Genomic DNA, 72089 nt, shown 5'->3' with positions numbered 1-72089 from the left:
TGAAAACAGAGAGACAAAGTCCAAGAATGTGACCAGACGACACGATCTGGAGCGCACGAGTCAAATAGATTGCAAATAGTCCCCGTTTACTTCTCCATATGTCCATCCATCTCTATATACGCGACTAGGTATACACAGTGTACGTACGTTCAACATTTTTTTCCAGGCGCGGTCTGAGAAGGCACCCACGGATCGTCGCGATGCAACTCCCACGACGGCGAGTCCTCCTCTCCGTCCTAGCGACTCTCGTCCTCTCGTATCATGCGACGACGACACCGGCGGCGGCAACCGTGGCAACCTGCGCGCCCAAGACGTGCGGCAACATCACCCTGAGCTACCCGTTCTGGGTCACGGACGCCGCGCAGCCATCGACACCGTGCGGCCCGCCGGCGTTCCAGGTGGACTGCGTGGCCGGCGGGCGGGCCTCTCTCTCCCGCTCCTTCCGCGGCGGCTACAAGCTCCTCCGCGTCTCCTACGCGGACCGCACCGTGGTCGTCGCCAACGACAACGTGCAGACGAACGCCAGCGGCTGCCCCGTGCCCACCATCGACGTCTCCGCCAGCCTCAGCCTCGCGCCCTTCTCCGCCAGCGCCGCCGCCAACCGGCAGCTCTTCTTCCTCTTCAACTGCACGCCGCCGCCGGCCCCGGGGTTCGTCGACGTGATGTGCCCGGGCACCGCGGCCGTGGTACGGCTCGACGCGGCGTATAACACGACCGCGGCGAGGGCGGTGGCGGGGAGGTGTAGCTACGCGGTGGTGCCGGTGGTCGGCTCGTTGTCGCCGGGCGGGAGTGCTGGCGCGGAGTACCCGCGGCTGCTCCGGGAAGGGTACGTGCTGGAGTGGAGGGCGTCGGCCGGTGACTGTGGAGCCTGCAGCGCCAGCGGCGGCCAGTGCGGGTACGACTCCAACGCCGACGCGTTCGCCTGCGTTTGCGCCGACGGCTCGTCGCACCCGGCGAGATGCAGTAAGCACACGCTTGACTTCCTTCTCGTACGCTTTGTTGATAATTCTTGCGTTAATATGCATGCATGCATAGTTGCCGGCACTGAAGAAACTGAACGGCAAAAAATCAGCTGGGTTCGATCGCATTTGAATGAAAAAACTAAACGGCAAAAATTCTATCTTGAAATGCATAGGACATCTCCATCGACTAATCTCACTCGACTTAGATGTAACTAAATTTCAATCAGGCGATCGACGTCTATATGTTTCAGTTACAAACTTGCAATCTAGCTGCAACCCATGTGCAATCGGATCATCTTAATTAGTAACCTATGCAACTAGAGAAATCTCCATTGCGACCTATATGCAATTCACGGGATAGCATGAATCATAATGCAATCCAACGGTTTGGAGGTTAAATGCATGCATGTATGTATAGCAGCCAGCACGCTCTCATGTAAATGAAGCTAGGTTACAAAAAATGCATAAATATATTGTTAGATTCAAGTGTATCTAGAAGATCACAAGCCATGCGACTAATAGTTGAAGCTTCCGATCATCCTGTGGTTGAAAAGTTGGAAGGTTTTGATGGGTCGCCTTTCCAAGTGTGTGTAAATTAGGTGTGGCAACACTTTTCCCAACATGGGTGGCAGCATAGTCTACGGATAGATGCCCCACCTATCTCTTAGGCGTTTTATGTTTCATCTTTGATGTGTATCTCGCCTAGTTTATTCGTTTTTATCACTTTCGAACCTGAGACAACATATACGGCTGTGTGCATCCTGGTTATGCAGAGGCTGGATGTAATTGCTTATAAAAGTAATGAAAGCATCCTTTATCGAAAAAAAGGTGTGGCAACACTTGTAGGACAAGCAAGCTAGCTAGATTGGTATCTCGAGTTGACTAGCAACAATGTATATATGGCTTACTGAAATGACGCGTTGCACGTCCTCAGAACGGCGTGGTTACTTGGTCAGCGGTTTGCCCAAATCTTTGATCGGCCTCATCGCATCAGTTTCCACAAATAGTCCTTTGGCCGTAGCCAATAGACTCCTGGCCTAAAACTGTATACTTTTAGCCTGCAACTGGCCGGAATTAATTCCTCGTTGCGACAGGTGCATCCCCCGCGTTGTGTGAACTGATCAACGGGATAGTTTACCTAGCGCGCGGCAGCGGTACGTACGATAACTACATCTACATGAGACAGAATAGCTCACCTAGCGGCGTTGTTGTAGATGGTTGTACGCGTTGACGACCAACGGCGATGGTGCAGCCCTTTGTTGATGGCAATGCGCATACTTGGAACGGGTATCCTGGTCGACGTTGGTGAAGACAATCAGACCCGTGCATGAAGGCATTCCTTGGGTGCCACGCAGAACCTCCTTGGCACGACGATGATTCTTAGCGAGAATTCGACGGAGAAGAGTCGACGTCGAGGGTGGAGTGGAGGCACGTGATGACGACATTGCCAAGGACTGATTAGATGTTTGCTGGCTAATAAAAAGAAAAGGAGAAATAGATCTAAAACGTTGCTAAAATATGAAACTAATCTAAAGGAAAAATAGCTACGAGATCTGATGCCCCCAGCATAGATCATGGAGATCAATCTCCCCGGACGGAGCGGTCGGTGGCTAAACCCTACGTAAAACAAACTGCTCTGATACAATGATGGACTATAGGATGTATGCAAAGTACATGCTTCGACTTTGTACTTCTAGGTTTTCATTATAGATTGTGCGTAAACATGCACACAGCGAGCAGTACTGCAAATTAAACGTTGACCAACGGGGGAATGATCCCTCCCTTGGCTATACGTTGTTAGGTAGAAATGAGACTCTCCCCGCGGATGGACGCTAGGATGATAACCCGATTAAAGTTCGCCCCTCCCGCGAAATTACCGCGTGATGGGGATTCGAACCCGGGTGGGCTGGCTGCGCACTCGCCTTGCCTTGCCACTGAGCTGGAACTCAGTTCTCGTACTGCAAATTACAACATAACTAAAGAGTTCACCCAAATTATGTAGAAATCGAACGCTAGAATTTTAGTCTCGTGGTGCGCCGCGATGGCGCGATGGGCCGGTGTGGCAGCCGCCCGATAAGGTGGTGTTTTATTTCTCGCAAAAAGTAAAAGTAAATATGTAAATTGCCTGGATAGCTTACATTTTCGTAGCTCCCAGAAGCTACCGCGGTCATGTTTTCCTCTTATATTTTTCAAAAGTAAAATGTTTCTTCAATCGTCTTTAATTCCACACAAGTGTGTTTATATTAGCTGGCAACGCTTATAGAACAAGCAAGCAAGCTAGCTAGATAGCTAGGTTACTCCAGTTGACTAAAAAGAGTGTAAGGGCTTTGATAGCTGACATGACATGTTGCACGCCCTAGATTGGAACGGCTTGGTTACTTGGTCAGCGGTTGTCACGATCTTCTTCGATGTCATCGTTCCAATATATATCTGCAAAAAGTAGTCTTTGATAGCCAATGGGTTCTAGGTTAGTTGCTGCCTAAAACTCTATAGTTTATCGTGCGACTAGCCGGAATTCCTCGCCGTGCATGTGCATCCATTCCATGCGTCGTGTGGACTGATCAACGCGGGGTAGCTAGCTAGCGCGGTAGGATACGTACATATGCATGAGACGTAATAGCTTACCGAGTCCAGACATAAACCAAGACAAGATAGGAAAATGAATGAGCAAGCGACATCTACCGCTTGGTCCATTGTAAGAGTTCACACGATGCATACGCCTAAATTAACCTGTTTAGTATATATTCATGTCTGTGTTTCAGTCGTTAGCATTGCCCAATCAATGACGCAATTTGTACCTAGTTATATGCATCTCCCCATCACATCCTGCAATTTGTCCCTAGCAATATGCATCTCCCCATCACATCCTGAGTACAGTACAATTGCGTTGTTGTCAGGTATAACTAGTCTTTCATCGGGACCTGCCTCGTTGATTAGTTTGCCAACTATGTTTGATAAGTTGATGTTGATGACATTGTGTATCTTGACTTTTGTTTTCTTCCATATATGCAGATGACAAGAAATCAAACAGGAAGGTCATCCTGATAGGTACCGAGTTGTACATATGCGCATGGATGTGCTCTGATCAGTCCGTTAATTACATCGCCTTTGACTGTTACTCCCTCCGTTTTTTTTAATTGACTCAGATTTAGCACAAAGTTATGCTAAATTTGAATCAATTAAAAAGGAACGGAGGGAGTACTTTCTATATGCATATGGTAGTAGAATATGTTCTACACTTTCTGTCACAAAAAAGATGTCATAGATTTTTCTAAATGTAGATAAATATGTGGTATTTTTTTTTGAGACGGAGGAAGTCATAGATATGTTGTAAAGTTTATCAAGGAAAATCTAAAAGTGATATTTCAGCTCACCAATGCAAATAGAATTAGCTTAGTTCTCAGTCAACTCCTAAACCATAGGATTGCGTTGTGATTTGAGCTAGTATTCTAGTAATGAGCTGCAACATACGACTCCTTACAACTGAGTTTTGACTACTTGCACGTACACCTGAGTATTAGTCCCGATTTTAATAGTGAGTTAACCGAGTTTGATTAATCCTTCAAGGACAACATGTATTTAGGCTTGATGATATTTTTGTATTTTTTCAAAAAACTTATGCATGTATATTTTGGTAAGTTTCAAATGGCATGATTAGATTGCTATTTCTCGCTGTTCCTGGCCCATTTGATGATAAGATTAGCTTCCATACATTTTCCATAAAATCGTGTTACCGAATTTGATGGTACCTAGTAAGTACTCACATAGTTGTGTTTGTAAATTTCAGTATCGTTGTCGATCACATTTGGCTTGCTGCTGGCCTGCCTTGTCACCGCCTTGAAGTTCCACCGACGAATTCGAAGCTTTAGTTATTCCACCATCATGGACAGAAAAACCATCCGTGCTGACAACGCAAACGTTGAAAAGCTGCTGAAAAAGTACGGGTCTCTGGCACCTAGGAGGTACCGGTACTGTGAGCTGAAGAAGATAACCAACTCCTTCAAATTCAAGCTTGGCGAAGGTGGCTACGGCACGGTGTACAGTGGCACCCTGCCCGGCGACCACCGGAAGGTTGCCGTCAAGTTTCTGCACCACTCCGGGCCCAAGGGCGAGGAGTTCCTGAATGAGGTGATCAGCATTGGCAGGACGTCCCACGTCAACATCGTTAGCTTGCTTGGGTTCTGCCTCGAGGGATCCAAGCGCGCCCTCGTCTACGAGCAAATGCCCAATGGCTCCCTTGACAAGTACATTTACTCCGCACCGTCATCGACAACGCCGGCACCGGTGAAGAGCCTCGGGTGGGAGACGCTGCAGGAGATCGCATTGGGCGTGGCGAGGGGGCTGGAGTACCTGCACGAAGGTTGCAACACGCGGATCATCCACTTTGATGTGAAGCCCCACAACGTGCTGCTAGACGAGGGGTTCCGGCCCAAGGTGGCCGATTTCGGGATGGCCAAGCTATGTGACCCCAAGGAGAGCATCCTGACCATGGCCGACGCGAGGGGCACCGTGGGGTTCATTGCACCGGAGGTGTTCTCACGAGGGTTCGGGGTCGTGTCGGCAAAGTCAGACGTGTACAGCTACGGAATGCTGCTGCTGGAGATGGTAGGCGGACGAAGCAACGTGAAGGCCTTCGCCGCCGAGAAGGAGGCCGACCTGTTCTTCCCGCTCTGGATCTATGACTACATGGTCGGGGATGGCGGGGTGCTGGTGGCGCGGGAGGATGATGGAGGTTGTGGCGAGGGGGAGACGATCGCGAGGAAGATGGCGATGGTCGGGCTGTGGTGCATTCAGACCGTCCCGGCGAACCGGCCGTCGATGAGCAGGGTGCTGGAGATGCTGGAGAGGAGCATTCATGAGCTCCCCATGCCACCGAGGCCGTACCACCCGTCTTCTCCTTCCTTCTCTCCTTCGATGTCGCACTCGCTGCCGTCTAGCTACCCGTCTTCTACCTCCGGCTTCACACAACGGTAAGACATAATCACACCCATAAAAATGTAGACATTATTTGTTTGTTTGACATTGAAATTGTTGAGTGTTCTTCTGATTTGATCTCTGACGAATCTGACAACCACCTCTTCGTGATGCATGTTTCTTTCAATTAGATCAAGACCGCTTACACCGGAGAGCACAGTGTAATTGAAAGATTGTTTTGGATAATCAAACAAAGAAGCAAAGGGTCAGATAAACTGAAGATAACTCAAGTATTCTACACCACTGACAAGATTATTGGCCTGGTGGTGTACTTGTACCAACTAAGTAAAATACCAAAAGAAATTTGTGCTTTCTAGCCAACCGTATCTCCAGGTATAGCTTAGTGCATGTACAGAGTCTTGTGTTGCATGGAGAAGAGTGAAATAGGAAAGATAACAAAACTTATACTTCAAATAGTCGGATCTGTATTGTTGCCGTAAATTAGTGTATCAGAGGCGACGATCGTCCATAAATTATAGGATGTGGCTAGTTTTTAGCCCACTCAAAATTAACTTTGTTCACAATCATCTGACATCATCAAATGTCAGTTGCATTGCAACTTATGATTATCATGAATCATAAAGCAAATCTGATGGTGCAGAGCATTGTTCTTAGTTACATCCCACTTGCAACTTAAAAAAAAAACTCAGTTGCTATCCCATTTGCACTTAAAAAAATCAGTTGCAATTTAACTTGCAACTCATATACATGAATCACGGTGTAGGATTTGACTGGGCACTAATTTAGTTTTCAGCTAGCTGAGAACTAGCAGAATCATAAACTATATTGTCATATGCACAACACCTATCTTGAACAGTTTGTATCTAAATATCACTTCATAATTCCACATAACTTGGGGCGCGACGCACAAATCACTATCTTGCGAGAAGAAAGAGGAAGAGTGGAAGATGATTTGTGCCCTATTTGTTATTCTTGACCGGTTATTTTCTAGTTGGTGGTAGGAGGCTTAAACATGTTTGGACTGAATCCAAACTTGATGAGATTGTTTCTTGTGTTGAGTGTTGTGGGTTAAAGTGTTCGGTCGGTGGATATTGCAGTTCTAGCACCAAAAGTGTAGTAGGGAAAATTTTGGCCAGCAAAACGACATCTGTTTGATCTAAGATTTGGTCAACCTATTGGTAACGTGTGAGAGCTTGCTTTACCATATATTGTGCCATTCGGATCAATGCTTTAAGATCCCCGTCATGGTTAACGAAGGGAGCAGGAGGTGTGATACCTTTGCTTTTATGTTATCTTGCATGTTGGCAACAAGGTGGAGTATGTTTTAAATCTTTAGAGGTTATAGATATAATTTGTATTCAGGTTTCTCATATATAGTAGAATGTGTATGAATCGGTTGGTCCAGAACCATGAATTTTTAAACCTAAACATGAAGTTTTTTTCACGTATTTATGTTATTTTTTCTGCTGCATATATGCTTGTTGAATCATAAATGTTTTTGTTCCGTGCACAGGAGGTCATGTGCACGTTTGCACCATCTTTTTGCCGCTTTACGATTCTTTTTTTCTCGATAAAGAGCATATATTAATATCGCGGAGATACCAATTACACACAGCCTCTACAACAACATCATGCCCTAATGGCATAAATAATGCACACAGCCAAAAAAGAAAGAAAATTACAAAATAAAAATAAAAGTCCCACTAAAAAAATCGAAAACTTGAAACAACAACACTGGCACCACCAAGACAACACCAGAAGATCAGCTTCTCCATAAGCGACACATCAAAAAAGGAAACAGTGCACAAACGCTGTCCTCGCCCGATCATAGATCTTAGGTTTTCACCCTGAAAAATATCCTCACTCTCAAAACAGACCTTGGATTTTCACCCCAAAAGATATAACTCTGAACTTCTCCTATGAAGTCGTCCCCACATACAAGTCGATGTTTGAAGTCACGAAGCACCAAACCAATTCCACCTCACCACCAAGATCCGTTCACTATTGCTCTTCCACCCATCTCGGCTTTCATGACCCTCTCCGCCAGCACCATGAAAAGAAAACGAGCTCCATGGTATTAACAACCAGCAGAGTTTCGAAGCGCTCCCTCTGAAATCAAGGAGTTAGATAAAAACATGGGTGGGCACGACCGAAAAGACCCAATCCAACAATCTTCAGGCATACACACAATAAATTTTGCCGACAGTGCCTTCTGGAACACGACAATCCAACCAGCCGGGTGGGAAGAGGCTTTCGACCGATCTTCACTTGGCGCGAGAGGAATCCAAGGACCACCACAATTATTCGCAAGACTAGCAGCCTCCACGTCGCTGGTCAACTACCAACTAGATCGAAAGATATGTAGAGGGCAGTCCAGCACGGCCCAACGGTGCGACAAGGACCAACACCAGGACCGCACCTGCCCAGACCACCCAGTCCAGATCTTGGCCAAAACCCTAGATCGGATCGAGGCGGCGCAGAGCACCACCGTGCAGAGGGCGACGGCGGCGCACCACCCCTTCCTTGTCGCCGATCCGATGGAGGTCCTCAGGCCCCGGCCATGCCCAGTCACGCCACCCACCAAATCCCTGAACAGTGGCCAAGAAAACCGCCTCCCCTGCCCACCGCCACACCGAACGGATAGGCGCCACCATCACCGCCAGCACCGGCGGCAACGGCGGCCAGGAGAGGGAGGAGAGGTGGGGCTCTTAGGTTGGGGAAGGAGGGATCCTCCAGAGCCGCTTTACAAACAGCACTATTTCTTTTTTTAATCAAAAACTGTAAGTGAAAACCCCTACATTAATATTTTATTAAAAAAAATTACAGCATATTTACAAGAGTCCAAACCAAATTGGAATTATACAAGTGTGTCAAGCCGTGGTGACCAAGCTGGTATATGATCCTTCTTCATTCTATATCTATGACTACATGAATGAAGCCCCCCTTCGAGGCACTGAAAGATGGTAGAATTTACTCAAAAATAGCTCCATTTCTCTGCTTCCATATATGCCAACAAGACCGCATAACTATTTCATAAAAGAAGGGCTTGTTAAACTCTGCCTTGGCTGAATGAACAATCTCCTCAATAGTCATTCCTGGAGTCCAATATATTTGCAGATAATTCCATATTCTGGCACTGCAATTGCAGTAAAAAAATAGATGTTGCCAATCCTCCACTACCGCTCGTGTGGTAGAGAACACAGGTATCCAAGGTTGCAACATTACAGTTTCTATCACTTACCAGAAGCCATGCAAAAACCTTGATTCTTAACAGACATTTGCTCTTCCAAATATGAGACTATATGTGTGAGGCTACCTGTTCTCTGAATGTGTAATGGTAGAATTTGCTGGAAGTATAAATTCCATCTTTCCAGATAGTGCTCCACTTATCTTTACCTGAGCCATTAAGTTGTATGCGTTGGACAATGGTTTGTACTAGTTGATATTCCATGAATGCTTGAGTGGATATCTGACAACACTATTTCACCAAGTTTCCTTGAGAATCATTATGCTTCAGTTTGGTCAGAGACATTGGAACACCAAGTTTCCTTGAGAATCATTATGCTTCAGTTTGGTCAGAGACATTGGAACGCAATGATACCTAATGAAAAGATGCACGGGGGGTCCTGTGCACGGGACATTCGTTGGCTTCGTATTTGAAACCATCTTCAAAGTTAATTACAAGTAGTTCGGATTACTGTTAGGAATGGTGCCTTAGAGGCTTCACTTTTTGACTGAATATTTGTAACCTAAGTCATCCTCAGGAAACTGCAATACGGCCTTTTCTCATCCGGAATTTCCGAAATTTCACCAAAAGTAGGTTTTACCGGCTATCACCAGAAAACTAGAATACTGGAAGAAATTTACCGATATTCACATTATTTGCTAAACTTTGATATTTTTCAGAAATTTTGGATAAATTTATAAATTTGTTTGATAAATCTTAGGGCGGTGTTTGGCCTGGTATTTCTGGTAACTCCCAATGCCTGGTTTACGGTGCCAACCAGTATTTTTTTTCCTACCAAGAAAGAAACCTAACCCAAAAATTTAATTATACGAAGTGCCAACCAGTATCTTTTTCCTACCAAGAAAAAAATCTAACCCCAAAAAATAATTATACGAAGATACGTAAATATAGTAAATTTGTACAGTTAATTGTTAGGTTGCGGATGAGTGTGGAATTAAATCTGGTCATCTAGTAGTTTTTTGAAGGACCAAGGTTGACATCACATTATGAGTCTCCTCGTTGGTATAAGGCCGGCATGCTCAATGCACTGTCCTAGAGGTAGTTCTTCACACCTTTAGCTAGGTTCGGGTGGTCCAAAGTAGGTTCGGATGAGGAGGCAGCCTTCTCTTCAAAAAGTGTGATCTAAGCCTTAAAAACATGCTTTTTGGAGAGAGAAAGAGATACATAGTGTCATATTTGTGGGGTCCCTTCTCTCTTTTTTCTAACTAAAGTTGTAGCTTCCATTGGAGAAATAAAATTCACCATGTTGCTTCTGACAACTTTTTTACATGGAGCATATAGTTGTGTATACCACCATTGCTCATGCCCTAACCAACCCTTACTGAAAGCTTGCCTATCCCCTCCACCTTTATTTTTATGCTTACTACTTTCTCATGCTGATACTTTGGAAGTTAATGGTAAGGAGCTCCCCCACCGCCAATGGTTCCAAAAATGATATGGATCTACAACAATATCTTTCCTTAGCAAATGGAATGGTATTACGAACACCACATTATCAATCTCTTACAATTTTAGCAAACTCAAGCTGCAGTACTGAGACTTTTCTTCTACATCGCTTTAGAGCAAAATTCTTGTTGCTTACACCATCAATGAAGCATTGCTATTATTTTTGCAAAATAATCTAATCATAACACAACTAGTTAGCCTCATCGCTCCATTTGGCTGATACATCTCATGGGGTCGCAGTTAATCCGCACACCGTGCACTTGCACACCCTTCCATCACAACTGGCCGTCACAATGCAGCTGATGCCCGCACCACAATCCTTCTGGTGCGTTTGTTTGCAATCTTCTTCACAAGAATCGGCCGGACATCCGTATGGACGCCCCATAATTATGTCTCTACAATGTTCTTTTCCCGCATCTGTAATATATCATCGAATAAGAACACATGTACGTCATGATCATGATTAGTTTGATTTTCGGTAAGCAGCATCATGAATGAACAAGTTAAATTATACCTGATGCTAGTACGAGGAAGGCGAGGGCCAGGAGCAGCGCCAGAGCAGTCCTCATCTTCGCTTAGATTTGGTGTAAACAAAGGTTTCTTTCAGGATTAATTGTAGAGCTTCTGAGTTGTGAGGAAGAGAAAATGAAAGGGTAAGTCCTTTTTATACGTGATGAGATATCAATGTTCATTGCGCAATCACGAAATAGCTCCACAAAAGATCGGATAAGCGCCACCAATTTAATTAGTAAGTTAACTGAAATAATATACTCCATATATATTTTATCCAATTAATTGAAATAATTATGGAAAAGTACTCTATATATCTTTTCTGCAATTAACTGACATAATTATGGATGTATACTCTGTATATTTTTTTATCTATTTAATATTAATAAAATTAGATATATACTTTCTACATATGTACTCCAATTAATTGAAATAACTATGGATATATATTTCTTACATATTTTATCCAATTAATTGAAATAATTGTGGATATATAGTTCGAATATTTTCTCTAATTAATTGAAATAATTCTGGATATATACTATGTAATTATTTTCTCCAATTAAGTTTAATGAAATTAGATATGTACTCCATATATATTTTCTCCAACTAATTGAAATATACACCGTATATCTTTTCTCCATATTTTCTTTGTGGATAATCGCAAGATCCCAACCATATTTTCTTCACATGCCACATGGCGGGCTTCATGTGTGCATTGTCAAGCTAGGGAACTGCATTGCGATTGAAATCCAGCAGGGTTGGAGACTTCTTAGCTATTGCCTAAGGCCTATCGGGCCCGATTCGTAAACTAGTCTGGTTTCCTATGCGGCCCAGTGCTGTGTTCTTTCAAATATTCAAATATTCACAACAAACTAATAATCAAATAAGAAATGATTGGTAATTTTGCTGGTCTTTTTCTTCCAAATGACGATTCAAATACAATGTTGGAGGAGACTGGTTAGACAAAGAGACCAGGCGTTGGTGGACGAGACGTTGGGTGAGGTCAAAAGGTTACACGTAGGTACTAAGGCTGAGCTCGTTATCTTACATTCGTACTTGAACTATTCTAGCCCTTTCGTGTGGCTAAATATGTGTACCTCTTTGGACCATGGACCATGATCTGGGTGGGATTAATCCTTGTGTGTGGTGTTATTGTTGTGAGGTTTTGTATCGATTGGCATTCTTAGGTTATCGGAGCTCAAACCACTACAACACAGCATGGGGGACCTGGCATTCTTAAACACCGAGGCATGCCCGTGATCGTCGTGCTTGTGTTAGCCTAGCAAAAAAAAGTTGGCAAGGATAACTGCATTGTGGAAAGTACATACTAACGCCTTTCTCGCTTGGCTCATTGTGAATTTGTGATACACCACGTGCTCTCGTACACGCGCTACAACTGAAATGCAAACACTTAATTACAATTAGAGGTAATAAATCGTATTCTTGAGTGTATCTCTATTTTGGTCAGTTGTACTACTACAACGATGGTGAGATGGCAAAAATCCTTGACCCAGTTACTGCCACGATGGCAAGGACATCAGCTCCATACTCCATGATCTGCATATGGTACTGCAACGACAGTGGTGACATGGCCTCCATCTCCGCGACAACGGTGGCGACACAGCCGCCATCCTCCACGCAAGGTAATACGATGTCAGCGCCGACATGGCCTTCCATCCTCTGCGCGCCTTACGTTTGACGACTACATCCTGGTGCCCGGCATTCTTGATGCACAATTGGATCTGAAAGGGATAGAAGATCAATCAGAATCGGGAACGAAGGTGGACGTGGAGTTGAATGTGGAAGAACAAGATGAAACACGGTATGTAAAATACCATACTTTGGAATCACGGACGAAGGTGCAGGAATGCGAGACAGAGGCTGCACCGGATTAGGAGATAGTACCCGACATGGACAATCTTCATGTATTCAACTTTCGTTTCATTTCCTTGCCACGATGAGAGTGTGTGAGATCTATTTTCCCCCACCTAGGTTTTGTCTTGGTACTTCTAGGTTCTACCAGCGAGGGTGGCGGTGTACATTATTATCACGCTCACGGTAGCCTGGCAAAAAAAAAAAGTCGCCATGGATAACTGCGTCGGGAAAACTGCAGCGTGGCACTTCGATTTCACCACACGGGGCTTTTACGCGGAATACATGTTTAATGCCGCGTTACATGTACTTGCAACCCAAATTATATATCGTTCCATTAAGTCCTACTACAACAACTAGATAGTGCGCATTATGGTATCTGTGAGCGCATTATCGTATAATATATTGAACCTTGTACCCATGTGGTATACTTGTACACATATGGTATAATTCGTAAAATGAAGCTCATACTCCTCCGTTCGGAACGTTCTTCATGTTTTTTTCCTTTGACCGAGAAGTACTCCAAATATTTAAAGATTATTAATATAAAACCAGTATCACTAGAAAGTGTTTTTCAAAACGGATGCAACAATACTAAGCGTCTGTCTTCAGGGGTCTTCATGTCAATCTTTCATGTTTTGACTTTTTTCCGTTGGACGCCTTCTTCGGGAGTCTTCGTGGCGATCTTGGAAACTGTTCTGTTCTGCAGTGAAAGATTTCAGGAAACTTCGAATTTCACCATAATAAGCGGTTTCCTTCCATATTTGTGTGTTTCCTACACAACAAAGTGTAAAACAAGAACTTGTGCACTTTTACAACTATTAGTAGATTAGTAAAAATAAATATAATAAAGTTGCAAGATAATAGTGATTTTAACACAATAAACTACAAAGTTCATGGTTGCATTTTACATGCATGAAGCTCTCACAACCTGTGGGGATTGATGGACATAGTTTTTCATAATATAAAACTTTCTTCTTCTAAAACCGGTTTTGAAAATAGGCACAAGGCTATACATCAGACAACCACCATAGAACTTGTTGAGTACACTAGTTTATTCAACCTATTACTTCGTACCCCTTTCTTTAGAGTCAGATAGGAATGACGACGAGGCTACCAACAAACCTGAAGGAGCGGAGGTGTACTCTGCAGAACCAGATCCGCCGACAGGCACCGAGGAAATAGATTACATCATAGTATATGGAATAGAGGAGTAGGAAATCGAGACAAAACCTTAGAACTCTTAGACTATGTTAGATGAGACGAGCAGCGTAGCAACCTACTAAATAAGTTGTTGAGCTTAGATGACGTAATGCTTAGTTGAGTCATCTTGCTTCAAGACCTTAGATTTGAAGTTTTTATTTTCTTTGACTCCTCATTGGACGGAGGAGTATTTCGCATTATTTGTAGACTTCTGATTTGCATCCTCAAGATTATATAGAGTGATTAGTTTGGACCCACGATGTTTTCTATTGTACCACTGTAAGTGGTGTAATACTTACGAAATGGTTTGTCATGAGTGTTATGCAAATGACTTGTACGCTAGAACATGAAGTGATGTACTAGGCCCTGCAAAGGGAGCTAGAGATGTGTGAGCGGCCGCGGAGAGTGTGAGGGTGGAAATGGTTGCCGTGAGATGTAGAGGTGGAAAAATGGAGAAGGTCGTGATCTAAAGATGGGTGGGCTTGGTTGCTTTGAGCCTTTGAACACTTCTGAATGGTAAATAGGTAGGAAGAGAATAATTACCAAACGCTCCTACTTAAAATACTCTACATGGTCAAACACTACATATTTAAAATGATAAAGTCTTGTTACTCCTACCACTACTAGTGCTACTACTACTCCTATTGCTAGTATTGTGACCTGCCACTAGTGTTGCTGCTAGTCATCATCCTCCTCATCCTCATCCTCACAGTCAACAATATCATCAAACATCTCATCATCCCCATTATCATCATGATGACCTATAAATAAATAAATTACATCATCTTGATGTAGATCCATCGTCAATCCCCCCTCCTTTCTTGGAGAAATTGGTTGGCCTACTCCCGAGCTTTTTCGTTTAATTCTTCTTGCTTGCACACCCTCTCCTAAAATTGAACATTTATGTTAGTCCTACCTTGATTCAATGCGTGTGTTAGACAACACGATGTGTGCACTGGATCGCTCCAAACCATGACTTTGCAATTCAATTCCCTCAGAGCATTGCATCCAAGAAACATGCGGCCCATGTCAACTGCCTTGTCGATGTCGCATGCAACTTAGCAACATGGCGGAAGGCCGGACTTGCACCGAAGACGGAAATGCTCTATGATGTCGTTCCATTCCGGGTCGTTGTCAATATAAGTGAGTGGATACTGGTGTGAAAATTGTGAAAGGGTGATGAAATATGTAAAACTAAGATTGAAAACAGAGATCGATTTGCATCAAGAACCCCCAAATATCTAGTTTAATCAAAATTAATAACTCAAAATGAGCACGTAACTACATCCTAAAACTAAGATCTATGGCGCCCGATATAGCTCTTGTCTTATGCACACCGCTACCACACCTGCTGTAGCTTTCTACAGAGAGAGAGAGAGAGAGAGAGAGAGAGAGAGAGAGAGAGAGAGAGAGAGAGAGAGAGAGAGAGGAGAAGGGAAGAGAAGTGGCGAGAGGTTTAGCCAAACATTAAGAACCATGAGGCAGGCTCTTCTGTTGGGTGGTGGGCCACGACAATTAGTGGGACACAGTAATTCAGTCACTTGCCGAACCCACCGTGCATGTCCCGTAGAATATAAACAACGGCGTAAAATATGCATGCGCCCATTAAACCACAGCGTCTATTGCTGATTCCTTGTCATCATGGATTAGTTCACTTCTGTAATTTCTTTCTGTACATAACTTGTATATATTTTGTACTTTGAGTGTTGATCAATAAAGGGCTGCAGGGGTACCCCTGCAGTAGAAAAGGTAAAAAAAAATCCATTGCGTCTACTAACGCGGCTCTTGCCTGCCACCTACCCGACATACTTATGTGCTGGTATCGGTGGTACAATGATGAATATCCTTCCGCCATCCTTGTTGTCCACCTCAAAAGGTGTATCAGCTAGGTAAGTACTTTTGGTGGTACTTTTACGTTATGTCGTCTGAAAAATTCATTGGGTATGGGGGCTTTTTTTGTAGTGGGCTCTACTGAGCACCGACCTTTCGTGCATCGTAGCACGGTGGTAATTTCCGTTGGTAAGGAGTATAGTACATCATATAAGTGTCCGCACCCTTGTTTTCCGCTTGGAATGCTCATACGGCAACCAAAAAAAACATTCACATGCAGTTATGGCTTGTGCGGTCCAAAAATTCGCCGGATAACGAGGAGGTTTTCTTTTACCGAAATCTCCTGCCTCGATGAAATTTCATTGGAAATGAGAACCCAACCCAAGACACAGATTTCTATAGGAAAATGGATGAACAAGAACGGGCTTTCAGAACAAACTGGGCTACTTGGTTGTTGCCTGGGTTTGACCAATCTGTAGAGTTTGTTTGGGCTCGGGCCTCTGGGCAGGCCTATAGCCCAAGCCTGCCGGCGTTCATCGGCGTGGACTCGTGTTACGCCGCCGCCCCCGATTTCCCTGTGCCATCTCCCACCGCGCTCGTCCCCGTGCCGGCGGCGATGCAGCCTACAGTTGCCGTCGTGAACCTCGCAGAGAAGAGTTGCGAACCTCCCCGCGGCAGCCTCCAGCCATAGGGAGTCGCCGAGCAACCGCTAGCCTCCAGTCCTGCAGACCCGGCGGTGGCGGTGCCGGCTAGGGTGGCGAATGCGGGGACACCGGAAGAGGTGTTTCCTAGGGCGTAGCACATACCTTCGTCGAGTATGGCGGAGGTCGCCGGCGCGGTGCTGTGCACCCGTGAGGGAAGGAGCAGGTTCAGAGGATGACAAGTAAGTTTGTGCCTTCCAGCTTCTTTCAATGATTATTTGCTCCCCTAGGAATTGCGACATATGTAACATTGCTTAGACGGATACACTTTATGCATCCAGAAATTCTAGGGTCTTAACTAGAGACTAAATCTCCGCCTCCATTAGACGAAATTTGTACTAGTCTTCAAGGTATTGGAATGGTAGTAATTGGTAGCTATTTGCCTCTGTCATTAGATCCAATGCCTTTCAGAATTTGGAACTTGGGAGAAAAAACTCAGCGCCCACCTGAATTTTATCTGTGGTGCGGAGAACCTTGACTCTAGGTCCACATACGTAGAGTATGTTCTATATGATACAGTACCGAATTTTGTCGCACTTATCATATTCTGTATGTATTACAGACCACCTTTTTAAAGAGTTGGAAATAACTGTTCACCTTTTGGATTCACAAAGGGGTTATCAGCTTAAAGAGTTGGTGGTCGTTGTAGAATTTTTCGATTACACACGGCTTATCTCCTCAGGTGTGGTAGAACTTGCACTTTGTACATCCAGATTCTTGGCAGAACATTCACTAGAATGAGAGATAAGCACGTGGGTCAAGTTATTGCTAAACAGTAATTTCACAGAAAAATAAAGGACACATATATGGGAGAAATATCTTACAGTAATTCACCGAAGTTCTGCTTTGGCGGCATGTCCAGATCATCTAAGCTTTGCTCGAACATTTCGAGAACTTTTGTTATAGTGGGACGATACACAGGTAATACTTGTATGCACCACAAGCCAATTAAGATCATCTTTCTCGCGATTTCCTCAATTTCGTCTGTGACTGCACATGCCTGGAGTCCATCATCTCGCGCTAAGTGGTCATAAATCCAATCAGGGAAGTACTTCTCGCTGGATTTTTCAACAATTGATTTTACATTTCTCCTGCCTCCAACCATCTCCAGCAACATCATTCCATAACTATAAACATCTGATTTTGTTGAAACCACTCCAAAGGTTCGAGAGTGAACTTCTGGAGCGATAAATCCAATTGTTCCTCTAGCGCCAGTCATTGATAGCTTGCTCCCCTTTGTATGGCACAGTTTAGCTAGACCAAAATCAGCAATCTTTGGACTAAAATCCTTGTCTAGAAGGATATTTTGTGGTTTGATATCAAAATGAACAATCCGTGTGTTACAGCTATGGTGCAAGTATTCTAGGCCACGGGCAACCCCGATTGCTATCACATAGAGCCTCTGCCATCCTAAAATTTCTTTCGGGTTCTCTGAGTAAATGTACTCATCCAAGGAACCGTTGGGCATGTACTCATATATAAGCGCTCGTTTTGATCTCTCCAAACAAAACCCATGTAAGCTAACAACATTTACATGAGAGGTCCGGCCAATGCTCATAACCTCATTCACAAACTCGTCCCCATTTCCTTTGCAGTCATGCAAGAATTTCACAAGCAACCGGACGGCCATCATGTAGTCTTCCTTTGAAAACCACACCATAACCACCTCTTCCGAGCTGATCACTGCGAGAAGACGTTATCTTCATTACCTCTGAGTACATGTATCTTTTTGGAGCTAGGGATCCATAAGTTACTAGCATAGCCTCGTAATTCCTTTCAGTGCTGCTGCTACTCTTTTTGCGAAGGAGAAGCCATATTCTTTTCCACTTTATTTGCCATATCAGCACATAAATACATGGAAAGAGCAAGGCTGCAGCTGATATCAAAGCTAAGATGGAAGCACATGTTATTTCCTTTTGTAAATCAGAAGGTATAGTACAGTCATTATGATTCTCAATATCATGATTATTTTAACTTCCTCATTAAAATTTACATGGTGGCAAAAGTAGCAACACACTAAAAACCATATTGATCAGTCTTGAATTAATTGGAGTAATTGTTTAAATTTTAATTATAGAGTAAACTTAAAAAATATTCTTAGAAAATCACTGATGAGGAACTACTGGCATTTAATGATTTAAATGGTAACATGTGAAAAGATGGTGTAAGTTCTAGCATACCTATCAGCAGTTTCTTTTTGCTCCTCTTGCTACCTGGAATATGACATAATATTGAATTTATAAAATCAGTACTGTCAAATAATAATACTCCCTCCGTCCATTAATAGATGTCCAGTGGTTCATCTAAATTTGGATGTATCTATGTTTAAAAAATGTCGAGATACATTCGAATTTAGACAAACTTTTGACATCTAAAAATGGACAGAGGTAGTACTATGTTGGTTATATGTTAAAAAAATATACAGGCGGCATATAGTGTTGGGGGGATGACCCCCGGTATGCCAAAGGTATGCCAAACCGGATGGTCTCACCCTTCAAAGATACCGGTTTAATGTTCATACCGGAATAAGAAGATAGAGTTTGGCTAAGTAAAGCTAAGCCGGTATCCCCAAAAGGGGTATACCGGAACCAGGAAGGAAAGATACCGACGCACCGGAAGGAAGAGCATGTCGGCTGGCTGGTCAAAGATTCCGTCGAGAGCTAAAGGATAAGGATGAACTAAGCAAAGTAGCTTTAAACGAAGGCTTGAAGACAAAGAAGAGGATGACGGCCAAAGAAGCCGGAGGACGTCGACCTCCCTGTTTAAAGAAGACCCCGGCGTCATCCGTGATTAAAGTAGCTTTATAAAGTATCTTTGTAAAGTAGTTTGTCTAGTCAAAGATCCCATTAGGGTTTCTTGTCTCGTAAGCCACCCTCTCCCCTATATAAGGAGAGGGGCAGCCTCTTTCATACGCGCGATCCGGAGAAGAGAGAAAACCTGTAACCTGTTGAGATTAATAAGCATGGTGATCTAGAGCGAGTCCATCCTTGTGTCTTTCTTCTTCTACCTCTGGCCTTGGCCAAGTTCTTGAGGAAAGCATCCGGAAGTTCGTCCATCTAGTCACAAACCCTCCCCCGAATCCTCTAGCGTCCATTCGGCCCCGAGATAAGCCATCCTATGGCATCTGTTCGTTCACCACGACGACAGTTGGCGCCCATCGTGGGGCATGAAGTGGCGCTTGCTGGAGTTCACATTCGGGCGGGCATCCTCGACATCAACGGCGAGCGCACGGTGTTAGCGCTCGTGCAACGCATCTACAACATGGACTTCATCAACGATAACGCAGGCTGCTTCGCCAACGGCGGCAAGTTCCCGCAGAACGGCCGCACCCTCGAGTTCGGCAACGATCCGCGTCTATCTCGGCACCGTCCCCGTGCGCCGGCGCCTCTCGCCGGTGCTGGTGGCGCCGGATCCGCCAAGATGGCTGTGTGCTGGCCGCGCCGCCGGCAGCGTGGAGGTCATGATGGCTGGTGCGGTCAACACCGGCAAGGGAGCTGTGCAGGAAGGAGATGAACGTGCGGCGTCGACCCGCGCGGCAAAACCACCGCTGGAGCGTGACGCCGGCGTTGCGGGAGCATCATCAGCACCACCGGCAACACCACTTCAAGCGGCGATGCACACGCTGGCCACGCCCATCGCGCAGAACATCGACCCGGCAAAGGCTCAGGAGGAGCTGGAGGCCACGCGCAAGGCCCTGCTCACCGGTGGCGCCGACATCATCCGGGCGCAGCGCGAGCTGAACCTAACCCTACGTGAGTACAACGCTGCCCATGGCTTTGCTTCAGTTAGTGCTCATGCTGCTAGGATACCGGAAAACCGGCTTAAGGCTCGCAATCTAGATCAGGATTTGCGCAAAGAAGTTCTTGCCGGCAAGAGTGCATCTGTATCTGTAAGCATCGTAGAAAAGCCTAAGTACAGTAGTCCGGATAAAACCATAAAAGCCGCTAAAGCTGCGATGAGAGTTATGTGAATCTCTTTCCGGTGACGAGTTGGCAAAGCAAGCAGAACGTGTAAAAGAGCCGTTGAAAACTATTGAGCAGCAAAATGCCGAGCGACTAGCTAGCTCGAACGAGGCAGTGGCCTCAAAATCCGCGCGTTCAACAAAGAATGCCGGAAGCAAGTCTCAGGGACAGGCGTCGTCCCCTCATCCGGACAAAAGAAGGGAAAAGAACGCACGGCAGATGACTGTGTATGATCCAGTTCTTGCCGGAAAGCAAAAAGCCGGACAACATGATGCCGGTAGAAAAAGCCAAGGGGCAGATCGGGGCTACACCAAAGGAGGCTATGCCGGAAACAATCATGCCGGTAGATATGAAACCGGGCAAAATTATCGAGCCGCAAGGGTAGCATATGTGGATGAAGAAATGCCACCACCAGGATACCGGCAGGCAAGAGCCGCGGATCCGGAAGAATATGATGAATCAGATTCCGAGGTGGAACGAACAAGAGTCCACCGGAACCCTTTGGGGGAACGGCTGGGAGAAAGATGTTTGCCAGACCGGGATGCGAGGCACAGGTTGGACAGAGTACATCTTTCTGCAATAGTTGAATGTGAGGGACCTCCTGGCCCAAGGTGTTTTGGCCCACGAACCATGAGAGAAGAACCACCGGTACGCAACTTCCAGTTGCCCCGGGACACAAGAACGTATGATGGTACGACCAAGCCGGAAGACTGGCTGGCAGATTATGTCACAGCTGTTTATGTGGCTGGTGGTGGAGTAAACCGGCATTGGGCGGTAAGAATCATACCGTCCTATCTCGTGGGACCTGCGAGGATTTGGCTTAACAATTTGCCGGCAGGAAGCATTAACGGATGGTTGGACTTTGAGGAAGCATTTGTGAACAACTTCAGCAGTACCTACAAAAGGCCAAACCGGCCCCAACAGCTTGCGCTGTGCCAACAGCGTGCAGGAGAAACAGACCGGGATTATCTCACCCGGTGGAACTCAATGAGAAACACATGTGAAGGAGTGATTGAGGCACAAGCCATTGCTTGGTTCAGTCAAGGATGCCGGAGAGGATCACCCTTATGGCAAAGGCTGCAGAGAAGCATGCCCACAACCTTAGCGGAAATGATACGTGTGGCAGATAGGTATGCATTGGGAGACCCAATGCAACCGGCAGTGCAAGCTGAGCCGGAGCAATCAAATCCGCATCAACAGCAATACCGGGATAACCGGAACAACAAAAGAAGGGAAGATTTCCCGGATCGAAGATATGCATCACAGCAAGTTGCTGCCGTGCAGGAAAATTATGACGCCAGCGGCAGTCAGCGACAAAAAACCGGATCGCAGCCATGGGCGGGTCCTAAGAAGCAGTGGGTAGAAAAGAAACCCTGGGGCCAGAAAAAGAACTGGCAGGAACCCGTGAAATACACCATGGAAGCCGCCATGGATCAACCTTGCCGGTGGCACACGCCGAACCCGGATCACCCGTCGAACCACTTGACGAAGGATTGTTCTTGGACCAAGTTCTTGATGCAAAAGGGAGCGGTGAAAGATGCGCAGGCGCCAGGGGGCCCCATGCAGCAACAACAGCAATTACCACCTCCACCACCACTTACTGGAGCAAACGCCTTACCGGTGCAGCCTCAGCCGAACAGGCAACGAGCACCGACGAGGTTAACCGGGTGGAGCAAAACAATGACCGACCACCTCCACCGGCACCTTTAGGCCGGAATGTTTACAAGGACCCGCATCTATGCTGTGTTGTCTTTGTCACTGAGCCAATGGACAGGCAAAGTGTGCATCGCTGTTCCATGGAAGTAAACGCCGTGATGCCGACAGTTCCAAAATACATGCTGTGGTCAGATCAGGAAATCACCTGGTCGTTCAAGGATCACCCCAAAATCATGCCGAATCCGGGTGGATACGCTCTCGTTGTGGACCCAATCATGAAGGGGCCGGAAACTCGAGTAAAATTCAGCAAGGTGCTGATAGACAATGGTAGCAGCATAAACATCATGTACAAGCACACCATGCGAACGCTCGGCATAACCGAAAATATGCTGCAGCCAACTCACACAACTTTCCATGGGATTGTTCCCGGTCTGTCTTGCGCCCCAATAGGAAAAGTTCGGGTAGATGTGTCGTTTGGAGGACGTGACAATTGTCGTGTTGAGAACCTTGAGTTTGAGGTGGTGGACTTAGATAGTCCCTACCATGCATTGCTGGGGAGACCGGCATTGGCAGCTTTTATGGCATCAACTCATACGGCTTACCTCAAGATGAAGATGCCGGCACCTCGTGGACCCTTGACTGTGGTGGGAAACTATAAAGTCTCAATGGAAACTGCATCCGCCGGATCAAACCTGGCAGAATCACTGGTGATAGCGGAAGAAAAGAAAAGAATGCAAACTGCTGTTGCGCTGGCTCAGTCCTCAAAGTTGAGCTTAGCGACAATGAGTGGAAACTTGGCTTCGCCGGCATTCAAGCCGACAAATGAGACAAAGGACATTGTGCTGGATCCGGCTTACCCAGAGCGCACCGTCCGTATCGGTGCCGGCCTCAGCCAAGCATAGGAAAGCGCGCTCGTCAGCTTCCTCCGTGAGAATCGGAATATCTTTGCCTGGTCTACTGATGACTTGGTAGGTGTTCCGAGGGAGCTGGCTGAGCACTCTCTAAATGTCCGAAAAGATGCTAAGCCGGTGCGGCAACCTTTGCGCCGGTTCGCTGAAGATAGGAGAAAAATCATTGGAGAAGAGGTAACAAAACTGCTGGTTGCCGGTTTCATCGTGGAGGTCACGCACACAGAGTGGCTGGCCAATCCGGTGATGGTAGAAAAGAAAAAAGATGAGAACCTGGAGGCAAAACTCGCAAAGGTGTGGCGCATGTGCATTGACTACACCAACCTCAACAAAGCCTGCCCAAGAGATCCTTTCCCTTTGCCCCGAATCGATCAAGTGATTGATTCTACTGCTGGGTGTGAGTTGTTGTCTTTCCTGGATGCGTATTCCGGTTTCCACCAAATTCCTCTGAAAAAAGAAGATCAAATAAAAACTGCGTTCATTACCCCGCACGGGGCTTATTGCTATGTTACAATGCCTTTTGGTTTGCGCAACGCTGGTGCAACGTACCGTACGCTGTATGCAAAAAATGCTTGTTTGATCAAATCGGAAAAAATGTGCAAGTTTATGTGGATGATATTGTGATAAAAACCAAAGTAAAAGATACCTTAATCGATGACATCCGGCAAACATTTGATAACCTAAGGCGGTTCCGGATGAAACTCAATCCGGCAAAGTGCACCTTTGGTGTCCCCGCCAAGCAAGCCGCTTGGCTTCCTTGTGTCAAGCCGGGGCATTGAGGTTAATCCGGTAAAAATCCGGGCAATAGAAAGAATGTCTATCCCACGAGAACTGAAAGATGTGCAAAAATTTACCGGAAGCTTGGCATCGCTAAGCCGGTTCATAAGCAGGCTAGGAGAAAAGGCCTTGCCACTCTATGCTTTGATGAAAAAATCGGATACTTTCGTCTGGACCACACAGGCAGACGCAGCGTTTAAAGAATTGAAAAACATGCTCGTAACGGCCCCAATTCTGGCCTCACCCTTGGAAAGAGAACCTATGTTGCTTTATATAGCGGCAACAAACCGGGTGGTTAGTGTTGTGGTTGTGGTGGAAAGAGAAGAGGAAGGAAAAACCGTCCGCAGGCCGGTATACTACCTGAGCGAGGTGCTCTCCTCATCAAAGCAAAACTACCCACACTTCCAAAAGATGACTTATGGCGTGTTCATGGCCGCCACGAAACTCAAGCATTACTTTGAGGAGCATCCCATGAAGGTGGTAAGTGAGGCACCTATCTCCGATATCATGGGCAACAAGGACGCCAGTGGCCGGATTGCAAAATGGGCAATTCAGCTATCACCGTATGTACCGGTGTATGAAAGAAGAGATGCCATAAAATCGCAAGCTTTAGCTGATTTCTTGGTCGACTGGGCGGAGATACAATACAAGCCGCCAGAACACAAGACAGAATACTGGAAGATGCACTTTGACGGATCCAAGCTCAAGGAGGGCCTAGGTGCCGGTGTGGTACTCACCTCACCAAAGGGAGATCATCTCCGGTATGTTTTACAAGTGCACTTCAGGGCATCAAACAATGTCGCTGAGTACGAAGCTCTAATACATGGGCTCAAGGTTGTAAAGGAAATCGGGGCACTTAGGATCATTTGCTATGGTGATTCAGATCTTGTGGTGCAACAGTGTTCCGGAGATTGGGACGCAAAAGATGCCAACATGGCCTCATACCGGTTCCCCGTGCAAAAGATTGCCGGCTTCTTCGAAGGATGTGAATTTCACCATGTGCCGCGCGCAGAAAATGAGGCCGCGGATACCTTATCCAAGCTAGGTTCGTCCGTGCAAGAAATTCCTCCCGAATAGCTCCGGCGCACTTGAGAGCTCCATCAATCAAGCCAAGTCCGGAGTCGGAATCAATTTTCGTACCGGAATCACATGTGGTGCCAATGGAGATTGACGAAGGAAACCCGGGGACTACTCCGGCAAACTCGGGGACTGTACCGGTAAACTCGGGGACTGCGACGCCCATACCGGAAGAGGCAATGCTTGTGGATAGCATGGACATAGATATGCCGGTATTTGTGGTTAGAGAAGCACCATCTTGGGTTGAACCTATTAAGGAATTCCTGGTCAACGGCACCTTGCCGGTTGACGAAAATGAGTCCAGAAGGATACAAAGAAGGTCCAAAGCTTATACCATCATCAATGGTGAGGTATACAAGAGAAGTGTTACCGGTGTTCTCCAAAGATGTGTGGAGCCGAAAGAGGGAAGAGAAATGCTTGAGGAAATTCATCGAGGAGAATGCGGGCACCACGCTTCTTCAAGGGCATTGGTAGCAAAGGTGTTCCGGCATGGGTTCTACTGGCCCACAACCTTAGATAATGCTGAGGATTTGGTAAGGAAATGCAATGGCTGCCAGAGGTACGCTAAGCAAAACCATACCCCAGCATCCGGCTTAAAAACCATACCGCTAACTTGGCCCTTCGCTGTTTGGTGCCTGGACATGGTTGGACCGTTCAAAACTGCAAGGGGAAACATGACCCACATCTTAGTAATGGTGGATAAGTTCACCAAGTGGCTGGAGGTGAAGCCTATCGCAAAGTGTGATGGCCATACAGCAGTGAAGTTCCTGAAAGATGTAATCCTGCGGTATGGATACCCACATAGTATCATAACCGACAATGGCTCAAACTTTGCTCAAGGAGAGTTCAAACGATTTTGTGAAGACAAGAATATCCGGTTGGATTTGTGCTCGGTGGCTCACCCGCAAGGCAATGGCCAAGTTGAGAGAACAAATGCTTTGGTACTTTCCGGTATCAAACCAAGACTCATTGATGCAATGGAGAAATCGCCGGGATGTTGGATCGATGAGCTACCGTCAGTGCTGTGGAGTCTAAGAACAACTCCGAACCGGTCTACCGGATACACGCCATTCTTCATGGTTTATGGAGCAGAAGTGGTCATACCAACCGACATTCTCCATGATTCCCCAAGGGTGCAACTCTATACCGAAGAAGAGGTAAAAGAGGCCCGGGAAAATGATGTAGACTTGCTAGAAGAAGCAAGAGAACTAGCTCTGGCAAGAACAGCCATTTATCAGCAAAACCTCAGACGCTATCATAGCCGGAAGGTTAATCCAAGAATGTTCCGAGAAGGGGACCTGGTGCTACGCCTGGTGCAGCGCACTGAAGGTCGGCACAAACTTTCCCCTCCATGGGAAGGACCTTTCATTGTGAGCAAGGCTCTCCACAATGATGCATATTACCTGATTGATGCACAGGAATGGAAGAAAGGGAAGGCGGACAAGTCAGGAGAGGAGACCAAACGCCCATGGAATGTAGCCTTGTTGCGTCCTTTCTACTCTTGAAATGGTGCTGTAAGAACTCCTTTTTTGTACCTTAATTGCTATGAATAAAAAGATGTCGGAACCTCGAATGAATCTCGGGGACTACCCTTATTGAATTGCATGAAACATGTCTATTTTTTCTGTTTACCGGTTGCTTATTGAACGTTTTTTCTTTCCGGTTTAGTAGTGTGCTAAACCCTACCGGAGTCTTCGACTCTGCTGTCGTCCATAACTTGGCTTCATGGCAAGCAAGATAAACCGGTAGGGGATAAGCACATGAAGTGTGGAGAGGGAAACCGGGAAAGAACAATCCGAAAAAAATTAACTAACCCCGGTTATACCGGTTTTTTGCAAAATTCCGAATTGTTTCTAAGTTCAAGAAAATGCTTGTTTGGTGAAAGAACCTTGTGCTCATACGCCAAAGAACGCCCAAAGAAGGCAGGCAGAGCCAAGGCAAAAGAACCAAGTGTGCATCGAATTGGATGCAGAAGCAATCTGGAAATCTTTGCAGTACAGGATAAAAGCAGAACCAAAACGCAAAAATGCTAAGGCAAACTTAAGATAATTAGCTACCGGTATAACTTACCGGCACAAAATGTTGTACGTCAACCACAAGCAAACTTAAGGTTTTACATCATAAGCCCCGGCATACCGGGGCAGAATTTAACAGAACATTGTCTTGAGGCACGCAGGGCCAAACAACATAACAGGGTAAATCTCAAGGTAGATAATCACGCAGCAGGGGCTTCCGGAGGGACGTCGCCAGTACCAGCATCGTCTAGAGGCTCCTCCTCGGCTTCATCCTCTTCCTCATCAAGATAATCTTGGACGTCAGGAGGGGGAGGAATGAAGGTGCACATTTCGGCGTACTCCGCGATACGGTACGCACGGTCCTGCCGCTTAGCGGTAAGAATCGGGTCCAGATCAGTTTCCGCGCCTTCGCGCACTCCGGTGAGGGCATCCAGGTCAAGCTCCGGGTACCAGGAGCAAGCGACCCGGAGGGCAGAATCTGCTCCAGCGCGGGCAGCAGAGCACTGCCACTCGCGGATCCTCCTGCCGGCGCCCTTGAGACGATCACTGATTAAGGAGAAAGTATCCGGCACCTCCTCGCCAGGCCAAAGGGTCCTAAAGAGCTGGGAAGCTACATCAGGAATGTCAGACAGATTGCGATCTATGGCGCGCATGTGAGACACCCGCGCGTTAAGCGCGACCAGATGGTCGTTGGGCGTCCATGGCACGGCAAGATTCGCCTGGCCCTGGGTAGTGCGACGCGCGTTAACCTTCTTGACAGCGTACGTCTGGGAGTCCGGAAAGAGGCCTGTGCAAAGAAAAAGGGCTAAGGAAAAGAATCCGGAAGAAAACGAATCCGGAAGAAAAAAAGACCGGAAGAAAAGAAAATGGGGTCGGAGAAAAAATGGCTCGTATGCGGTAGTCAAAAGACTCACGATAGGCAAGTGCGTCAGTTTGCAGGATGAGCTGGTTGCACTCCTTGTGCTCCTCCTCCAGCCGCGCGGCTTTCTCCTCGGCACCTTTCCGGGCCTTGGCCAGCTCCTCCAGCTCAGCTCGCAACACCACGGTGGCATTGCCGGCGTCCTCCGCAGCCTCGTTCATCTTGGCCGCCGCATCGGCTTCGGCGGCTTTGAGGACCTTGGCATGGTCAAGACCTAGCTGAATGAGCTGGGACTTGAGCTCCTGGTAGCTGGTCTTGTGGGCGCTCAGCTCCTCCTGATGCTGCTGAATGAGCTGGTCCTTCTCCCCTGCAACACAGAAAAGAAGGTATGAACAAGATTGTATTTGTAACGTTGAAAATAAAACCAAGTTAGCAGGAGAAAAGAAAAAAGTTGTACGTTGAGCGGCGGCGAGCTGCTCCTTGAGAGCATCAATGGAAGCTTCAGGGATCACTGTTGAGCAGAAATTGTGAATGTTAGAAGGAAAAAAGATTCTGGTAAGAAAGACGCCGGCAGAACAAAAGCTTACCTTGGCACTTATCGTGTGCCTCAGCGAGCTCCCGATGCTCCCATAAGAGCTCCTCAAAGAGGGCCTTCCGAGCGTCAGCCGTGAGCTGTTCAAAGAAAAAGAGGTTAGTCAAGTTTTGCGCTAAGAACAAAGTGCTTAACCCGAAACTCGGGGACTAGCAGTGCCGGTTTCGCGCGTTCTAAGATAAGTTTCGCGCTAAGAACAAAGTGCTTAACCCGAAACTCGGGGACTGGCAGTGCCGGTTTCGCGCGTTCTAAGATAAGTTTCGCGCTAAGAACAAAGTTCTTAACCCGAAACTCGGGGCCGGCAGTGCCGGTTTCGCGCGTTCTAAGATAAGTTTCGCGCTAAGAACAAAGTTCTTAACCCGAAACTCGGGGACCGGCGATGCTCGGTTTCGCGTGTTCTAAGATAAGTTTCGCGCTAAGAACAAAGTTCTTAACCCGAAGCTCGGGGATCGGCGATGCCGGTTTCGCGCTAAGTTTTCGAAATTCAAGTTTTGTCCTAAAAGCTGCGCTTTCACCACAAAACTCGGGGACTGGGAAGATAGACAGGAGAGAAACCGGCATGAAACTAAAAGATAGAACAAATCCGGAAGTAAGGAAACCGGTAACAATTAAGAAAAGTTAGTAGAACGTACCATCAGGTTGTTCGTGGCGTCGTACCACGCGTTGTCAAGCTCTTTCACGGCGTCGCGGAGCCGCATGAAGTGCTCTTCGGAGGACCGGTCCCCAACTGGATCAGCTGCCGGCAGCCTGTCCTTGCCTAAGCCGCGGGTCGCCGGAGTCACGTCCGCGGCGTTCCACTTCTGGGCATAGGGCAGAAGATGCCCTAGATCCTGGCCTCTGCGCTTGAACTCAGTGATACGGCCGAGAAGACCGGTGGCCTTAATGGCAGTATCCTTGGCGGCCTTGGAGACGTGCAGCACCAGAGGCTGCTGGCCACTAGAAGGGGCGCTGGAGGCCGTCGCCTTCCCCTTGATGAGCTTGGAAGTCCTGGGCGGTGGCGCGGCAGGAGCGGCCATGGAAGGCTTGGCGCGAGGAGCACCTGGCGGCGGCATGAGGATGGTTCGTGGAGATTGGGGAGCGCTGTGCGCATCACCCGGATTGGAACTTTCCGGCGCAGAAGATTCTGGCGCGGAGGTTGCCGTTTTTTCAGGGACGGGAGGAGCCGGAGGCTCCGTCCGCCCGGCAGCTTCTTCTTCTCCGGCGCCGATATTGCTGGCGCCGGTATCCTGGTTCTCTGGGAAGAAGGAAAGATCCTCCTCCGTGCGGTGATCTGACGTTGAGGGAGGCAGAGGTGTTACCGGCACCAGATGGTGCCGGGCTTAGGCGAGGAGGAGGGGTTGAGGTCCTTGCGGAACCCTCAGAGCCTGATGGCCTTGGGCCAAGCTTGAGCGCAGGGCTAAGAAAAAGAAAGAAAGATAGTTGGAAAAAAGCAGCCGGAAAAAGAACTTGGCAAAAAAGAGGCAGGCCGGAAAATGAAAAACTTACCCGGAAGCAGTTGGCATCTGCTTGCGCCCGTAGCGGCGCATGCCCACTTTCTTCTCCCCCAAAGGCTCAGTCCGGAAGCGCTTGGAGGGAGGGGCCTGGCTGGAACCGTCATCGGATGCCGACCGCTTGTTCTTTTGGCCCTGGGCCATGAGTTTGTCCACAAACTCAGAGCCGGCCTCGGCGCGCAAGGGCGGCACGTGCTCGTGGATCTATGAATTGAATAAGGCTAAGAGGCAATTCGGAGGAAAACAATAGTGGAAAAGTAAAAGAAACCGGAAAAGAAAATACCTCAAGCATGGTCAGGTCATCAGAGGACCCGGTTGGCTTTGGCGGGGACCGGCCCAGACGCGCAGCCGGGGTCTTGCCCATCTTCAGATCCTTCCAGAAGACGTAGGGATCTGGGTCGAAGGAGTCGAGGGCGCGCTTCCGGCAAGTTCCTCGTCGCTCTGCTTCAATGAGGGGGAAGTGGTCCTTGGCCTAAAACATGAAAAAAGAAGATTAGCAAGAGCAGAAAGTCACCGGCAAAAACAACCCCAATCGCGTAATCCCTTACTTCTTGAGTTGGAGGGTTAGTAGTGCTGAAGGGAAGGAGGCCCCATTCCCAGTTAAATGGCATAGCAGTTTGGCAAATCTGCTTAGCCTTGAGAACAACGTCCTTCTTGCTAAGGGGATGGCCTGTGATCTTGGTAGGATCGCCAGGGCCGTACATCTCGCTCATCTTATGCGCACGGCGCTTCAGAGGAAGCACCCGGCGCGAGATAAAGGTGCGAATAATATCGTCGGAGCAGATTCCGGTGTCCTTCATCTTCTGTTTCATGAAGCGTATAATCTGGTTGGTCTCGTTGTGAGACTCCTTCGGATTGTAGCCCCAGTTGGTCTTTGCGGGCGGCGCCGGATCAAAAGGAGGCAGATCAATGAGATCTGCGGCACCGTTGTTCTTCACATAGAAGAACGTCCCTTGCCATAACCGGCAAGACTCGAGGCCGGAGAACTTAAAAAAGGGGCTCCCTTGACGGGAGCCGATTATGCAAGACCCGCATTGCACGGGAGGTTTGGGCTTGGGGATGTCTAAGCCCTGAACGGAATTAATCCGGAGGGCGAAAAATCGAGCAAACGTCTCGCGAGTGGGACGAATGCCGATGTAAGCCTCCATGAAGGTGGCATAGCAGGAGAGGTAGAAAATGGCGTTGCCAGGAAGGTGGTGAGGTTGGAGTTTGTAGAAATCAAGAAAATCCCGAAAAAAAAGGAAGAGACGGGAAGGCCGAAGCCGCGCTCAAAGTGAGCAAGAAAGACAACACGTTCATCGGGCTGGGGGTCCGGTACTATTTCGTCCTCAGGAATCCGGCAAGTGACTCCTTCCGGAATCCTGCGGGACCGGTACAACCAATCGATCTCGTATTTAGTGACGTTGGAGCCCATCCAGGCTCCGCGGGTGATTGGGGAAGGCTCTTCGCCAGATGATTGGCTGGAGTTACTCGAGGCTTCACCAGAGCTACTTGCTTCAAGATGGCTGCCGGATGCTTGGCTAAAGCTACCGGATTCTAAATGGCTACCGGAATCTTGGTGGCTACCGGATCCTTGCTGGTTGCCGGAATCGGTCTCCATCGGATCTGAAGCTGTAGATTCGCCAGGAGATTGTCTACGATGTCTAACGGAGGAAGAAGAAGATGCGGAGGAAGATCCCTCGTCAGACATTGGATGGGAAGGTGAAAGAAACAGAAATCCCACACTTGGACCCCGCGTGAAGATCTACGAGTAAGAGGAAAATCAAAGAAAAAGGAGGAAATAAGAACACCGTAGACCCAAGATCTGAAAAGCAAGCAGATGGCGAGCAAAGTAAGATTGGGACTAACCTTGAGCGTCTCAGTCGCTGAGGAAGGCTATCACCGGCGAAAGAAAGAACCTGCGGGCGCCGACGAGCACTGCCGACGGCGAGGCGGAGAAGGTCATAAAGAAGCAAGAATGCAGCGCACTCGAAGAAGGTGCTGCAGAAGACTCCCGCACGACGAAGTCCGGCGGAGGCGCGGCGAAAGTTCGCCGGGCGGCGAAGCTCAAGGAAGCAACGGCAAACGGAGAGCGACGAAGGCGCAGAGGCGAGGAGCACTGTGCGCGAAGATAGGGGAATGCGGAGAAGAGGAAGAAGAAGGGGCAGTTGTGCTTATAAAGGGGAGAGGAGATGGGCTGAAAACCGCTGGGCCTCCACGTTTCGCCTCGCGGCCCGCGACGGTTCGCACCGCGGGTCGCCACGTGGCAAAGAGGTACACGCGAAAGGAGGGAGGCCACACGGAGGCACACACGGAATCCAAAGCGGCAAGTGGGATCTGCAGCGGTGCATTAAATGGGCACGCGGGGGTCAGAGCGAAGTGACAACTGACACTGGCGCGACAGTCACAGTGCGCATGTCTCTGACAGGCACGGGACCCGATATATTCTCGACCTCACCGAGGAGACACTTAATGACTAAGATGCCGGAGGGTAAGATGCCGGAAAATGCCTTGCGAGCAGAGAAAACGTAAGTCCGAGCAAAGATGCCGGATTTGAGCCAAGAACTAAGAAAGTTAAACCGGTATCCAAAGATACGGAAACCTGGCATGGTCTGTTGGATAGAATCCGCCAGACTATACCAGCTTCGGGGACTAATGTTGGGGGGATGACCCCCGGTATGCCAAAGGTATGCCAAACCGGATGGTCTCACCCTTCAAGATACCGGTTTAATGTTCATACCGGAATAAGAAGATAGAGTTTGGCTAAGTAAAGCTAAGCCGGTATCCCCAAAAGGGGTATACCGGAACCAGGAAGGAAAGATACCGACGCACCGGAAGGAAGAGCATGTCGGCTGGCTGGTCAAAGATTCCGTCAGGAGCTAAAGGACAAGGATGAACTAAGCAAAGTAGCTTTAAACGAAGGCTTGAAGACAAAGAAGAGGATGACGGCCAAAGAAGCCGGAGGACGTCAGCCTCCCCGTTTAAAGAAGACCCCGGCGTCATCTGTGATTAAAGTAGCTTTATAAAGTATCTTTGTAAAGTAGTTTGTCTAGTCAAAGATCCCATTAGGGTTTCTTGTCCTGTAAGCCACCCTCTCCCCTATATAAGGAGAGGGGGCAGCCTCTTTCATACGCGCGATCCAGAGAAGAGAAAAAACCTGTAATCTGTTGAGATTAATAAGCATGGTGATCTAGAGCGAGTCCATCCTTGTGTCTTTCTTCTTCTACCTCTGGCCTTGGCCAAGTTCTTGAGGAAAGCATCCGGAAGTTCGTCCATCTAGTCACAAACCCTCCCCCGAATCCTCTAGCGTCCATTCGGCCCCGAGATAAGCCATCCTATGGCATCTGTTCGTTCAGCACGACGACATATAGGATTTTAAATACTTTGATGAAGAACTATATAAAAGGGTATATTGCAATAATGTGAAGAGCACAGACAGCATATCTGACTTTGTTTAAATACTAGTTTGATACAATAATACAAGTTATATGCCCATACAATTGTCAAAAAGCTACTACTCCAGTGTTTGACGGGATGTATATGAAGCTCATTTTCATGAACTCATTCTGAGTTCTGAAAATACTGTCATGGCTGAGTGCAGTTGTACAGGAAGAACGGTTCCTGGTTTTGGGGCTAATGGCGAACTTGACAGCTCAGGTGGCTGTAGAAATTCTTTCGGTGGGATAATGGATACGTCTAGGATCTGGTACTTCCAGGAGTTCTTAAGTGAAGCCTTGCCTTGCCACATGGGATATGAAAGTCATGGTAGCAACACTTGGGCTGGTGCATGCCATGGAGTCAGAACGGGGATGCGATGCTGAGTTCCTGATTATGTTGCGAGTAGACGAGTAGTAAAGCTAGCTGCTACCTGCAGGACTTGATAGTGAGCAGTTGCAGGGCAGCTATTGGAATTTCAAAGTGTGCAAACTAGAGTACTGTTTTATGTGGAGTACTCTCACGCACATATTACTCAATCTCAAAGGACACAACTTGATGCATTCTCAACAGCCCTTGCCTTTAAATCTTGGTTGGTGCCGAGGACAAGTATCGCACTTCTAGCTAGTCCATTTCAATCCTTTGGGTTTAATTAGTACTAGATTTACAATAATCTGCACTACTTACATGATGGCATGATAGAAGGGAGCACCAAGAGATGAACCAATACCCTGGCGGGAGCACTACTTAAGTTTTCAACTTGCAGCGTGTTGTCTAATTTTAGTTATACAGGTATGCGGATTTGGAAGCTTTACCAGTGCACGTTGGCCAGTTCTGCCTACTACCCGGGCAGAGGCAAGTGAACACAGCCGACTCATTGCTGTACCGGCACTGCCCGCCGCTCGAGCTGCAGGCGGAGCAGTCCCCGACGACGGTTCCTGACCACTCCATCAGGAAGCCAGCCTTCAGCAACTGGCCGTAGTTCGCCACTGTCGCATCAGCAACCTCCAACCCAAGCACAGGTAGGTACGAATACGTGCAGCTCCCTGCAGGAATCGCCGGCGGTGTGTCCTGGTCGTAGCTCCCACAAAAATATGCAGAGATGGACCTGCCGCATCCCGCGGTGGCATTCACGAACTCGGGCCCGCGCGGCTCGGTCCCGTTGCAGTTGTAGAGGAAGCACAGGACGCGGTTGGTGGCACTGACCCGGAACGGGCTGAGAGCCAGGCTGGAGGACATGTTGAAGTCTCTGCGGCAGACACCATTGTCGCCGGTAGCGATTCTGGTGTGGGAGGCCACGAAGGTGCTGGTGGCATAGTCAATGCGGACGACAGGATGGCAGAGCCTCGTATGGAAGCTGACGTGGTGTTGGTGCCTTTGCCTGCACCACAGCTCGAAGGCCGGGTGGCCGCAGGAGGGCTCTGGCGGGGGCTGGCTGGGCGAGCCCAGCCAGAACGGGTACTTCACGGTGAGGTTCCCGCATACTACGGGCTCACAGGCTGCGTGTGTTGTTGGGTGATGGAGGAGGAACAATGAGAGCAAGATGAAGAGCAGTGAGGTTGGAATTGGACACATACCAACAATCTAGGTGGAGCTGTTAACTGGAAGGATGGCTCAAGAGATTTTAGGACGAAGCTAATGGACAGGAAAATGATATGAGAAGGCAGATCTGTTAACTGGTAGGTTCCGGACGACTTTGACTAGTCGTGTCAACGCCATGGCAATTCCACACCCACTAGGAAAGAGTGACATCCAAATTTCTGGGTCCATACATAGTGTTGTGTTTCACTGTTTTCTACTAACTAGCAATGTGGCCCTCGCAAATGCGAGGGCATCAACTTTAGCATGTTGAGAAGAAGTTATAATATCAATGTTATCACATTATTTGAAATGAATTAATACAGTTTTATGACTATCACTCGTTTAGCGATATACCAAATGTGATAGATATGAGTATAATCATTAGTTGTTTGTTCAAACATCCATGTGTTTTTGTTTTGTAAGTGATATTATTATCTCAATACATAGAAATATAGTTGTTATGTGATGTTAGATTTTTCTGTGAGGGTAATTAATTCATACTCATACATTTTCCTCATGAACTAAAAGGAGAATAATCATCCTTGTTGATAGGTAGGCCAAATTAAGCTGTTAGAATTGTTACATTGTTCCATATTTGTTCAGCACATTATATGAGTAGTTTCAAGAAGTTTGACATTCTAAATATTTATTAGTCTCCAAAATAATGTTTTGACCATTTATTATATTATCATATTAAAAAAATTAATGATAAATAGAGAGATAAAAATAGTAATATTATTTTCGAGAAATACTTTTGTACTTACACACATTTTTTCTATCCAATATTTCCATTAACATATTTATACCACGGTATTCAAAGATAGCGAAGTACCACTTCAAGTTTATTGAACATCAATTATTTTGGTACATTATTTTTTGATCTGTTTTATTTAAATCTATCCATGTTACATCGATCTTTCATGTAGTGGTTCTAAAAACTCGATCGCATGTATTTGATATTAGCATGACGTGGCTTGTATTGTATAGTCCTAAGCTTTTAATCAATCATCGATTTAATTATGCGATTGGAACTACGTCTGCTCTTAAGTTGACTGAATCCTAGGTACGGATTGTATTTCTGATTGATTTCATAATTTTTCAAGTTGACGATAGAGTGTTTGCACATTATATCTTGCCAGGATCGTCCCTCTAGAATCACGTGCACCCGACTAACTTAGGTCCTAATCTTGGAAATCATCAATCGTATTTTTAAAAACATCAAGGTTAATAGTTCCTCTGATTCATATTTTTTGATGCTAATATAGAGATATCTAAAATTATTTTAGTTGTAGATACATCCATTTTAGCATAATATAATATGGATCGAAGGGAGTAAAAATCTTACAAATTACGTTTTCTCAAATTGTATATGTATTCACTGATGTAGATATATACATACTTCATCCGTTCACTATTATAAGATGTTTCAGCCTTTTCTAAATTAATGTACATATAAGCGCTTCAAGGTGTAGGTTCATTCATTTTGGTATGTATCTAGTAATAGAATAAAATGTGTATACGGTCTTATAATAGTGAACGATAGAGTGTCTGGACAGTCTGTCTTTCGAGGATCGTGCATGTGGAATCATCATGCATCTGACAATTTAGGTCCTACTCTCGGAAGTCAATCACATTTTCAAAACCAGCAAGATTAATAAAACTCTAACAAATTATTATTTTTTCATTTTTTATATTTGTTCTGTGATGCAGATATATAATTACTTCTCACTATGATAAGATGTTTTAGTTTTTTTAAATGAATATATCTATAGGCGCTTCGGTATGTAGGTACATTAATTTTTTGTATGTCCCTTAGTCTAGAATGAAATGTCTACATGGTCTTATAATAGTGAACGAAGAGAGCACGTATAAATCCGTCTAATTTTTAAGGTCCTCTTATAAAACTATGTCTCGCCGGTCTGTCAATAAAACTCGTGCTATGTTGTAACACGCATCCATGCATAGGCTAATTTTCCCCTTTGCCGCGGTTGTTTGGGCTGTCGCGATTCAGCACCTCGGTTGGCAGCCCACCATGCCAACACCGTCATCGTCACTCCGTGATTGTTGGCCTGACGCTGAGTGCGCTGCTCCGCACGGCAGCCGTAAGGTCTTCAACCCATTGGTGTTGCTGGTCATTCGTTCGCTCCGGTTGGAGAGGAATGAGTGTTCGACGCCCGCACCAGACCGATCTTCGAGGTTTCCCGTGGCATTCTGGAGAAATGGACAACTTAGGGAGCTTGTAGGCGTGGGTTGGTGCGATAATAGTCCTACTCTCTCTGCTGGTGTGTGTGGGGTGTGGCAGGCGCTCTCGCGCCGTCGACCACCTGCTTAATGAAATGACGCGCAGATCTCCTACAGGTTCTCAAAAAAAATTATTTCATTTTCGATCAGTTTTGAGTTGGCTTCTTGTATATACGATTTTATTTTCATTGACCGATATGCTTTTAAGTTCGCTGGGTCAGTCACGTACGAAGCTAGTTGATCAATTTTGTGATAGCTAGCTAGCTAATCTGTAGTGATCAATCTATACGGTACTTTAGGTGGGAGCTTTTTTTTTTTAACTTTCTTTATATATCATGGATGGAGATGGATCAATGCCTCCGCGTGAGATTTTTTTTGTTAGAATGTTTCCGTGAGTTTCGTAACTTGACTGGTCCTGTCACGTCTAATGTGTTACGTAGTCTATAATTTTAATTAAATCATAGCCACAGGTTATACATCTAACAGCCTAAATAATTTAAATGATGTGGATTAACGTGGTGCCTCTATTTTAGACCTCCATATTGTGCTTTTAGTTTATAATAGATAGTGTATGCAAAGTGATCAACGACAAAATGTATGATTGAGGTGGGAAGAGAATCGACTGGTTCAACAATAGTTTTCAAAGAAAATAAATATTTCAGCGGAACCCAAAGGAGGTGTTGACGATGAGGTACAAATGAAGTGGCAATGAGTCACAGGCATGCATGCAAAGGATATTATCGGAGATCAACTCACTGCACGTCACTGGCTGCAGGCGGTGCCTGGCAGCAGTTGGCGGCGAAGAAGAGCTCCCAGTTGGCGGTGCTGAGCGTTGAACCTGACCATCAGCGTTTGGGTGAAGAGAGATAAGGCCGACATTTGGGGACACTTGATTTAAAAAACATTTGGTCAGCAGTTGAAGTTAGAACTTTCGAAGTTGGGACCGAAGAAAGAAAGAACTTCAGAAGATGATATGATAGCCATAGTTTTACTTAATAATATTTTCCACATAGAAGACACACAATTTATTATATATGCATATAAGAACCATACACATATAAGATGATATGCTATCATAGTTTTATTTTGAAAATACTTTCTTCATGGTAGATATATAAAATCTGAGCTACGACGTGAGATGAGTAGGCAAGGTGGTGGCGTAGAAGATATCGAGTAATTGGAGCCCGTTCCTAGGCTCATAGTTCCCGAGTTACGCGATATCGCTGGTCCACATGTCATTGAGTGAATTTGTTGCCAACTTTTGTCACGCTTTGTGGATTCAAAATTGTAAACCGCACTTCTGTGACTGCCACATTTTATTATCTATATGGCCCACCTATTATGGAGTAAATTTGTTGTCAACTTTTGTCACACTTTGTGGCTTTAAAATTATAAGCCACACTTATGTGGCTGCCACCAACTTTATTATTTACATGGCCCACCTATCATGGAATGAATTTGTTGCCAACTTTTGCCACACTTTGTGACTTCAAAATTCTAAGCCACAATTCTATTGCTGCTACACTTACCAAATTTAGGCTTGGCAAAGTTTGGCTAGAAGCCAAACATGCCCTAAGCCCCACTTACGTGGCTGCCACACTTGCCAAACTTAGGCTTGGCAAAGTATGACTGAGAACTAAACATGGCTCTAGTAGATCACAGTCAGCACATTCGTTTATCCGCCGCCACGCACTTGCACCTGCCGCAGCCACGGCGATGTTACCGCCCGCCATTAATTGCAAGGAGGTTGAAGCCGACAATAGTATCTCGATAAAAAGAATGGCTAGTTCGATGATTGAGCTTACCACTTGTAGTGCGAGTGGCAGGCGGCGGTTGCCATGTAAGGAGGAACCCGTCTCTGATGAGCTCCTGGTAATCGCCGGGGTTCACCTCGCCAGCCGACGGCCCGCGCACCGTCAGGGCCGTAGCGTTGCATCCCTCGATCTCGTAGTCCCCCGGCTCGCCGTAACGCCCGGCCGCGAGGACGAAGGTACGGCGGGAGTCAGTGAGAGAGTGAGTGGGTGGCGCCGCCGGAACTTTTGACTGCGCGGCTGGGCAACCATCGTCCACGCACGAGCCATCCATTTCCCGGCGAGGTCGAGCCATGATGTGACGCTCTGGACCAGTATGTGTGTGCCTCGTCGTCTCGATCGGTCCCGGCTAGTGCACGCCATTATCGGCCATGCATGCTCCGGTTAGTATGGCACACAGTTGACTGGTAACAGGGGTCGTGCGCCCGTGAACAGTAAAAGCCCCCGAAGACTAGTAAACCTCTCAGCTAGTACATGTTGAGGTGTTTTCTACAACTTCGAAAAAAATGAAGCTTTTAAAAAATTAATCAACAAATATCACTCTTGAAACATACCGATTTAATCTTTTGACAATAATATGATCATTTGCGACCCGGGTGAAGATGAGAATGTAATGGGTTTTAATTTGTGTTTCATTTCAACTCATGATTAAGCTTGGCTGATTTTGACTTCGAAGGAAATCAGTTGTCAAGAAATGAGTCTAACTCACTTTGTTAGAAAAGTGGATGTACATTCCAATTTCAAACCACATAGGTTTTTAAGCATGATCCATCGTATGATGGCGAGTGTGTGCATCCTGGTTATGCAGAGGCTGGATGTAATTGTTTTCTCAAAAGTAATAAAGCATCCTTTATCGAAAAAAGTGAATGAGTCGTGTAGCCAGCCGACGGAACATTTGATTGCACGGCTTGACAACCATCACCCATGCAAGAGAATTCCATCCCTTGGCGCATGGATGTAGTCGTCGTCAGAAGATGAGCGGTGGGGAGCACGAGTTTGAGCTCGTATCCACCCCTCCGAACGATACATATACCTGTCGCAGGGTAGGTTTGAGCTGGCCCATAAGACATGGTGTGTTCCAAAATTCAGCACAGTATAACGTCCGAGACTATAAGGACCATGCCAATATACAGTTCTGCTAGAGTTGCTCTAACAGTGGTCATACACTCATCAACGTGTGCACAAACCGGTAGGCCTCCGAGCAGGGTCAAGGCATGCGTACCTTCGTTCGTGGCGCTAGGGTGGCTAGCTGATACTAAAGGGCACTTCTTTCAGCTAAAAGATCCTTTGCCATTGCCAGTCTTCCAACCACTTGTGGCTTCTCGGAAAATTTCAAATATCTATGGCCTGGTCGCGCCATGTTGGATATCTTAACTGAAATACATGACATACCCGTTGGATTCGTCAGTTTCTGTTGACTCTAGCAATCTAAAATGGTGTGACCTAGCTGTTTTTCTTTTTTTTACCTAGAAGGTCTCATATCGTTGAATAAAATCATCTTGTATGCCAACAAATGAGCATGTCTTAGTTTTTTTTCCCATCCTAATAGGCTAAAACTGGCTTATCTAGTGACTCAAACAAGCCATCCAACATGGCGAGAGGAAAAAGGACATAGGATATTCAAAAAAATTCTTAAAGGCCATGAATAGTTGAAAATCTAGCAAAGGGTCAAAGAAGTCATACTTAAGTCTAATGCAAAGTACCCAATAGCAGTTTCAGCCAAAACTGCAGCTGGATTTCCTTTTGTTCAGAGAAACTAGTGCCGACATGTGAGCTCAGAGTAGACTTAGGCTGGTCAAGTCGTCGGCCGTACGCTGTACGTAGTCTACTTTCCACTTGTGTTAATGCATATCTTAGTGCAAACGTGTACCTCTACCAGGATCAGACCATTAGATTACTGGCACAGCAAACTAACCGAAGCTTGATGCAAGTGGTCTAGCCACTAGTTGCATATGCACACGTATCCCGACCATCCCTCGTGGCTGCGAGGTCGGCACTACGATCCACTGGTCAAATGACACCTTAATATAGCAGAAGATGTGCATATATCTAGCCAGCGGAAAAAGGCCAAAGGTAAATCTTAACAGACAGAGAGGGAAAATCTAACGGAGAAAACCTAACTAAATCAGGAAACAATATAGTTTTAAATATCTGGCTATAACCGGGCTAGCCTTTCCGCATGGTGCGGCTAACTGCATTAGCTCGCTTAAAGGTGTTAAAATCCTTAAATAGCCGGCTATAGCCATTGTCGTTTTGGGAGGTTTGATGTCAGGGAAATCCAAGCAAAAGATGATTTGACGGGCCAACTTACGTGGAGGCGGAAGGGGATGATCCCATCTCAGGAGGAAGCCGTCGCTAATGAGCTGCTCGTAGTCCCTCGCGTTGGCCTCACCCGATGGCGAGCCCAGCACCGGCACGACGCAAGCGTGGCAGCCGTCAATAGGGTAATCGCTCGTCTCCCCGTACCCTCGCGTGCGGACGAACATCTCGCTCTCGTTCCCGCACCTCAGCCTCGTCGCCACAAGCTCTCTGCTCTGACGTGCCGCCGCTGTCTCATCGCAGTCGTACAGGACGAGGTCCAGGTTGACGTGGTCGACCTTGAAGGAGAGGCCCAGCTTGTCTGAGGTGTTCCAGCTCGGGGCATCGCAGCTGTTGGAGGCCTGCACTAGCTTCAGGTTGCCCAAGTCGACCGCGCGTAGACTGCGGTTGTAGTAGGCGATGTCGAGGATCGCAAAGCCATAGATGCCAGAGCTCCGTAGAAATGGTGTGTTGTTGGAGCAGTCGACCTTAAAATCCATGGGACCACATGTTCTTCCCGTCTGCCGGTGAGTCGTCCAGAAAGGTTGTGAGATGGTCAGGTTGCCGCATCTGGAGTCCGGGCATCCTTCCCATCGCTGCTCCTCCTCAGCCAGCACGAGCATCAGTTCCAGCCAACATACGAGCACCAAGAACCAGCAGGCCGGAGGCATCAGAACTGAAAGATTTGGAACGGCTATGGCTTGGGGACTGGCTGTACAGACTCGACAGGGCCACAGGCCACTCTGACGAAGACTGATATATGTAGGGAGGTCTCCAATGGCCAGAAGATTTGACTGGAAAACCGGGGCAAGAGGCGATCCTGCTCCACCAATTCAAGACCCCCTTGGACGGGTAAAAGCCATGGCTTACGATTTTTCGACGGTGGCGGGAGATACTTTGACATGCAGGGGCGTTGGTTTCCGGCTACAATTTGCCAAGCCGAAATTTGGCAATTTGGCATGTGTTTTGTTCTTGCCACACTTTTAGGCTGTCACACTTTATTATCTATATGGTTCACATGTTATTGAGTGAATTTGTTGCCAACTTTTGCCACACTTTATGACTTAAAAATTCAAAGCCACACTTCTATTGCTGTCACACCTACTAAACTTAGCTTGGCAAAGTTTGGCTGGAAACCAAACATGCCCTAAGCCACACTTGCCAAACTTAGGCTTAGCAAAGTGTGACCGAGAACCAAACACGGCCGTAGTAGATCACACTCAGCACATTCGTTTATCCCCCGCCACGACTTACACCTGCCGCAGCCACGGCGATGTTACCGCCCGCCATTAATTGCAAGGAGGTTGAAGCCGACAATAGCATCTCGATAAAAAGAATGGCTAGTTCGATGATTGAGCTTACCACTTGTAGTGCGAGTGGCAGGCGGCGGTTGCCATGTAAGGAGGAACCCGTCTCTGATGAGCTCCTGGTAATCGCCGGGGTTCACCTCGCCAGCCGACGGCCCGCGCACCGTCAGGGCCGTAGCGTTGCATCCCTCGATCTCGTAGTCACCCGGCTCGCCGTAACGCCCGGCCGCGCGGACGAAGGTATTGTTCCGGCAAACCGTCTCCACCAGCCCTGACCGCCTCACAGTCCTCGGCCCCGGCGCCTTGGTGCAGTTGTAGAAGACGAGATTCCGATTGAGCGGGCTAACGAAGAACGGGTACCCGATCTTGGGGGCGGTGTCGGCGGTCGGGACATGGCAGGGCTTGAAGAGGAAGTCCCCGAGCTTGTGGACGTCGGAGACGCGCAGGGAGGCGTTGCCGTAGAAGATGTTGAGTATCACGAGCCCATAGTCAGGCGCGTAGTACCCAAGGTATGGGGTGCCGCCGGTGCAGTGCACCTGGAACCCAAGCTGCCCGCACCTGTTCTCAGACGCGCCTGAGACGAGGCTGAACGGGGTGGCGACGATCAGGTTACCGCATGGCTCAGGTGAGCAGGCTTCTTCTACTTGCACGCCTGTTTTGATTCGAGCGAAAGATATACAAAGAAACAGCAACAAACTAGTTTTTGACATCGGTGTAGAGGTAGCAAATCGGGTGATGAATTGCTTGTGGAGGATGTATGCAAGCACAAATAGATGAAAGTGGGAGACCCAGTCTAAAGGAATTAATTGACTCGTTCAGCAATGATTTTTCAAGGAAGATAAATAGTGAAAGGAACCAGTGAAACAAGTCTTGATAAATGAGGTGCGGGGGATGCGATGTGACTGCCCACGGTGGACTAAAGATTGACCGAGTGCTCCACATACGACACTGCCATGTTATGTTCCTGTGGTATAGATCTGTCGGCATTTTAATTTTTTGAATCGGCTATTTCGAGTTTCGTTACATCATATATTGTAAAGTATTGGAAACCATGAGTATTGGCAATTAGTTGTGGTTGAGCTATTATGGCCGAGAATTAGTTAACACTTGAAAGCAAAGAGAAAGGGATACACTTGATAGCAAAGAGAATAATCCTAGCTCATGGTTTCTAATACTTTATGATTAAATAGGTACCTATCAGCTTTTCCCAGGAAGTTGGTTCAGGACATTTTTTGGTTTTTATGTACTTTATGCATTTTTCTGTGACATTTGGTTTCGTTTCAATGGAATGGATCCCGGGAGGTGCTCCGTGTAAAGCAATAGGAGGCACTATGTGGCTTGTGTGTGTGTGATGCGACCAACACGCACCGTCTGCTGACAGACAGACAGTGGTAAGGACTAACAATGACACACCCTTTATGAATCACATGCTTTTCTTTAATCAAATATCAATGACCAGTCTCTCTGCATGCGGCGTATTTTAGTGGTTATTTTTTTTGGTGAACCTGCCTTCTGAAGCTTGTTGCAGTGCCTAGACACCCTTTGACTCGCATGTGCCTCACAGTTTTTGGACCGTTTGGTTTCCTGGGCTACTTCGCGTTGTCGCATCGTACGGTTCTTAAAGCACCTTCGGGACAGTCCTAGGAGGAATACTCAATTTGATAGTTTTCCAGCGAGACGAAAATCGACAACGTCGTTCGCGCGGGCGATCCGCGCCGGCATGGCGGGAGAAGGTGAAATCCGAGCGGCGTTGCGCGGCAAAGGTAGGGGTAACCTCCTTCTTTGGTTACCCTCTCCATTAGCCCCCTTCTAAAATTTCCCTTTCCCCATTTTTCGCACCGGCGGCGGCTGCGGCGACCCAGATCTGGCCGCACGCATATGACCCTGGCCGTGGTCTGGACGAAGAGCTCCTCCCGTCGGTCTCCGGGGCCGGATCAGGGTCGTCGTTTCCAGCCGCGGTGGAGCCTGCGCACATCTTCTCTGACTTCCGGCCGTCTCCATCGTCTGCCATGATTTGCATACAAGCCTAGATCTTGATGGTGCAAAAGAGAGAAGTTAAGTATGCTGCTTTTCCTCGGTCATGTTGAGGCTATCCAGATCCTTCAGATGAGAGGAGCCACTTTCTATGCACTTGTGAGAACGTTCAAGTCTAGAGGATTGATGGTTGATAGCATCCACACCTCTGTCTAGCACATTCATGCGATCCACGGAGACTATCTCTCCGTATTTTCAAAAGGTGTTGTACGCAGTTGGGGAGCTCGAAGGTGAAATGATCAAGCCAACATCAATGAACACATCACCCAAGATCAAGAACAACTACAGGTGGTTCCCGTATTTCAGGATGAGTACAAAAATCATATTCATTCTACTTATCAGATGTGTGGTATTGTCACAAACATGATTGTGTGCTAATTGTTTGGCAGGATTGCATTGGGGCTATTGATGGTACTCATGTGACTGCGAAGGTACCGAGATCAATGTTTGTAGCTTTTCGCGGGAGGAAGCACTACACCAGCCAGAACATGCTAGCAGCTGTGGATTTCGATATGAGGTTCACATGCGTGCTTGCTGGGTGGGAGGGTTCAGCTCATGATGCAAGCATCATGTCCCACAGCTTGTGAAGACCTGATGGGTTGCAAATCCCTGAGGGTAAGTTCTATCTTGGAGATGCTGGATATGCATGCCGGCTTGGTATTCTACTTCCCTTCAGAAAAACAAGGTACCACCTCAACGAGTTTACTCCAAAGGAACCAACCTCCGAATGCGAAAGAGTTGTTTAATCTGAGACACTCAAATCTTAGAGTCACCATTGAGAGGGCATTTGCTGCACTGAAGAACAGGTTCGAGATCCTTGACTAGAAACCGTTTCACACTTTTGACACTCAAGTAAAGTTGGTCCTTGCTTGCTGCATTCTTCACAACTAGATCCTAGGTTGAGGCGAGGATGACTTCTTCCAAGAGGTTGTCACTTTTGATGAAGTTGACACCAGGCATGGCGCGGAGGCAGGTAACAATGAATCCTGGAAGAAGAGGAGGAAAAAGTGGGCAGACACAATGTGGGAAGCCAGAGGTAATACCACCATTTGGGAAGACGAAGAACAAGTGAAGAAGTGGAATGAAGAAGTGAAGAAGAAGTGAAGAAAAGGTGAAGAAGTGAAGAAGAATAACCTCCCTTTGATTCCATGTTTCTCGAACCCCAATTTGATCCATGTATGTTGAATTACCCCGTGATGATAAATTGTCATTCGTAGTAGCTAGGGAGTATCATTATGAACTACCATTTGCACTAGTTAGGGCTGATTTCGTGAACTGCTTGCTTCGTAAGTGTGATGATGAACTATGATTTATGTGTGATGGGAGGTGATAGTATGGTAAGGCTATCCGTTGTAGAGAAGAGGTTACCTTATGCTTACCTGGATGGTACCAAACAGATGTAGTTTCATCTACATCGAGATTTGGGGTTAGCTGTAAGCAAATAAACAAAAAAGCTTTTTTTGGTCCAAACCATGCAGCCCGACCTACCAAATAACAGACCAATTCTGACACGTTGGTTCGTGTCAAACGCGCAGCCAGTGAACCTCAAATCGAACCCAGGCTACCAAACGCGCCCTTAATTTATTTGGCGATAGGGAGATGCACGCAGCAGCAACAACAAGTTGGCTGGCGACATGGGAATGGCTGGCGACATGGGAATGGCTGGCGATGTATTACACCCTTCTGTCGCTTTCTATTTCCAGTGTTTCAAGTTTATTTACAGGATAAATTGGTAAACTAATGCAAACCATGAGCACCTGTAACTACTCGTGGTTGATGTATTACAGTGGAAAATTATGTTATTAGATTTCAAACCAAAAAGAAGATAAGGAGAGCAAGACGATGACTCTTCTTTAAAGCTAAGAAACAGCTTACAGAAGTTGTGCATTGTAGATGCTCTTCTGAATCCTAACTAAGTTTGATGGAAAATAAATAAAACAATTCGAGGAGTGAGCTTACCACTACCAAGAGGAGGAAGAGGAGGGCTCTCCCGTGTCAATAGGAATCCATTGTTGACGAGCTGCTTGTAGTCACTGGCGTTTGCCTCACCATACGTTCTTAGAGAAGGCAGGAAAGTGGAGTTGCACCCTTCCAGAGATAGTAGCCCCTGTCGTTCCCCAAACTGTTGTAAGGCTCTCCAACTCGGACAAACGTGGTGTTGATCTCTCGTTGCTTCATCCCATGTCCACCAGGGCCCTGTCTTGGCGTGCCGCTGCCACCCATGTCGTGCAGTTGTAGAAGACAAGGTCAAGGTTGCCAGGGTCGATTGTGAATGGCTGATTGAGTTTGGCGGAGGTGTTCTGGCTCGGGACGTGGCATCTCCCGGGGTTGTTCAGGACATTAAGTTTGCCTAGACCAACTACACGCAAGCTTCCTTCCTCGTAGTTTCAAATTTCAGTTTTCAGTGAATTTCACTAATTTCGGTTTTCATTTCGGCCAAAAGAGTGAAATTTTCTATCAAAATTAATTAAATTATTCAAAATTTTGAAAAATATTTTGAATATTTTTTAGATCCATGTGTATTACTGAAATGACTGAAATAGTTTAGCCGAAAGGTAATTATTTCGATGTTCACTGAAATCACTGAAATTCAGTGTATTACGTTGAAATCTCAGTGAAAATGAAATGTCGAGGATCGCAAACCCAAAGACTCGCTCCGAGTGGTGCTGTTGTTGCAATAGACCTCGAAGTCCACAACACCGCACGATCTTCCCGTCTCCATGTCAGCGAGCCACAATGGAGAGGGGATGGTGAGGTTGCCGCAGGTCTTAGCCGAGCAGCCTTCCACTCGCTCCTCAGCCGCCACGAGGGCAAGGGGCCGGTAGCCACCAGGACAAAAAGAACCAGGATCTCAGAGCCATGGCAGGACAAGTTTTGGAATTTATTCCTAGTGATCAGGGTGCTGGGTCTAGCCGCTTGGGGAGATAGAAGAGAAAGACTCTGCTAGTGAGCTTAGTGTTGGGCTACCATGGTCCACAGGAATTCAGGAAAGATTTTTCAAGAGAAGGCACAGTTCGGCAGAACCCAGTGGACCATTCCACCCAGAGATTAGTCAAAGTAGTGACGAAATCAAGTCTCGCTCGATCCTTGTCCAGTTCTTACTAGACCAATTATTTCCGCTGATCATATGCACTTCTGGACCAGCTGAAATCTTCACAAGGCATTTGTTTTTTTTTATGTTTTAAAACGATCCAGGCCTATGAAATATGGTTTTTTGAATTTCGGCCACCATGGACATATTTGGTTTTTGAAAGCAAAGAGATGGAATGAAGAGGACAAGAAGAACATGGCTCTTTTTTAATGGTTTTGCTAATTCTCAGTCGACGGAGAGTTAACTGACTACTAAACCATAGGATTGTGTCATGATTCGTGCTAGCCATAAGTTGCAACCTATGTTGCAACTGAGATTTTTTTTCCAGTTGCATGTAAGGTTGCAACATAGATTTGACTAGTTACACTTGCACATGGATGACATTACCTTTAATTCTCAGTCCACTCAAAGTTAGTCATACCCCTTTTTGAAGTTAAATCGGAGATGCTCCCATAAATAAGTTATATGGAAAACAAATCAAACAAAAGAAGCTTACCACTACCAAGATGAGGGGGATCCCAAGTCAGGAGGAAGCCATCGCTGATGAGCTGCTCGTAGTCCCTCGCATTCGCCTTGCCTGATGAGCCCAGCACCGGTATGACGGTAGAGTCACACCCCTCGAAGCCGGTGTAGCCGCTTGTCTCATCGTAGAACCCTCCTGCGGAGAAAAACACGTCGCTCTTGTTGACGCATCTCGTCTCCACAAGCGTCCCATCCTGGCGCGCCACTGCTGCTGCTGTTTTTGTGCAGTTGTAGAAGACGAGGTTCAGGTTGGCAGGGCTGATCTTGAATGGGGTTCTCAGCTTGACGGAGGTGTTCCACCTTGGGACATGGCAGCTGTTGGAGTCGCGCAACTGGGTCAGCTCGTATAGATCGACGACGCGCAGACTCCGTTCCTCGTAAGACATGGTGAGGATTGCAAACCGCGGTCCGCGTAGAACTGGAGTACTGTTGAGGCAATCGACCTCAAAGTCCAAGGAACCGCACGATCTTCCCGTCTCCATGTCAGAGAGCCCGAATGGGTAGGAGAAAGTGAGGTTGCCACATCTCTTGGACGAGCTGGAGCAGCCATCCATCTGTGCCTCAACCGCCATGATGGCAAGGGTCAGCGGCAGACACCAGACACAGAAGATCCAGTAGCTAGGAGCCATGGCAGCACAGGATTTGAATTTGTTTGGTAGCTAGCGGGGTGCTGGACCTTGCGGCCTTGGGACATAGAAATAAGAGACTGAACGGGCTTGCTTGGCTATCTTCGGCCGCACGTCTTGGGGGACGGTCTTCACACGGGGGCATTGAACTAGCTTGTTGACTGGTTTTGGGATCAGATGATTTTTCTACAGCTAGACAACCCGGTACTCAAGTCTCCGCCAGTGATTATGTGGCAGTGTTGTTCAGCAGAAACCGAGGGACGAGTCTTGACAAATGGAGTGTGAGCGACGCGATGTGACTGCCTGACAATGGGCTAAAGATTGACCGAGTGTGGTCCACAAAGGGTAGCGCCATGGTACGTTCCTTTCCTATATATCTTTCTCAGCAATTTAATGTTTTGAATCAGTGTTTCGAGTTTCTTTACACGATAATTTGTTATAGAACTGTAAGCCATGAGCATGAGTAAATGGTCATCCGTCGGGCTGAGCCGTGACTGTCCACACTTTATTCAACACTTGAGAGCAAAGGAAAGGATAAAGAGAAAGAGAAATGGTTGTTTTTTTTTAAAAAAAATCCTATTGATGATGCTCTTCTCAATGATTGAGAGTTTGATCAATAGAAACATTTCGACGACTGCGCTTGCCACTAACAAGTACCCCGGCTCGTCCTAGATGGGAACATGATTTGAGGATGATTTCACGGGTGAGTGAACTTACGTGCAAGGGGCAGAGGAAGGTCATCCCATGTCACGAGGAAGCCGTCGCGGATGAGCTGCTCGAAGTCGCTGGCGTTCCCCTTGCCCGACAAGCCCAGCACTGGGACAACTAGAGCATCACAGCCCTCGACCGCGTAGCTGGCGTAGTTGCTCGTCTCATCGTAACTCCCTGCCATGCGGACAAACACCTCGCTCTCGTTCGTGCATCTCATTCTTGTATGGACCAGCGCTCCGTCTTGACGTGCCCCCGCTGCCGCCTCCGTGCAGTTCTAGACAATGTTCAGATTGGCAGGGATGATCCGAAACAAGAGTTTCAGTTTGATAGACGTGTTCCAGCTCTTGGGGCGTTGCAGGTGTTGGGGGCTTGCACTAACTTCAGCTTGTGCTTATCAATTGCACGCAGACTGCGTTTCTAATAGGTGATGATGATGATCGTAAAACCAAAGCATCCATGAGTCTGTAGGGATGGAGTGTTCCCCTCACAAAAGACCTCAAAATCCGGGGCACCGCACGTAAAGTTGCGCTACCCGCTTTTTCCGTTGTAAGAGAAAGGCTTAGTTTAGTGATTACCGAATATTGTTTACACTATCGCTGTGAAGAGAGAGATAGATAGATAGATATATATAGAGAGAGAGCCTCTTTTTGTCCACTCTGCAACTCTACGCTAGTACCCCTCCTGGTAGGGGCTAGGGTTCTACCGAGTCTAGGGCGGATATTGTAAGGGTGGAAGTGAGGGCGGAGAGGTTGGAGAGCTCGGCGTCGGCGGCTGGACGCCGTCGCGGAGGAAGGAGGCGGCGGCTAGGGTTGGTGCGGCGGGGGCGCAGGGGTCTCCCGTCTCCCTTCAGGAGACGAGACAGTAATGATACTGAATATTGTCTGATTAATCTCGAAGGGATACAAGTGTTTATATAGAGGACGGCCTCCTCTAAACCCTAATTTAATTGGGCTAAGCCCCTAATTTACTTGGGCTAAGCCCATAACTAGCCACTAGTGGGCTTCCTACGTGTATAGGTCAAACCGACCATAACATCTCTCCCCGCCTTCTCAAACAGCTCGTCCTCGAGCTGAACTTCTGGAACTGCTGGCGGAGATCTTCAAGCTTCTCCCAAGTCGCCTCGTCCTCGGTCAGTCCTGTCCAATGCACCAAGACATGCCAAACACCACGGCGCTGCTGGGCCTTCAACACGCGAGCCACACTCGCCGGGGCAGGCTCGAGACGCCCAACCGAAGTAGGTGGAAGAGCTGGTGGTGCAGAAGGAGGGTCGCTCCGGTAGGCCTTCAGGAGACCGACGTTGAAGACGTCGTGGAGGCGCGAGCCCGCAGGCAACTCAAGGCGGTAGGCGAGCTTGCCAATGCGCTCCAGCACACGGAAAGGACCGGCGTAACGAGGGCCCAACTTGCGCCTGGAGCGCGGGTCCAAGGACTGGGTCGTCCGGTGAAGAAGGCGGAGCCAGACCCAGTCGCCCACCGCAAACTCCGCCTCGCGATGATGTGCATCATAGTACCGCCTAGCCAGCTGCTGAGCCGGCCTGAAGAAGTCGCTGGCGCGCCTCAGCCAGTATCTCGTCGCGGGCACGCAGCATGTCATTCGCCGTCTCAGTACGGGCCGTATGGAAGCATCGCGTATGGAAGCATCGCCGGTGGTGGTCTCCCGTAGACCACCTCAAAGGGAGTAGTGTGCAGCGCGGAGTGGTAGGACGTGTTGTAGCAGTACTCGGCCAACGCCAGCCAGTCCACCCAAGCTCGTGGACGATCCCCGGTGATGCAGCGCAGGTACATGGCGATGATCTTGTTGACGACCTCGGACTGGCCGTCCGTCTGAGGATGAAACGCCGTGCTCATGCGGAGCTTCACGCCCGCCAACCCAAAGAGGTCCCTCCAGACGTGACCCGTGAACACAGGATCACGATCACTGACGATGGAGGACGGAAACCCGTGGAGGCGAACGATGCCGTCGAATAAGGCGCGTGCCACGGACGCCTCCGTGTAGGGATGGACGAGGGCGATGAAGTGCACGTACTTGGAGAAACGGTCGACCACCGTGAGGATGACAGACTTGCCGCCAACCTTCGGCAGCCCCTCGATGAAGTCCATGGAGATGTCCGCCCACACCTGGGACGGCACGTCCAGCGGTTGCAGTAAGCCCGCCGGACGGAGCGTCTCCGTCTTGTTCCGCTGGCATGTGACACACGCCCGCACCCAGTCTCGCACCAGGACGCCATCCCCTGGAATGTAAAAATCAGCACGGAGACGGTGCAGGGTCTTCTGGACGCCCTCGTGACCTGCAGAATGTGCCAAGGACAAGGCCTGGTGGCGCAGGTCTCCATGATCCGGCACGAAGATGCGGCGCCCATGGAGGAGTAGTCCCTCGTCCAGGCGCCATGGCGCGGCCAACTCGCCGTCGGCCAGGCGCTGGCGCAGCTGCTGCGCATCCGCGGACTCGGCAGTAGCGCGGCGAACCTCGTAGATGAAGGCGAAAGATGGCCCGGAGTGGATGCAGAGGGCCGCACCGACCGTGGGCGAGTTCACGGCATCGTCGATGTCGCGGAGGGACAGGGCGTCGGCGATTGTGTTGAGGCGGCTGGGGTGGTATTCGACGGTGAAGTCGAAGCCGAAGAGCTTGCTGATCCACTGATGCTGTGGCACTGTGGAGAGGCGCTGATCCAGCAAGAACTTCAGACTGTAGTGGTCCGTGCGCACACGGAATGTCCGGCCCCAAAGATACGCCCGCCAGTGGCGCACTGCCTGGACCAGCCCGATCAGCTCGCGCTCATATGCGGCGAGCTTGTGGTGGCGCGCGGCAAAGGGGCGGCTAAAGAAAGCGAGTGGCCCCTCGCCCTGGTGAAGGACGGCGCCGAAGCCGATGCCGGAGGCGTCGCAGTCCACCACAAACGGCTCGTCGAAGTCCGGCATCTGAAGAACGGGACCCGTCGTGAGGGCCCGCTGCAGGGCGGCGAAGGCCATTGCCGCCTCCTCGTCCCAGGAGAAGGCGTCGCGGCGAAGCAGGCGCGTGAGAGGCGCAGCGATGAGGCCGAAGTCCTGGATGTACCGCCGGTAGTATCCCGCGAGGCCCAAAAATCCGCGAAGGGCTCGCGGCGACTGGGGCGTCGGCCAGGCGGTGACGGCGGCGACCTTGTCCGCGTCCATCGCGACCCCGTCGGCGGAGATGACGTGGCCCAGGTATGCGACGGAGGTCGTGCCAAACGAGCACTTCGAGCGCTTGAGATGAAGACGATGCGCTCGAAGCTCGTTGAAGATGATGGCCACATGCTGCAGGTGCTCCGCCCAGGATGCGCTGTAGATCAAAATATCATCAAAGAAAACAAGCACAAAGCGGCGTAAATAGGGGCTGAGCACGTCGTTCATCAAGGCCTGGAAGGTCGCCGGCGCGTTGGATAGGCCGAACGGCATCACCAAAACCTCGTAGTGGCCATGGTGAGTGCGGAACGCCGTCTTGGCGATGTCGTCCGGGTGCATGCGCACCTGATGATAGCCCGAGCGCAAGTCGAGCTTGGTGAAGAAGCGCGCGCCATGCAGCTCGTCCAGGAGCTCATCCACGACGGGGATGGGGAACTTGTCCTTGGACGTGACGGTGTTGAGGGCGCGGAAGTCGATGCAGAAGCGCCACGTGCCGTCGGCCTTGCGCACAAGGAGCACGGGGGCGCTGAACGGCGACGTCGAAATCCGAATGATGCCCTGTGCTAGCATGACTGCCACCTGACGCTCGAGCTCGTCCTTCTGCAGCTGGGGGTACCGGTACGGCCGCACAGCGACGGGCGCCGTGTTCGGCAGCAGGTGTATGCGGTGGTCGCAGGGCCGCGAGGGAGGGAGGCCCTGCGGCTCATCGAAGAGGTCGCCGTGCTGCTGAAGTAAGTCGGCTAGGAGCGGGTGCGCCTCGTCAAGCGCGGCGGCCATCAGGTGTAGCTGCGGGGATGCGCCAGTGCTGCCCAAGCCCGTCCAGTGAACACGGCGGCCGCCCTCGCGCCAGAAGATGAGGGTCAGCACGTCGAGGTCCCATAGGATGGGGCCTAAGGTGCTCAGGAAGTCGAGGCCGAGGATGAAGTCGTAGCAGCCCAAGTCGATGCCGACGTAGTCGATGGAGAACGGCTCGTCGCCTACGAGCACGGGAACCTATCGCGCCACGCCCTGGCACGTAAGGCGGTCCCCATTGGCGACGGTGACGCTGTACTTCTCCGATCCCGTCGGCTGGAGAGCGAGGCGGCGCATGGCGGTGTTGGACAGGAAGTTGTGCGTCGAGCCCGTGTCCACCAGCGCAGTGAGACGCTCCCCATTGATAGTCACCGGAAGCAGCATCGTCTTGGCCGTCTTGATGCCCGCCATAGCATGAAGAGAGACGACGAAGGCGGACGCGTCGACCGGCGTGTAGGTCGTGACACCGGCCTCAGTGATGGTGGCGGCCGCGAGCTCGGCGGTGAGGGCCTCCACGTCGGTGTCGTCGACGGTCTCTAGGTAGAAGAGGCGGGCGCACGTGTGGCCCGGCACGTACTTCTCGTCGCAGTTGAAGCACAGCCCCTGGCGGTGCCGCTCGAGCTGCTCCGCAGCCGTCAGCCGCTTGAAGGGCGAGTCGGCGCAGGAGGGCCCGCGGGCGCAGCGGCCGGCGCGGGGCGCGGTGGGGCGGTGGGCGTCGGGGCGGGCCGGAGCGCGGGACGAGCGCTGCCACGTTGCGCGTAGACCTGCTGCATGGCGATGGAGCGCTGCTCGTAGGCCCGTGCGTAGTACATGGCCGTCTGCAGGTCCGCATGCTCGCGCATCTCGACGTCGACGCGGATGTAATCGGGGAGGCCGCCGATGAAGAGATCGGCGCGCTGCCGCGCCGAGACGCCCGGGGCATGGCACGCGAGCGCCTGAAAGCGATCGGCGAAGTCCTGGACCGTGGTGGTGAAGGCGAGGCGTCCCAGCTCAGCGAGGCGGCTTCCGCATAGGGTTGGCCCAAACCGCTGGAGGCACAGGTCGCAGAAGCGCTCCCAGGACGGCATCCCGCCCTCGTCCTGCTCGAGGGCGTAGTACCAAGTCTGCGCAGCGCCCCGTAGGTGATAGGAGGCGATCCACGTGCGGTCGGCGCTGAGCGTCCGTGCCCCCGAAAAAACTGGTCACACTGGTTCAGCCAGTTCAGGGGGCCGGTGGCGCCGTCGTAGGTGGCGAACTCCAGCTTGGTGAAGCGGGGCGGCTGCTGTGCCAGAGGCGGGACCTCGGGGGCGACCTCCTGGCGGCCCGGGTTGAAGGACGTGCTCGCGGCGAAGGGGGCCGGAAACCCGCCCGGACCGCCAAAGGGGTGAGCGGGCTGCTGAACCGTCGTCCGCGCCGCAGTCTGAGTATAGACGGGTGATGCGTCGATCCATGTGGGAATTTGCGAGGGTGATGGCGGCCACCACGCGGGGCGACCATTGCTGGCGGCGGAGGCGGGCGGTGGGGGCGGCGGCGGAACGGCGGGCGGTGGGGGCGGCGGCGGAGCGGCGGGCGGTGGGGGCGGCGGCGGAACGGCGGCCGGTGGAGGCGGCGGGTGCTGGCCGGCCTTGATCTCCGCGAGCTCGAAACGGATGGCGCGGAGACTGTCGGCGAGGTCCGCCAAAGTAGCGGGCAGGAGGTCGAGGCCCGCAGGGGCGGTGGCTTGGTCTCCCTTGGCGGCGGCGGGAGCTCCCTGCAACGCGGGGGCGCCTGTCATGGCGGCGGCGGACGTGGCGGCGATGGGTTCGACGGGGGGGCTGTTGGAGCCCATGAGACCTAGGCAATCTGATACCAAAGTGGTAGGGGCTAGGGTTCTACCGAGTCTAGGGCGGAGATTGTAAAGGTGGAAGTGAGGGCGGAGAGGTTGGAGAGCTCGGCGCCGGCGGGTGGGCACCGTCGCGGAGGAAGGAGGCGGCGGCTAGGGTTGGTGCGGCGGGGGCGCAGGGGTCTCCCGTCTCCTGACAGTAATGATACTGAATATTGTCTGATTAATCTCGAAGGGATACAAGTGTTTATATAGGAGGACGGCCTCCTCTAAACCCTAATTTACTTGGGCTAAGCCCATAACTAGCCGGTAGTGGGCTTCCTACGTGTATAGGTCAAACCGACCATAACACATCCAGCCCTCCTGGAGTATATTGTTTGCAATGACGTACAAGCTGCATCTAGCACATGTGTTCAGCTAATCAGCTTTGACGTTTCTGGCCTGAGGGCCCCTGATCCGCATGTTCATGTGTGCTTCTGACTACACCTTGATGAATGAAGTGTCTCGGGAGTTTGCTCTATGGTTGACTATACAATAATTAAAAATCTATTACATACAATACAAAAACAGAACAATTTTCTTATATGAATTTTATTTTTGAGGCTAGAGAAATTGCTCGATGCATATGTTAAGAGTATCGTATTGTTGGTCAGTTTTATACCATGTTCAACCAAATGAGTTTTGCCATTTTTTTCCTTTTGAAAATAAGTGATGTCATGGGACTTACTGCGTACTAATGGTCACTCTGTGGCAATTTCTTCAAATTTCCATCATTCAAATTATTTAGGAAATAATGACCATTCTTCTAGAAATCTTATTGTAATCTTTGGAAGATTAAAACATATGCTGCAAAAGTCCGAGGGTCGAGTGACTCCACACCTAATACCTAAGTATTTGTTAATAATGGTAAGGTGCCAGTTTGCACATGCTACCACATGTGCACAAATATCAAAAGTAATTCACATACTTCTCATTGCTGCTCTCTCAGCCATGAATGAACTTTTTATTGTCTATTTATACCGACTCTCCCCTGTTCCAGTCTTTGTCAAATTATGTACAATCATACACTATTGAAGTGGTAACTGCTATAGCAAGTAACAGGGAAGAAATCGGAAAATCAATTCGGAACATGGGAGCATATGCTCCTGCCACAGGAAAAATATTTTGAAATGTTCAAAAAATTCGAACAAAAAAAATCCTCACTTACGTATCAACATTTTACGTGCACACACCAAGTCTTGCGAAAAACCGACATTTTTTGTGACCTGTGCGAAGAAGATAAACAAAACGTCTCGTACACAATCATTTTTTACATAAAAATTTGTCTTTTTTACAGATGACACTCAAAATGTCGGTTTTCTGTGGAACCACTTTGTGAACGTGTAGAATTTCGAGATGTATCCACTAAATTTTGTGTTCAAATTTTTCAACATTTTAAAAGTGCATTTAAAATGAAGTTTAAAAACCGGGAGCATATGCTCCCGGGTACCAAAACGCCACTCCCGGAAGAAATGGTTTAGTTAAGAGGTAGCAAATGTGTCAAGAAATGAGAAACAGAGGAAGATCATGTTGTTTTACGGGTGTGTCTTACTTAGAAATAGGGGGCATTGGGGAAAGTTGCCCCCAAAAGCTAGGAAAAAGTATCATTCTCATGCTGCAGCCTATTAGATCATCGGATATTCGTGGCCTACACCTCTCCTCCTATGGACCTTGCTTCCCATATTGTAAACCTAGGAAGTTCATATCTTCCACTACCAAGCAAGTCCTTCCTCTACACAATGAGAAGCTTTGTCCTGTGTTGTCCTGTGTTGTTCTTGTTCCTTCTCCCTCCCTTCTCCATTGGCCCATAGCCCCTCCCCACCATGGTAGTTTAGGCAAGAGATGACAAGGGTTGAGGAATTGTTCTATAGAGAGTGCTTCTCTCCTTGAAACCGGAAGATGTATGGAGGGATCATTCAACTTTTGAGAACCCTTTTTACTTCCCAACCTGTTCTGCAATAAGCTTCATAGTGGAAAAGTATACTTTCTCACTCACCAAACTCATCAATAAAAATAAACCTAATTTATAGGAAAGTACACCAATTTGGAAAGGTGGAGTTAATTTTGTTTTGTTTGATCCGACTTAATAAAAAGGGCAAGCACAACTTTTTGTATTTTCGAACTTACCAAATATAGACTTTCATGCCAAGTATGATATGATCTAAAATTGTAAAGCTAGTTTCAAACACACCTTTAGAATTTCATCAGAACGAAATTATGTACAAGGTGTGTATTTTATGTGATGTTGGACTAGGCTAAGTTGAATATCCAACATAAAAAAACAAGATTTTGAATATTCTTTGTGGCTTTTTTTTTGAAACAAATATATATTATGCTAGCAAGCCGCCTCATTAAAAACCTTCCAGTCCCCGTAGGTACCCTGGTAAGGAAAAGAGTGCGTCTGGAACTTGCCGCCAAAATCACAGAACGGTTACATCATTCACAAGCTTGCTAAGGATGAACCTAGGGGGTTCATCGACCCAAGTACAAGTACTACCAGAACTAACAGAAACCTTAGCAAGCTCGTGTGCTACATGATTTTCTTCCCTATTACAAAACTCAACCGAAACCGCCCCAAAACTACTCCACATGATCATGCAATCATCATAAATGGCGGCTGATGATGTAGCTGAAAACCCCCCCGCTTCATAGTATCAACCACTTGGGCACAATCAGTTTGGATAATGAAATTATTTGCTCCTATCCTTTGCGCCAGGCTGAGTCCATCCCGAAAAGCATAGGCTTCCGCCATGTGTGCATCAACTATATACGGTAAGAACACCTGCGCTGCAGCCACAAACTGACCCATATAATCTCTAATGATAATCCCGGCTGCCCCTCTACCACTTTCATTATCAAAGGCTCCATCAATATTGATCATAAGCTTCCCTTCCAAAGGCTTCTTCCATCCATCCTTCTTCACTGGCTGTGCTTTCCTATTGGTTTTCATATAGTTTGTAGTAATAGCTATTATAGATAAACCTGATCTGTGAGGGACTTGTACACTTTCACCATGGGTAATTTGCCTTCTCTCCCACCAAATATACCAGCCAGCTGTCAAGACCAGTTCAGCAAAACCAATCGTGTTGAGGTCTTGTATCCGACCTCCTCGCAAAATAATGTCCTGAATCACAACCGAACCAGACCGGTCAGCCTTAATAAAATCAATTAATCGATCTTTTATACCAAGAATTCTCCAGATTTCGTCCGCCCTAGTGCAGGTAAACAGCATATGCTTTATGTCTTCACATTGTACGCTGCAAAGAGGACATCCCCCTTGATTCCCAATATGTTTATTATCTAGCACACCTCGACAAGGAATAATACCGTGTAGTACTCTCCATCCAAAGATTTTAATTTTACTAGGGACTTCAAGATTCCAAAGTTTTTTCCAAACAGGGTTGCTTGCACTCTGAGCAATATTTTGATTCCTCTCTTTTCTACCAAAACGATAATCCCATTGACGGTAATAAGCTGACCTGACTGTGAAGAGCCCGTTTTTGTTATAATGCCATGCTACTAGATCTTCCCGCTCAGGAGTTAGCGGAATTTGTAGGATCCTATGAGCATCAATCGGCCAAAAAAATGAATCAATCAAGTCCGAGTCCCACTGTCCATCAATAGGGTTTATCAGATCATTACCATGTTGTACCAGGCTGTGTCCTTTTGGTGTCATAACCTTCAAATTGTGGCTTGAAGGTATCCAAGAATCTTCCCAAATATTAATTTGGGTACCATCTCCAACTCTCCAAATATAACCTTTCTTAAAACACTCCAACCCTGCCATAATGCTTTGCCAAGTAAAGGAAAGTACTTTGCTCTCAAGACCCTTGCACACAGTGACTCTGGTTCACTAAGCAACCTCCAAACCTGTTTAGCCAACATTGATAAATTAAAACAATGTAAGTCTCGAAAACCCATGCCTCCACTATCTTTTGGTATACAAAGTTTCCACCACGCTTTCCAATGCATATGTTTTTGCTCTTCCTCATCACCCCACTAGAATTGAGAGATGGCGTCAGATATTCCTTTACATATATTCTTCGGAACTTTGAAAACCATCATAGCAAAAACTGGTATAGCTTGAGCAATAGCTTTTATTAGAATTTCCTTTCCCCCCAAACTCATCATTTTCTCCTTCCATCCACTGATTCTTGCAATAACCCGATCAACCAAATGTCAAAAACATTCACTTTTATCCATACCTATCATAGCCGGCAATCCCAGATATTTGTCATTCAAAGATTCAGCCATAATATTTAAAATCTGACATACCTCAGCTCGCTCTTCAACCACTATATTATTACTGAAGAAAATACTTGATTTGTCTCCGCTTATCTTCTGGCCCGAACTAAGACAGTAGTTGTCCAAAATCTCCTTCAATTTCAGCGCATTACTCCTATCAGCCCGCATCAAAATTAAAGAATCGTCCGCAAACAACAAGTGAGAGACCATTGGTGCATCTCTACAAACTCGAACGCCTTCTAATTCCCCTCTTAGTTCAGCGCCTTTTAACATGCATGATAACCCACTACGGGAAAGAAGGGCGCTGCCGTGCGACAATTCGCACGGCAAAGGGCCTTGTTTGCACGGCAAAGACATTGCCGTGCGTGGACGCACGGCAAAGACCGCCCGGCAAAGTTTCCGACGGCAACGGCACCATTGCCGTGCGCGTCGACAATTTGCACGGCAAAGGACGCTGCCGTGCGTGCGCTGGGCTGCCGTGCGGCAGGCTCTTTGCCGTGCACGCTTACTTTGCCAAGCGCGCTGGGCTGCCGTGCGCGTTAACATTGCCGTGCGGCCTGCTCTTTTCCGTGCGCGCATTCGTTGCCGTGCGTGCGAGCTGTGCCGTGCGACACTCTTTGCCGTGCGCCAGAATGCAAGGCCGCACGGCAAAGTCCCTACGAGCACGCCCCCGGGGCTCCCGAGCGCACGAGTGGGCGCCACGTGGCCCCTTTGCCGTGCGTGTGCACACGGCAAAGTGACCAAAGTCCTTTGCCGTGTGCACACACACGGCAAAGGGGCCTGATTTTTTCATTTTTTTGCTGTTTTTCATTTATCCCTGCAGTTTAAATATTGCATTTCACAAATATAGCATACTATCAGCATATGATCACCAAACACATGAACAACACCACAAATACGTCGAGCAACACATAGTTCATGCATACAATCCGTTACATAGAGTCCATAGTCCATCCACACAAGTTACATAGAGTCCATAGTGCAATGTCCATTATTACAATCCATTACAAGCACACAAACCGACAAAGTGCACGAAGACCATGCCATCAACCTTGTCCTCCTCCGCTTCCGCCGGCCTCATCGTCATTGCCTTGTGACACATAATCTATAAGCAGGTTGATGGAATGAACATTTGCATATTGAACACTTGAACAAGTACAATTAGCGGGTTGGGCACCAGAGGACTCACCGCGGTTCATGCTCCGGATGATGTTCAAGTTGTTCACGGTGACAGGTGTCCCCGGGGTCTGAGTGGGCGGTGGCGGCATCCACGGCGTGGTGTAAGGTGGAGGAGCAGCAATACTCCCCGGTGGACTAGATAGAACCGTCTGGCTCATCAACCAGCTCATCTGTGCCTGCTGCGCTTGCATCATCTGCTGCTGCTGTTGCATCTGCTGCATCATCTGTATCTGCTGCTGCTGGTACTCCGAATCTGCTGCTCCATGTGCGCCCTTTGCTCCCGGGCCGCCTGCTCCTTCGCTGCCATCTCCTCCTACGTTGTGTTGCCGCGATGTCATTAACATTTTAATGGAAAGCATGTAAAGGAAATGTAGAGGCTCGAGGAAGAACATACCCGTAACCGCTCGACAGCTAGATCCGAAGCCCGTGGCCGGGGCTCTACCTCAAGGCTGGCCGCTCTTACGACCACGACGGATCTGGCGGAGAGAGGGAACCTTCGCTGGGTCGACGCACCCGTCACCAAACCATAGGCGGCCATGCTTCAAGCCTTCTCCCGCAAGCACCGCGACCTCAGGGTCAAAGTCCTCGGCCTCTGGGTTGGCCTCCTCGCCGTACTTCTGCTTGAACTTGGAGACATACGACGTGCACCGGGTCTCGCATTGCGGGTTAAGCCACACGGCGGACCCCGTCTCAGGATCGGGCGTCTTCCTTTGCTTCATCTTCTTTAGCACGGCAAAGACGTTAGGCTTCGCTCCTGTCCCGAGTTCCCGCAAAAGAGAACATGTAATCAAGTGAAGTGGCACACCCTTGCGGAGTTAACAAATATATAACATGAATTCAAAGAATGAAGGAACCATTAATTTGCTCACCTCGTTACGCAGGTGAAGAGAGAGGGGATGCTGCCTTGGATATGCGATCCACCTCGCATCTCTGCCCGCTTCTTCTTGCCCTCCTCGTGCTTCTTGAGGTACTGGGGGCATGTCCACCACATGACCATCGCAAGAAAGCACCTATCGTCCTTGCCGACGTACTGAGGAGGGTTCTACATGCACAAGATAAACCCATTATGGTAAAATAAACTACATGGCGATAAAGCAAATCAATAACACATAAATGCAAATACCTGCATGTACTGCCACGGCTGCATGAGCGTGTCGCGAGCGTCCTCCTTAGTCATGTGGACGAAGCGGTCGGCGTGCCAGTCGCGGACGCATTGAATACGTGCCTCGTAGTGCATGCCAGTCACCCTCTTCCTTGCAAGCTGGTGTAGGACATCATCGCACGCACGCTCCTTGCCCTCGGCCCTCTTGAAGTATTTACGCAACCATGCACATAGGTAAAACAAGGGGCAATAGTGCAATTATTGTGAACCAAGGAGAGTGTATGAATGGTAAGAAGTCAAAAGTCACGTACCCAGAATTTGGCAACAACCAAATCCGCCGCGGTGCCGCGGCCCATAGGATCTTCCGCGAGGCTGTAGTGCGCCCACCTCCAAGCTACGTCGCAGCCACCAGTAGGGAAATTGACTATCCCGGGGAAATACCATCTAAGTAGGCCCCCAAGGATGTTCGAGTACCCACGTGGCGGTCTGCGACGGGTCTTCATACTTGAACGAGCTGCACCATGAAGACAACATCAATATGTATGTGATAATAATTTTGATAATGACAAAATTGCGATAACGAAATGCCAAAAATTAACATGTACCTCCTTCCATAGGGCACTAGAACAACGTGCCTGTCTCGCCGGGACTTCGCCGAGGGGAGCTGTGTTATCCCACGCCGATATGGCTTCCTATCACGTGGCCTTAGCCTCTCCACAGCTGGAACGTCTTGGTAATCCGCCGGCTCTTCCCAATCTAGGCTTTGATCGGGATCGAACACTAAGTTCCCCAACCCCTCATCCTCCGAGAGGTCCTCCTCGTCCCCCTCCTCCTCCTCGGTCCTCCCCACCCACCTCCTCCTCCTGGTCCTCCCCACCCCCCTCCTCCTCCTGGTCCTCCCCACCCCCTCCTCCTCCTGGTCCTCCCCACCCCCGTGGTGCTCCTGGTCCTCCTCCTCGTCATCATCATCGGCTGCGGGAGGGGGGCTAGGACTAGGAGTGAGTACCCGCGTCGCATTCTTCCTACGCGGCCGCGTTGTGGTAGCGACAGGAGGGGGGCTAGGAGGGGGGGTACTAGGTCGGCCCCGCCTCGAAGTCCCTACACCTACCAATTCCTTGAGCTTCTTTTTAAGACCGCCACCCTTTTTTTTTGGCGGCATGCTTCAATCACCTGCAAACACAAATGAAGAGAGTGGTTTATTAGTACACAATATTGTAAAGAGATAAATATTAGTGAAAGCAACAGAAATATAAGTAGATGAACATTAATGAAAGCAATAATAATGCAAAAGGATGAACATTAATTAGTGGAAGCAACAAATAGCAAGCATAGAGTTCTCTCAAACATAGCACGGAGTTCTTACAAATAACCTAGCTAGACAATCTCTATTACACGGAGTTATTACAAATAACCTAGCTAGCCTCACAATTACTACTACATAGATCGATAGCTCTGTGTCGCCGTCCGTGATTGGACCGCGTGTCTCATCATCGTCATCGGGCTCGGCGAACCAATAATCATCAATGAAACCCGGAGGTGGTCCATCTCGCATCGAGGTCAATCCCTGCTCCGAACGCCTCGAGCAAACTCAGGTCTTCCGGGGCACAAACATCCTCGGCTTCATCTTCCGCATTGTCCCCATCCATGCCCGCATCTTCTTGTTCATCGTCTACGACCATGTCATCGATAGTCGGCAAGGCGATTGTGAAATGCCCGGGGAGCCCTTCTTCCTGATAGAACTCGACACTCTTTGCTGAGGGGTCTACGCGGCGGTAATTGTCCTTGTTTGGCGAGGGCGGCCTATTGCGTGAAGGCACCGTCATCACAACATCCCATCCATGTAGACGTTTTGTCGGGTTTCTGCATGCGTACGGGAGATAGAATACTTGAAAGGCCTGGGTAGCCAAGATGTACACATCCTCTCCCTTATAAACAGAGTTCCTTTCAACTTCGACCAACCCAATTTCAGGATCCCGTCTCACCCGACGTGGGTCAAACCAATGACATTTGAAGACGACGGGATTTAGCCCTTTACGAAACCCGTAATTCAGCTCGTATATACCCTCGACTCTTCCATAGTAATGGAGCCCATCGTCACCTTGACATACCACCCCGCTATTTATTGTCTTCGCGTTGGGCCGGCTTGTTGTGTATTTATGGAGTGCGGAAGCGATACCCGTTGGGTAACCTCTCGTATTTTCATGTAGGGGTTTCGCGAAGCAAACGGAGCCTCATAATACTCCTTTGTGTTTTCCTCCGGGTCCTCACTTGTCTCCGCATCCTGAGGTGTCTCCACCTCTACATGAGGGCTTTCAGGCACATTACCATTAGCCAAGTTTTCTAAGCACCTATCAAAACCAGTGTCATATTCCCCCCTAGGTTGAATCTGCCGCACCTCCTTCCTAGCACGTTTCTTTGCCTTTTCTCCATGGTAAGTCCAAATCCTGTAGGACGGTGTGAACCCAAACTTGATCGGGTGCATACTCATAGTTTCCTTGTCCTGTGCCTTTCGGTTAGCGCACTTACTACAAGGGCACCAAACACTTATAGGTCTGCTAGGTATGGCAAACGCCCTATCCACAAACTCGCTCGGTCTTTTCTCCCCATTCATCAGTATAGTTCCACTGACTGATTCTGCCATCGTACATCCAGCCACGATTATCCATCCTCTAATCAGCAACAAAACAGACGAACATAGCATTTATATATCAAATACTCAATCTATGCATCATATATTTATTTATTTTACGCGTGCATCAACCTGAAACTCTACTAGGTGGGCTCCTAGCAGCCGCCGGATCCGTAGATTGAGTACGTTCTCCCAGCTCTACCCCGATCCGTGACAGAATTTCGGCAGCACCTCCCCGCTGCTCTCCCGATACACGTCTCGGCAAAAAGCCGAGAGGGGTGTGCATCCGGAGAACAACGGGGAGGCGCTACCGAAATCCTGTCTCGGATCGGGGTAGAGCACGGAGAACGTACCCAACTACGCATCCGCCGGCTGTCCCGATAAATGCCGTAAGAGTTACGGTTCATAATATGCGAGACCACTAATGCATATTTATCCGCGTAACCCTTACGGTCGGGAAGAGACGCCTAGGTATCGCCACAGACTTGGTGATCTAGACACAAAAAAAAACCTAAGTACAAGAGAGGCAAACGGATTCTCACCCTCGAAGCGTGATCGACTGCCGGTGAAGAAGACCAACGACCCTCTGAGAGAATCGTCGAAGAAGATCCGAAACGCCCCGTCAAACACCCCCGCGATGCCGCCTCTCGTGTCCACCTCGAAGCATCGCCTGCATAACAAAAAAAACCAATTAGGGGCTATTAATAATTACCATGTATGCGCGTATATAGAGTATATGGAGCAGTAGAAAGCCAATGTTACTTTTGCTGCTTTGTGAATGAGGTAATGCAATGTTACATCTAAGAAGTTTAGTGGTGGAGTGGTGCTATCTATGGAGTTTTGATTGTCCAATTTCGTTTTATTTTGTCCTTGAAAAAAATGACAAAACCTGATATGTTTTGGAGATTTGAAAATGACAACTCACATCTACACTTTTGTTATTTTTGTGTACCTCAGAATTTAAAGTATTTTAAATTGATATTTTACATGTTTGTGGGATACATTATTGACTGTATGTAAATATTTTTTAAAAACTTAAAAATATGATTTTTTTTATAAAAAAACGAGATTGTGTGGCCGCTCAGCCTTTGCATAAGCCGCTTGTACAGTTTGTTGTACCAGCACAAGCAGAGCGCTTGAGGTCGAGATGAGTGGGGTGTGAATCGGGATGGCGTGTATACGTGCAGTCACTCATGTGGCCAGGCAAGACAACGGTCGGTCGACACGTCCACCCTTAGTGCGAGTGCGCAGGAGGCATTAATGGTACTTGCCGTTGCAGACGGGGACCCACACAAAGTAAAGCACTATAGCAGTGGCAGTGCTCGTTCTTTTAACTCGGTGGCCTGACGCTGCTTCAACTATGGTTAGCTCAACAGCGGTGAATATGCACTCTATTCTTGCAAATTGGCGAGACAGGAGTACAGGCACGCACGCGGCGTCGGGCGCCACTTGCGGCCAGGCAACAGCAAGCTCAGGCAACAGCAAGCTCGGTGTCTCCATCATTTTTATTTCTCAAGTAATCCTAGAACTAAATTAACAGTTTAGCCAAGTATGCAGAGTCAAATTCATTTGATGCTAGAGGAATTTAGGTAAACTGTTTATGCTCTAGATGGTTTCGTTTTTTATTTCTCAAGTAATCCTAGAACTAAATTTAAAATGGAACTTACATATATATTTACAAAAAAAAGATGGCCACATACCTGGGAGGGCCGGCGGCGGCGGCTGCGTGGGAGGGCCGGCGGCGGCGGCTACGTGGGAGAGAGGAGGGAGGCGGCGGCGGGGTAGGGCGCGGCGGCGTAGGGCGCGGCGGCGTCGAGCGAGAGAGGAGGGTGGCAGCGGCGGGGTAGGGCGCGGCGGCGTCGAGCGGGAGAGGAGGGAGGCGGCGGCGGGGTAGGGCGCGGCGGCGTCGAGCGAGAGAGGAGGGTGGCGGCGGCGGGGTAGGGCGCGGCGGCGTCGAGCGGGAGAGGAGGGAGGCGGCGGCGGGGTAGGGCGCGGCGGCGTCGAGCGGGAGAGGAGGGTGGCGGCTCGGGGATGTGTGTGAGATGCCTTTGTGTGGCAGGGAGCATCCCGACCAGGTGTTATCCGCAGCCTTTGCCGTGCGCCGCCCTTTGCCGTGCGGCAAAGCAGCTTTGCCGTGCGGAAGGTCTTTGTCGTGCGCAGGCAGGGCTATGCCGTGCGGCAGGCTTCTTTGCCGTGCGCCGGCGCACGGCAAAGGTTTTTTTTTTTTCATTTTAATTATCAACAACATTCATTTCTATTTCTACATTATATTAAACCTGTTTTTTTCAATATGTGTATTAGTTAATAATGTATGTATCATGCTTTCAGTTTCAAAAAAATTCAGCATGCATTTCAAATATTTAAGTTGATTTATGTGTGCATTTATCAATAAAGGTTTGCGCATAAATATATTACCCTAACCCTAACCCTAAACCCTAAACCTATACCTAACCATAAATACTTACCTTTAACCTAAACCCTAGCCCTAGCCCCTAAACCCTAGCCCTAACCCTACACTTAACCCTAACCATGGCCAGTAGATCAGGCACACCCTCGATCATGTGATAATGGCTCGAGCTGCGGGTATGTATGTGCCAAAGGGTCCCAATCTTGGTTCTCCATGTGTATATGTCCTAAACAAACCTAAAAGAATGAAAAGTTACATTGGTGCACCCTCGCGCGGAGAAATCTAGGGGGTAGACCCGCCGGGGCACACGTTCCGCTGTTTTGGGGGGAGGAGGGGAGAACGAACGCCGGAGCACCGGAACCCCACCAAATCTTGCATGTGGGCCTATGATATGTGTCAAAGTGTGGTGCAAGGTCTAATGGTGCAAAAGTAGCTCCCCTAAACCCTAAACCCTAAACTGGGGAGGCTTCGAGCACTAAAACCCCTCTAAAACCCTAAACCACGACGCTGGAGCTGCAGAACCATGCATCATAAACCCTAACCCTAACCCTAAACCCTAAACCTATACCTAACCATAAATACTTACATTGAACCTAAACCCTAGCCCTGCCCCCTAGACCCTAGCCCTAACCCTACACCAAACCCTAACCGGTAGATCGGGCACACCCTCGATCGTGTGATAATGGCTCTAGGCTGCGGGTATGTATGTGCCAAAGGGTCCCAATCTTGGTTCTCCATGTGTATATGTCCTAAACAAACCTAAAAGAATGAAAAGTTACATTGGTGCACCCTCGCGCGGAGAAATCTAGGGGGGTAGACCCGCCGGGGCACACGTTGCGCTGTTTTGGGGGGAGGAGGGGATAACGACCGCCGGAGCACCGGAACCCCACCAAACCTTGCATGTGGACCTATGATATGTTTCAAAGTGTGGTGCAAGGTCTAATGGTGCAAAAGTAGCTCCCCTAAACCCTAGACCCTAGCCCTAACCCTACACCTAACCCTAACCAGTAGATCAGGCACACCCTCGATCATGTGATAATGGCTCGAGCTGCGGGTATGTATGTGCCAAAGGGTACCAATCTTGGTTCTCCATGTGTATATGTCCTAAACAAACCTAAAAGAATGAAAAGTTACATTGGTGCACCCTCGCGCGGAGAAATCTAGGGGGTAGACCCGCCGGGGCACACGTTCCGCTGTTTTGGGGGGAGGAGAGGGAGAACGACCGCCGGAGCACCGGAACCCCACCAAATCTTGCATGTGGGCCTATGATATGTGTCAAAGTGTGTTGCAAGGTCTAATGGTGCAAAAGTAGCTCCCCTAAACCCTAAACCCTAAGCGGGGAGGCTTCGAGCACTAAAACCCCTCTAAAACCCTAAACCACGACGCACTGGAGCTGCAGAACCATGCATCATAAACCCTAACCCTAACCCTAAACCCTAAACCTATACCTAACCATAAATACTTACATTGAACCTAAACCCTAGCCCTGCCCCCTAGACCCTAGCCCTAACCCTACACCAAACCCTAACCGAGTAGATCGGGCACACCCTCGATCGTGTGATAATGGCTCTAGGCTGCGGGTATGTATGTGCCAAAGGGTCCCAATCTTGGTTCTCCATGTGTATATGTCCTAAACAAACCTAAAAGAATGAAAAGTTACATTGGTGCACCCTCGCGCGGAGAAATCTAGGGGGTAGACCCGCGGGGCACACGTTGCGCTGTTTTGGGGGGAGGAGGGGGATAACGACCGCCGGAGCACCGGAACCCCACCAAACCTTGCATGTGGACCTATGATATGTGTAAAAGTGTGGTGCAAGGTCTAATGGTGCAAAAGTAGCTCCCCTAAACCCTAGACCCTAGCCCTAACCCTACACCTAACCCTAACCGAGTAGATCGAGCACACCCTCGATCATGTGATAATGGCTCGAGCTGCGGGTATGTATGTGCCAAAGGGTCCCAATCTTGGTTCTCCATGTGTATATGTCCTAAACAAACCTAAAAGAATGAAAAGTTACATTGGTGCACCCTCGCGCGGAGAAATCTAGGGGGGTAGACCCGCCGGGGCACACGTTCCGCTGTTTTGGGGGGAGGAGAGGGAGAACGACCGCCGGAGCACCGGAACCCCACCAAATCTTGCATGTGGGCCTATGATATGTGTCAAAGTGTGGTGCAAGGTCTAATGGTGCAAAAGTAGCTCCCCTAAACCCTAAACCCTAAACTGGGGAGGCTTCGAGCACTAAAACCCCTCTAAAACCCTAAACCACGACGCCGGAGCTGCAGAACCATGCATCATAAACCCTAACCCTAACCCTAAACCCTAAACCTATACCTAACCATAAATACTTACATTGAACCTAAACCCTAGCCCTACCCCCTAGACCCTAGCCCTAACCCTACACCAAACCCTAACCAGTAGATCGAGCACACCCTCGATCGTGTGATAATGGCTCTAGCTGCGGGTATGTATGTGCCAAAGGGTCCCAATCTTGGTTCTCCATGTGTATATGTCCTAAACAAACCTAAAAGAATGAAAAGTTACATTGGTGCACCCTCGCGCGGAGAAATCTAGGGGGGTAGACTGATGGCGTGTAACTCACACGTTCGTTGGGAACCCCAAGAGGAAGGTATGATGCGCACAGTAGCAAGTTTTCCCTCAGAAAGAAACCAAGGTTTAATCGAACCAGTAGGAGCCAAGAAGCACGTTGAAGGTTGATGGTCGCGAAATGTGATGCGGCGCAACACCAGGGATTCCGGCGCCAACTAGGAACCTGCACAACACAACCAAAGTACTTTGCCCCAACGAAACAGTGAGGTTGTCAATCTCACAGGCTTGCTGTAACAAAGGATTAAACGTATCGAGTGGAAGATGTTTGCAAAGAAAACAGTAAAACAAGTAGATTGTATGCTATGTAAAGAATAGGACCGGGGTCCACAGTTCACTAGAGGCGTCTCTCCCATAAGATAAAAGCATGTTGGGTGAACAAATTACAGTCGGGCAATTAACAAATAGAGAAAGGCATAACAATGCATATACATGACATGGTAAATATAGTGAGATTTAATTGGGCATTACGACAAAGTACATAGACCGCCATCCAACTGCATCTATGCCTAAAAAGTCCACCTTCGGGTTATCGTCCGAACCCCTCCAGTATTAAGTTGCAAAGCAACGAGACAATTGCATTAAGTATGGTGCGTAATGTAATCAACAACTACATCCTTAGACATAGCATCAATGTTTTATCCCTAGTGGCAACAGCACAACACAACCTTAGAACTTTACGTCACTCGTCCCGGTGTAAATGCGAGGCATGAACCCACTATCGAGCATAAATACTCCCTCTTGGAGTTAAGAGTAAAAACTTGGCCGAGCCTCTACTAGTAACGGAGAGCATGCAAGATCATAAACAACACATGAACAATAGATTGATAATCACCATAATCATAGTACTCTCTATCCATCGGATCCCGACAAACACAACATATAGAATTACATATAGATGATCTTGATCATGTTAGGCAGCTCACAAGATCCAACAATGAAGCACAACAAGGAGAAGACGACCATCTAGCTACTGCTATGGACCCATGGTCCAGGGGTGAACTACTCACTCATCACTCCGGAGGCGACCATGGCGGTGTAGAGTCCTCCGGAGATGAATCCCCTCTCCGGCAGGGTGCCGGAGGCGATCTCCAGAATCCCCGAGATGGGATTCGCGGCGGCGGCGTCTGCGGAAGGTTTTCCGTATCGTGGCTCTCGGTCTCGGGGGTTTCGCGACGGAAGCTTTAAGTAGGCGGAGGGTCAACGCGAGGGGCCACACGAGGGGCCCAGGGATAGGTCGGCGCGGCCAGGGCCTGGGCCGCGCCGGCCACCCCTGGCTGCCTCGTGGCCCCACTTCGTTAGGTCTTCGGTCTTCGGAAGCTTCGTGCAAAAAAGGACCACGGGCGAAAGTTTCGTCCAATTCGAGAATATTTCTTTACTAGGATTTCTGAAACCAAAAACAGCGAAAACAACAGCTGGCTCTTCGGCATCTTGTTAATAGGTTAGTTCCAGAAAATGCATAAATATGACATATAATGTGCATAAAACATGTAGGTATCATCAATAAAGTAGCATGGAACATAAGAAATTATCGATACGTTGGAGACGTATCAGCATCCCCAAGCTTAGTTATGCTCGTCCCGAGCGGGTAAAACGATAACAAAGATAATTTCTGAAGTGACATGCCATCATAATCTTGATCATACTATTTGTAAACATATGTAATGAATGCAGCGATCAAAGCAAAGGTAATGACATGAGTAAACAAGTGAATCATATGACAAAGACTTTTCATGAATAGTACTTCAAGACAAGCATCAATAAGTCTTGCATAAGAGTTAACTCATAAAGCAATAAATCAAAGTAAAGGTGTTGAAGCAACACATAGGAAGATTAAGTTTCAGCGGTTGCTTTCAACTTGTAACATGTATATCTCATGGATAATTGTCAACATAAAGTAATATAACAAGTGCAATATGCAAATATGTAGGAATCAATGCACAGTTCACACAAGTGTTTGCTTCTTAAGGTGGAAGGAGATAGGTAAGCTGACTCAACAATAAAAGTAAAAGAAAGGTCCTTCAAGAGGAAAGCATCGATTGCTGTATTTGTGCTAGAGCTTTTATTTTGAAAACATGAAACAATTTTGTCAACGGTAGTAATAAAGCATATGAGTTATGAAAATTATATCTTACAAGTTGCAAGCCTCATGCATAGTATACTAATAGTGCCCGCACCTCGTCCTACTTAACTTGGACTACCGGATCTTCGCATGCCATGTTTCAACCAAGTGTCACAAAGGGGTACCTCCATGCCGCTTGTACAAAGGTCTAAGGAGAATGCTCGCATTTCGGATTTCTCGCTTTTGATTATTCTCAACTTAGACATCCATACCGGGACAACATGGACAACAGATAATGGACTCCTCTTAAATGCATAAGCATGCAGCAATGATTATTATTCTCATATGAGATTGAGGATATATGTCCAAAACTGAAACTTCCACCATGGTTCATGGCTTTAGTTAGC

The 72089-nt window shown here is 48.2% G+C and overlaps 1 protein-coding gene and 1 pseudogene across 1 annotated transcript; one reads left to right on the top strand and one right to left on the bottom strand.

The window, feature by feature from the left end:
* The first annotated feature begins 200 nt into the window (after positions 1 to 200).
* On the top strand, positions 201 to 6202 carry LOC124664419 (LEAF RUST 10 DISEASE-RESISTANCE LOCUS RECEPTOR-LIKE PROTEIN KINASE-like 2.1). Its single transcript, XM_047201945.1, has 5 exons — positions 201 to 604; positions 725 to 963; positions 4750 to 5651; positions 5706 to 5932; positions 6068 to 6202. The coding sequence occupies exons 1-5, from the start codon at positions 201 to 203 to the stop codon at positions 6099 to 6101; spliced, it is 1806 nt and encodes a 601-aa protein (XP_047057901.1). The 3' UTR covers positions 6102 to 6202.
* An 11057-nt stretch (positions 6203 to 17259) lies between these two features.
* On the bottom strand, positions 17260 to 48973 carry LOC124664418 (annotated as a pseudogene).
* Positions 48974 to 72089: the final 23116 nt, after the last annotated feature.

The sequence above is a fragment of the Lolium rigidum genome, chromosome 6 (assembly GCF_022539505.1).
Source record: "Lolium rigidum isolate FL_2022 chromosome 6, APGP_CSIRO_Lrig_0.1, whole genome shotgun sequence".
NCBI classification, from domain to species: Eukaryota; Viridiplantae; Streptophyta; class Magnoliopsida; order Poales; family Poaceae; genus Lolium; species Lolium rigidum.
Note: the sequence above shows the minus strand (reverse complement) of the source record. Positions and strands in the feature narration are given on the sequence as shown.

Coding starts and splice junctions, on each gene's coding strand:
- LOC124664419 (XM_047201945.1), top strand. CDS start 201: ATGCAACTCCCACGACGGCGAGTCCTCCTCTCCGTCCTAGCGACTCTC. Junction 605..724: donor GCCAGCGCCGCCGCCAACCG/GCAGCTCTTCTT, acceptor GACCGCGGCGAG/GGCGGTGGCGGGGAGGTGTA. Junction 964..4,749: donor GTCGCACCCGGCGAGATGCA/GTAAGCACACGC, acceptor TGTAAATTTCAG/TATCGTTGTCGATCACATTT.